This window comes from Salvia splendens, chromosome 16 (assembly GCF_004379255.2).
Source record: "Salvia splendens isolate huo1 chromosome 16, SspV2, whole genome shotgun sequence".
In the NCBI taxonomy this organism is placed as follows: domain Eukaryota; kingdom Viridiplantae; phylum Streptophyta; class Magnoliopsida; order Lamiales; family Lamiaceae; genus Salvia; species Salvia splendens.
The window spans coordinates 9,168,616-9,240,704 of NC_056047.1; the positions used below are offsets into that span (position 1 = coordinate 9,168,616).

Genomic DNA, 72,089 nt, shown 5'->3' on the forward strand with positions numbered 1-72,089 from the left:
ATAATTTGAATTTAATTTTTCATTTCTTATTAAGAATTAAGTAATTTAATTATTTTAGATATATCTTATAGTAGACATGAATAAGAATTAAATTCTAGAACAATAATTCCTAATGGAAGATACCAATTAATAAAAGATTTAATTATCCGGTAGATTAAATACCAACATAATTTAATTAAGCCTTCAACTGCCTCAAGGCTAAGGATAATTAAAGAAAAATCATAACCCAAATATCTAAACTATAATTATGAACTCAACGTTTGCATATGGTCTCCATCAATTGGTCTGCAATTCATGAAGCCTTTTTCTAATATTATCGCTACCTGCTCTGTGGGGACAATAATCCTAAGAAAATAGCAAGTTCATGAGGGCGGACTTCTCAAATATAAATAGTATGAACTGGAATGTAGTTTCGAATATTATCGCCACCTGCTCTGTGGGGACAATAATCCTAAGAAACTGCGAGATTCAGAAGTTCACACAGAATTTATGAGATAGCTTGATCTTGTTAGTAGCACATAAGCATTGTTATGAGAGTGTGTTGTAGAAATGAGACTCTGTAATGCTAAAGAGATGGTCTTGCTTAGGCAACATTAGGCGGCCATGCCACTCTGTGGTCTCTGGACTATTCGTCGGTGTTGTGACCAGTAAAATTGTAAGATTTTAATGCGTATTGACTTCCTCTGGAGGGTACAAAATTTTAATTTTACAGTTGTAAGATTTTGAAAAGTTTTATGGTTAATCTAATCAAACTTCTTACATAAGTTTATGACAATAGTAAAATACTCTGTTTTGCAGTGCAAATCAAATCGTCAATATGTCATTCAATCCTCTTTCCACAATTCTCAAAGAAAATAAACTCGAGGGCCAAAATTACATAGAATGGAAACAAAATTTGGACATCGTTCTCACAGCAGATGAATACATCTTTGTGCTCACCACCCCACGACCTCCAGTGCCGGCGGCTACCGCTGCGGCAGGAGTCAGAGATGCACACAGACGGTGGCATAAGGCGAATGAGATGGCTAAGTGCTACATGTTGGCTTCTATGTCTTCAGTACTCAAGCATCAGCATTCAGCCATGGAAACAGCCGCCGAGATTATGCAGAATCTCAAAAATCTTTTTGGTACTCAGAATCGAACGGCGAAGTCTCAAGCCTTTCGGAGTATCATGTCAAAGACAATGAAGGAAGGCTCGTCTGTGAGGGACCACGTCCTCGAGATGATGGGCTACCTCAACCAAATTGAGGTCTTGGGAGGGACGATCGACCCCGAGTCCCAGGTGACTATCATCCTTCAAAGTCTTCCCCCTAGCTTCCAACAGTTCAAGCTCAACTTCGAGATGAACAAAAGGAATTATACCTTGGCAGAGCTGTTGACTGAACTCCAGTCGGCAGAGGACCTTATGGTCCAGGCTAAGGCGGCCATGATGATTTCGGCACCTCGTTCCTCTGCTTAAAGCCTAGCAAAGGAAAAAGGCAGGCACCGAACTCAGGACCGGTCAAGATAGCTAAGGGAAAGAAGAAAAAGAGGGCTAACAAGAAGCCCACGGGGAAGTGTTTCAAGTGTGGAGAAAAGGGGCATTGGAAGCCAGACTGTCCTAAACGGGGCAAGGCTACAGGTATGCACCAGACTCTAGTTGTCGAGTCTTGTTTGACTTCGACATCAATTTGCACTTGGGTTATTGACACAGGAGCCACTGATCATATTTGTTTTGATCCTGACTTATTGCAGGTGACAAGACGGCTACATGATCGTGAGATCGAAGTCCAGCTGGGCGACGCTACCAAAGTGGCGGCCGTTGTAGTGGGAGACATTTATTTGCGTTTTAGTAGTGATAGACTTTTGATTTTGAAGAATGTTTTGTTGATACCTTCTTTTAGAAGAAATTTAATTTCGGTTTCTAAATTGGTTTATGATGGATATTCGATTTCTTTTAATGACAACTGTGTTATTAAGAAAGATGGTTCTTATATCTGTCGTGGTATCATGGAAAACAATCTGTACACAATCACTTCTACACAGTTTAATAATCGCAAATCAGAACTCAATACAACATCGAAAATTTCAAAGAAACGAAAAGAACCTTCAAGTTCAATGAACGAAACGTACTTGTGGCACCTTAGACTTGGTCATGCCAATGAAAGGAGGATCCATTCTCTTGTTAAACAAGATCTTATCAAAGGTCTAGAGGAGGAACCTTTTCATAAGTGTGAGTCATGCTTAGAAGGCAAGATGACCAAGAGGCCTTTTAAGGCTAAGGGCAATAGGTCCAAGGAAGTACTTGAGCTCGTTCATTCCGATGTATGTGGACCAATGTCAACTGAGGCAAGAGGTGGTTTTCGATACTTCATCACATTTATTGATGACTTCTCGAAAATTGGATATGTCTACTTGATGCGTCACAAGTCAGAGTCTTTTGACAAGTTTAAAGACTTTAAGACTCTTGTGGAGAAGTATCATGGGAAGAATATCAAATGCCTACGATCTGATCGTGGAGGCGAATACCTCAGTGCCGAATTCTTGGACTACTTATAGGAAGTGGGAATTCAATCCCAACTGACTGCGCCGGGCACGCCCCAGCAGAACGGCGTGGCTGAAAGAAGGAACATGACCTTATTAAACATGGTTCGATCGATGATGAGTTATGCACGTCTGCCTATTTCGTTTTGGGGACATGCCTTGCTTTCCGCAAGTCACATTTTAGACAATTTACCATCAAAATCCGTACCTAAAACTCCATATGAGTTTTGGACTGGGCGTAAGCCCAATCTAGCACATCTCAAGGTTTGGGGTTGCCCGGCTCATGTATTGGAAAAGGATCCAACTAAGCTAGGATCTAGGACGGAGGTATGTTTGTTTATAGGATACCCTAAAGGAACGAAAGGTTATGAATTCTTTAATCTCCGAGATAAGAAAGTCATTGTGAGCACTCACGCGACATTCTTAGAGGAAGACTATGTAATGAATCATAAACCCAGCAGTGAAGTGGCTCTTGATGAGCTAACTTCAGTCACAAGTTCCATTAACCAAGAACAAGTACCAAGTGTACAAACAATTCCCGAAACTTCAACTTCTACTCAAAATATTGTAGTGCCGCGCCGCAGTGGGAGGGTCTCACATGAGCCCGACAGATACATTGGTTTGGGAGAATCTATGGATCACTCCTCGGACAGCAATGTATTAGATCCCTGGAACTTTGCGGAGGCGCAGACAGATATCGATCATTGCGAATGGGTAAAAGCAATGGATTCGGAACTACAATCTATGATAGACAAATACGTCTACGATTTGTCCGTCCTACCCGAAGGTTGTACTGCCATTGGGAGCAAGTGGATATATAAACGTAAACGTGGACCCGATGGACGAGTTAAAGTCTTCAAAGCAAGACTAGTGGCCAAGGGGTATACCCAAAAGGAAGGCATCGATTATGATGAGACCTTCTCCCCAGTGACCATGCTCAAATCGATCCGGATACTGTTGTCTATTGCAGCTTATATGGATTGGGATGTATGGCAGATGGACGTTAAGACTGCATTTCTAAACGGCAGTCTTGAGGAGACCATCTACATGGAACAACCTGAAGGATATGCCATAAAGGGCAAAGAACACATGGTTTGGAAGCTTAAGAAGGCCATTTATGGCCTCAAGCAAGCATCTAGATCGTGGAACCAATGTTTCGATCAAACTGTTTGCAAGTTTGGATTCGAAAAGTGCCCAAGTGAAAGCTGCGTGTATAAGAAAGTTGATAAGGGGAATGTGGTGTTCTTAGTTTTATATGTAGATGACATTCTTCTAATTGGAAACAATAAAAAGATGTTGTCATCAGTTCGAACATGGTTATCAAACCAGTTCGAGATGAAGGACATGGGAGACGCGGGACACATCCTCGGGATCAAGGTTCTTCGGAATCGAGATAAGAAGATGTTGTGCTTATCTCAAGAATCTTACATCGAAACAGTACTTAGTCGTTTTAGCATGCAGGATGCCAAGAAAGGTTTCTTACCTTTTAGACATGGCATCCATTTATCTCAAGAGATGTGCCCTAAAACGCCGTCTGAGATACAAGCAATGAGAAGAATTCCATATGCTTCGGCAGTTGGAAGTCTCATGTATGCTATGCTTTGTACTAGACCAGATATTTGCTTTGCTGTTGGCATGGTGGCAAGATATCAGTCGAATCCGGGCCAAGGACATTGGACTGCTGTAAAGAACATACTCAAGTACCTTAAACAGACTAAGGACTATGCTCTAGTTTACAATGCAGTCGAGCTCTGTCCTTTGGGATATACTGACTCAGACTTTCAAGCTGATCAGGACTCGAGAAAATCTACTTCAGGATATGTGTTCACCTTAGGAGGTGGAGCCGTAATTTGGAAGAGTGTGAAGCAGAAATGCATCGCGGACTCGACCATGGAAGCCGAGTATGTGGCCGCTTCGGAGGCTGCAAAAGAGGTTGTATGGCTCAAGAACTTCCTTATGGATTTAGGTGTGGTTTCGAATCTGCCCAAGAGCATCACCATTTATTGTGACAATTCTGGTGCTGTGGCAAACTCGAAAGAACCAAGAGCTCACAAAGCGAGCAAACACATAGAGCGGAAGTATCATATCATTAGAGATATAGTGCAGAGAGGAGACATAAAAGTGGTCAAGATTGCGTCAGAGAACAACCTGGCAGATCCTTTTACAAAGGCTTTGGCGGTAAAACCGTTCGATTGCCACGTAGAAGGGATGGGAGTTCGACTGATTCAAGACCTCAACTCGCTTTCAGTAAAAGTGGGAGATATTTAAGACGTGTGCACTACCATTTTGTATACTCGAAAGCTGTTTTGAGTATAAGTGGGAGATTAATAGGGTTTTGTATACTAGAAATCACCTTTCGAGTGATTGGATACTGTAAAACTCTAATGGTTATTTTCCAATAAATGCAACAGATTATTTTTGTCATAATGTTGTTATGTTTTACATTTAATGGTTGTTTATTGCATATTTAAATGTATGAGCAAACGTAACAAAGTCTAAGTCTTTGTTTTAGTAGACCGGTTGTGGGCGTCGTCCAATTTAAGGTAACACGGTCAGTTCTAAACAAAGAAAAATAAGAATTTCACAACCAAGATAGACCTAGACTACCTATCGCGAAAGGTTGCAATGTCAGTCCGATTATTTCTAAACCTTATTGAAATAAGATGACGTTGGTGTGGTATAGCACTGAATGGATCTAACAGCAAGACGAGTCTTTATGCTACCTACTGAAAGACGAGGACTTGAGAATTAATTTCTTAATCAATGTACGTTAGCATTGAGCATACGATATTGAGTATCCACTACTTTGACTTACCAAAGGTGCGGGTTTTTCGTAACCCAACGATCCAGGTATATTGGGTAGTGGTGATCATTATCTAGAGGTGCTAGGATTGCTATTATGTTGAAACGTCGCGAGGAGAGTCTCGTTTGATAGCATCCACAAGAGGAGCTCGAAACGAGGTTTTATTATTCGGAACCTAGCTAGTTGGAGTTTGATTACTCTATGAATAATAAATAAGAGTTTCTTGCTGAGTCCACTCTTGGAATTCGAAATATGTTAATTAATTAAGTCTATAGCAGACATTAATTAATTAATGGATGTTTCCATCTTAAGCGCGGGAAATAAATCAAATACAATTAAAGGAAACCCGGAATACTTGTAATTTTGGATTTGGAAGGCAGTGCAATATTACTTCTGTAGTGGCTGCTCGTAATATTCCAATATAAGCTTATATTAAATTGTGGGTTCAATTTAATTAGTAAAAAGCTAATTGGGTGAGGCATGTTCCAAATTCTTCCTTAGATCCCTAACTGGGCCCAATATGTGACTTATATAAATAGGATAATAAAGGAGACAGAAAACACAACAATTTATTCATAAAATTTTCGTCCCCCTCCTTAAGAGAATTTTCAAAAATTGTGCTCTCCTCCGTGAGCTGAGTTCTGTCTTCCATTATTCGAGTCCTAGTACGTTGGTGAGATTTGCCCACACAAATATCAGCGTATAGTCCGGGACACCGGTCAGAAGATCCGAGGTCTTGTATTGAAGATCTTCACGTGGAGACGGAGCAAGCCATCATCGATTCTTGATTGAATCAACGAGGTAAATTGGCTAATTCCGTAGTAAGCATGTTTTAGGAATTTAATGTGCTAAAGCATGTTTTAATTCAAGTTATGAGCATGATACATGTGATAATTACGCGAATAGATTTTGTCTAAATAATCTGCTAAATAGATCAAATTCATGTGATCCGTTTTGTTACGCACGCTTCCGCTGCCAGCCCCTTCATGCCCATCATAATTGAGCCCCTCATTGATCTGTTCCTCGGTGAAGAAGTCGTCGAGGTGGTAAGGACTCATAGTGGGATGAGACTCATCAGCGATGGATGCGTTTGGGCCGTGGAGAACATCATCAGCTTCAGACACCTCCTCCGCACATCCACCCACTGTGCGATCCTTACTGAAGATCGTCTTCCAGTCTTCATAGAAGGGCCAAGCTTTGTGGCGCATATGTTTGGCGTGGCTGTCAGACTAGATAACAGGTTTGATGTTAAAGGAAATGATCAATGTGAATGTGTCAAAGCTCACCATAAAATACCTTAACTATTTTATCCCATTGGTCATCGTTACACTCAATTCTATGCCCACCATCTGAGTTGAAGCCGATTCCGCTACGGTTTAGGATATTGGACAACGAGTGGTAGTCTCTCTTCCAAGTGGCGATCTTGGAGTTGATGTGCGGTGACACCCTCAACTCAGTGTTCGGGATCTCCCGTTTCAGCACGTTGTAGATCATTTTAGAGTGCCCGGGCCGGAATCCGTTGTCTACCTTCCAACCTCCCGTAACGATGTCGTGCAAAGCCATGATCATAACCTCTTCCTCGCGCTTCGACCAAGAACGCCGCGTACGTTCCGGCTTAACAACCCCAGACGGACCACCCGATGCTCCAACTACACCCACAGCACATAACATAGTAACATCCACTCATCATAGCCTCATACACTACAATTGCCATATAAAGTCGATTCCATACCAGATTGACTCCCGTTGTACGTCACCTTCGCCTTTCCTTTCGACCCCATGGCTGCAACATTACGCATACAACATAATCACTACGACTAGTACGACTAACAAGACCAAGTAGTGAACACCATCGTATATATTTGTAGTCGGAATACAACAAGAGGAGAAGCAATCGCATGGAGAAATTTGTGCTCAATTTGCATCGAATAAGACTTATTCCATAGCAACATAAATACACATCAACAGATCAGTGAGCTATCACTAACCTTGTTTCAGCGGCTCAAAATGCTCGCCGGTTCAGGTATGCTCGACGAGGAGTTCTGCTTGCTGATGATACAATGCTGGTCACTAACATCCAATATTTAAGTAACCTAGTTATGCTGCATAATGAAGCTTCTGAGTGATTTGGCGGGAATCAATCATAATTTACCACTTAATTTGGCTCCAAATTTGGGTTGATCGCCACTAATTTACTTGCTCACGATGAGAGGGTAATTTAGTCACAATGGATTTTGTTTCCTTCACACCCTGCTTGAACCAAACACTAGATATAAGTCCAATCAGCCTACATGGGCTGAACCAAACAGTGTATAAGCCTATCAACCAATTTAGGAAAGCCCATTAACAATGGGATCATGTTAAAATTTGTGGTGGCTACCAGACGCACCCTTAATATCGTGTTAATCAATTTATTACTACTAGGGGTGGGGATTCGGTCGATTCAGTTCCGACTGAACCAATTAGTCGGTTAACCGAATCCCATTTTTTCCAAAATCTAGAACCGGAACCGCACCCTTTGTCGGTTCGGTTCCTTGAGGAACCGATCGGTCCTAACCGACAGGTTCTTCGATTCCACCAAAGGAACCGAAGGAGAGAACATCGGCGTGGAGAGTTGGACATCAGCCTTGTCGGAGAGAGTAGCGGTGTGGAGAGGGCAGCAGCCTCGTCGTCCCCATCGCGAGAGAGAGCGAGGAGAAAGCAGCAGCCTCGTCGTCGCCGGTGTGGGTGAGAGCAACGGTCGGCGTGCTACGAGAATTTAGATGAGAGAGCTCACGAGATATTTGACTTGACATTACTGTAAACACTTGGTAATTTTTTTCATGGAAGATAAGTCAATGTACATATATCATTATGGGATATTTAAGTTATTTGCTAATGCTCCATATTTATCTAATACGTTAAGTTCTAAATTTTAATAAACAAAGTAGCTGTCATGAGATTGGTTATCTCTCTGATTTGTGTATTCTCTTGTCTAAAATGCAAACAAATTATAGGGACATAGAGTTTGGTTTCTATCAAGTTCTTTGAAAATTGAAAGATAGAGTTTATGAAATTAAAATGAATCTATAAAAAATCAAAATTAAACACACCAATCAGTTCTTCGGTTCTAACCTTTCGGTTCTCGGTTAGAACCGAGAACCGCCTAAATCCTAAACCCACTAACCGGGACCAATCTTAACCTTATTTTTTCGGTTCTCGGTCTCGGTTAACCGATAACCGGAAAAATAAGGTTCGGTTCTCGGCTAACCAAGAACCGAGAACCGTTTCCCCACCCCTAATTACTACTATACGATCAATTCAATCACTTGATTAAATAGTTAACTGTATTTAGTCAATTTTCGGTATACAATTTTGTTCCAAAAAACATTAGATAAAATTTATAAACAATGTGAATTATATCTGTCCCATTTTCTAGGATCGGGCTTTTGGATTTTCTTTATTTGGGATTTGGGCTTATATAAAATTTCAAACCAAACATTGCCGCACCAATTTGAGTCGTCTTTAATATTTTATCCTAAAAGTTGCATTTTGGTGTAGTAGTTATCTTATATTTTAATCAAATTATTTTGTTATACCATATTGGGTTACTATAGAAGCAAACTTTGATTACAAATTGTTATCATGCACCGTTTTCTCAAAAGATAACCCAATCAACCCATTTCTTATGGCATCCAATAATTTGAACTATCTAAAATTAATAATACGCCAAAAGTATCAGTTCATAAATAATTGAGCCTATGACATACAATGTCATTAATGGACAACTTCCCCATGATGTTTTTTAAGATAACATAAGTTATATAATCATTTGGTTTACGTCTTTTCTCTTACTTATTTTAGACTGAATAATTGTTTTTTCGAATAATTAATAGTTAAGAGAAATGTCTCTAATCATAGTCTGACATATTCCAGAACTTTGTTGTTTTTATTTAAGATAAGGACACGTTTTTAATTACGCTGAACCTATTGATATGTGATATTTCGTAATCCAATTATTTTAGCCTCTTCTTTATGATAATTGATCATGAACGATGAATCACACATTTTTTTTGGATTATTATAGCTCTATAATATTAATTAGTATTTATATTAATTATATTTCATTTATTGTAATTTTGTACACGTGTATAGGGGTTTCGGTCTCTAAATTTGGTGAATTACTTAATTAACCGAAATTAACTCAATTAAGACATTTAATTCAAGAGAGACCGATATTAATCCGATTTTGTAAAAAGCATTTTTTTTTAAAGTAAGATATATGTCTAGTTACTGCAGAGAATCTTGCATGCGCATGATTATTAAGGGTTTATATGAGTATTTGCAAGCAAAATAAAAAAAGTAGGAATAATTAATATGTACGATATATGTATGTGTAAATAAAGGGATCCAATGCAAATTTTTTGGACGCGAAAGTGGTGCCACTGTTTACTGATTCTCACAAATCAGATGCCTTACTTTGATAAATATATATCCTATATAGAGTCGTGATCATATGATAACCTCTAAATATCGTAATAACTCTATAACCAAATCTGGACCCCACATATTTCTAATCATGCGGTTGAGATTCAAACTTAGATTTACTTCATAAAAAAAAGCGCGGGGTAAAACTGTCATTTCCCTCATTTAATTTCTGAATTTCGCCAAATATCACGTAAAATAATAAAATGATAAAATGATAGGTTTATTGCATAGAATGATAGTTTTGAGATTCAAACTTAGATTTACTTCATAAAAAAAACGCGGGGTAAAACTGTCATTTCCCTCATTTAATTTCTGAATTTCGCCAAATATCACGTAAAATGATAAAATGATAAAATGATAGGTTTATTGCATAGAATGATAGTTTTGTCGGATAGAATGATACTCTGAGTTGATAAAATGATACTTTTGACTGACTGATAAAATGATAGGTTTATTGCATAGAATGATAGTTTTGCCGGATAGAATGATACTCTGAGTTGATAAAATGATACTTTTGACTGATAAAATGATAAAATGATAGGTTTATTGCATAGAATGATAGTTTTGCCGGATAGAATGATACTCTGAGTTGATAAAATGATACTTTTAGCTTATAAATATTAGGTTTACTGCATAAAATGATAGTTTTGCCGGATAGAATGATACTTTCAGCCGATAGAATGATAGTTTTACCGGGTAGAATGATACTTTCAGCCGATAGAATGATAGGTATTTTTTGGTGTATAAAATGACATTTTTGTTTAATAAAATGATACTTTTACCTGATAAAATGATAATCTAAGCGGATAAAATTACAGAAACCCTATAAAAATGATAGTTTTTCCGGATAGAATGATACTCTGAGTTGATAAAATGATACTTTTAGCTTATAAATGTTAGGTTTACTGCATAAAATGATAGTTTTGCCGGATAGAATGATACTTTCAGCCGATAGAATGATAGTTTTGCCGAGTAGAATGATACTTTCAGCCGATAGAATGATAGGTATTTTTGGTGTATAAAATGACATTTTTGTTTAATAAAATGATACTTTTACCTGATAAAATGATAATCTAAGCGGATAAAATGACAGTAACCTTATAAAAATGATACTCTGATTTGATAAAATGATACGTTTACTGCTTTGTAGGTTTGTATATTATGTATTGTGCCGATTATATTAGGTTTATTGCATAGAATGATAGTTTTGCCGGATAGAATGATACTCTCAGTTGATAAAATGATACTTTTGACTGACTGATAAAATGATATATGTTAGGTTTATTGCATAGAATGATAGTTTTGCCGGATAGAATGATACTCTGAGTTGATAAAATGATACTTTTGACTGACTGATAAAATGATAAAATGATAGGTTTATTGCATAGAATGATAGTTTTGCCGGATAGAATGATACTTTGAGTTGATAAAATGATACTTTTGACTGGCTGATAAAATGATAAAATGAGCAAAATTCAGAAATTAAATGAGCGAAATTTGGATACGTAAATTTTATCATGAGCGAAATGACATATTTACCCCCGCGCTTTTTTTTATGAAGTAAATCTAAGTTTGAATCTAGACCACGTGATTTTAAAAATGTGTGGTCCAGATTTAGTTATAGGGTTATTACGGAAATTGGGGTTATCATTATAATGCTCTCCTATATATATATATATATATATATATATATATATATATATATATATATATATAGGAGAGCATTATAATGATAACCCCAATTTCCGTAATAACCCTATAACTAAATCTGGACCACACATTTTTAAAATCACGTGGTCTAGATTCAAACTTAGCTTTCATTCATAAAAAAGGCGCAGATGGTAAATATGTCATTTCGCTTATTTAATTTCTGAATTTCGCTCATGATAAAATTTACGTATCCAAATTTCGCTCATTTAAATACGTAAAATCTTATTTCCCATGATATACAGATGTATGAGGTTCAGTTACACGTATGTATGAGGTTCAATTATACGTAAAATCTTATTTCCCATGATATACAAATTTCGTTCATTTAAATACGTAAAATCTTATTTAAGTATCATTTTATCATTTATCAGTCAAAAGTATCATTTTATCAACTCAGAGTATCATTCTATCCGGCAAAACTATCATTCTATGCAATAAACCTAACATATATCATTTTATCAGTCAAAAGTATCATTTTATCAACTCAGAGTATCATTCTATCCGGCAAAACTATCATTCTATGCAATAAACCTAACATATATCATTTTATCATTTTATCATTTTATCATTTTATCAGTTAGTCAAAAGTATCATTTTATCAACTCAGAGTATAATTCTATCCGGCAAAACTATCATTCTATGCAATAAACCTAACATATATCATTTTATCATTTTATCAGTCAAAAGTATCATTTTATCAACTCAGAGTATCATTCTATCCGGCAAAACTATCATTCTATGCAATAAACCTAACATATATCATTTTATCATTTATCAGTCAGTCAAAAGTATCATTTTATCAATTCAGAGTATCATTCTATCCGGCAAAACTATCATTTTATGCAATAAACCTAACATATATCATTTTATCAGTTAGTCAAAAGTATCATTTTATCAACTTAGAGTATCATTCTATCCGGCAAAACTATCATTCTATGCAATAAACCTAACATATATCATTTTATCAGTCAGTCAAAAGTATCATTTTATCAACTTAGAGTATCATTCTATCCGGCAAAACTATCATTCTATGCAATAAACCTAACATATATCATTTTATCAGTCAGTCAAAAAGTATCATTTTATCATCTCAGAGTATCATTCTATCCGGCAAAAATATCATTCTATGCAATAAACCTAACATATATCATTTTATCATTTTACGTGATATTTGGCGAAATTCAGAAATTAAATAAGGGAAATGACGTATTATCATTTTATTAGGGCTGACAATTTTTGACACGACACGATAATCCGACACGAATCCGCACGAAATAATTGGGTTTGGATCAAGTCTTATTGGATACGGGTCATTATTGGGTTGACCCAATAAGAACACGAAAAATTCGGGTCGGGTGCGGGTCGGGTGCGGGTAACCTGTTAAAAATTAATATTTTATTATTTTATTATTTTTATTTTTTATTAGATTTAATTTAGTAACTTTTACTTAGGAAAATAATAAAAAAATAGATTAGGGTTTAGAAATTAGAATTACCTCCCAAAGCGGTTCGTGTCGCTATCGTGTTGTTATCGTGTCGGGTCGCTATCGTGTTGCTATTGTGTCGCTATCGTGTCGCTATCGTGTTGCCATCGTGTTCAGGTCGATATCGTGTTGCTATCGTGTCGGGTCAACCCAAAGCGGTTCGTGTCGCTATCGTGTTTGGGTCGTGTCCGGGTCGTGTCCGGGTTTGGAGGTGGCGGGTCGGATTCGTGTTCGGGTTTGGGGTTTCCTTAACAGGTTGGGTTCGGGTTTGGCCTTATTGGGTTGGGTCGTTATCGGGTTGACCCGATAACGACCCAATCCGCACGATTTGCCACCCCTACATTTTATCATCTCAGAGTATCATTCTATCCGGCAAAACTATCATTCTATGCAATAAACCTAACATATATCATTTTATCATTTTATCATTTTATCAGTCAGTCAAAAGTATCATTTTATCAACTCAGAGTATAATTCTATCCGGCAAAACTATCATTCTATGCAATAAACCTAACATATATCATTTTATCATTTTATCAGTCAAAAGTATCATTTTATCAACTCAGAGTATCATTCTATCCGGCAAAACTATCATTCTATGCAATAAACCTAACATATATCATTTTATCATTTATCAGTCAGTCAAAAGTATCATTTTATCAATTCAGAGTATCATTCTATCCGGCAAAACTATCATTTTATGCAATAAACCTAACATATATCATTTTATCAGTTAGTCAAAAGTATCATTTTATCAACTCAGAGTATCATTCTATCCGGCAAAACTATCATTCTATGCAATAAACCTAACATATATCATTTTATCAGTCAGTCAAAAGTATCATTTTATCAACTTAGAGTATCATTCTATCCGGCAAAACTATCATTCTATGCAATAAACCTAACATATATCATTTTATCAGTCAGTCAAAAAGTATCATTTTATCATCTCAGAGTATCATTCTATCCGGCAAAACTATCATTCTATGCAATAAACCTAACATATATCATTTTATCATTTTACGTGATATTTGGCGAAATTCAGAAATTAAATAAGGGAAATGACGTATTATCATTTTATCATCTCAGAGTATCATTCTATCCGGCAAAACTATCATTCTATGCAATAAACCTAACATATATCATTTTATCATTTTACGTGATATTTGGCGAAATTCAGAAATTAAATGAGGGAAATGACATATTTACCCCGCGCTTTTTTTTATGAAGTAAATCTAAGTTTGAATCTCAACCACAAGATTAGAAAATATGTGTGGTTCAGATTTGGTTATAGGGCTATTACGTGATTTAGGGGTTATCATATGGTCACAACTCTCTCTCTATATATATATAGATATATGTATTCATTTTCTTTTTTATCTTTTGTTCTTTATTCTTTTTAATCTCAGCCCCATGATTTTGTCATCCTACGGTTAGATTGGTGCCACGTGTCATTTAATAATGCAGATTTTCAGTTGAATAATGCACACCGACTAATAATGCACCATTTATAGTGTAATAATGCAGATTTTTAGTTGAATAATGCACACTGACTAATAATGCACCATTATAGTGTAATAATGCAGATTATCTGGACCGTTGATGAATGAGATCTAACGGCCCATATTAAGAAGAATAAAGGATATAAGGGATGAATAGGAGAATAACGCTCATATATATATATATATATATATATATATATATATAGTAGTGATCAATGTATAACTAATCTTAAGTGTATAACTAGAGAACAAATCTCAGCCACACATCTTAATGGAACAAATATTATTTATTTTAATTATAGAAAATATGCTGAGGGTAATTTTGGAAATTGCTTTCTTAATTTAAATCTGCGATCAAAACATGCAAATCTGCGATCAAATTACTCCACAATCTGACCGCCACCGTGTGCCGATCTCTGACCGCCACCGTGATGCGTCGGAGGCGTTTCGGAAGAGAAACGTGGAGCTGGAGAGGGAGCTCCGGAGCAACCTGGAGGAGGAGTTGCGGATTTTGATGCATCATCAGCAGCAACGCCGTCACCAGTTCCGCGGTCGCCGTGGCACTCGCCGGTGCCCGATAACTGCGATGCCTTGCAGCGGTAGGGTGGAAATTGGCGCAGTTAGCTAAACAATAGGCGTGGAGTTCGAATTCTGTGGATTTGTAACGAATTTGCTGGCCGATCTCGATGCGGAGATGCTGGAAATTAGGGCGGGCGATGATGAGGAAATGATGTTTTTTTTGCTTAGTTTAAAGTTGATTCATAAAATTCACAAAAGGCAGTGAGTTTTGATTGCCCTGAGTTTGAGGCATTCAGGTTTATTTGCATTAGTTTTGATTATGTATGAAATGAAGGCAATCAATTATTATATGTGAATAGATTAAATGATTTCTACAGATTTATTTATATAATATAAAAGAATTATTATTTAAAAGAAAGAAAGAAAAACCAAGCTTCACTCTTGTTCACAAAACACTTCACTCTTGTTCAGAAAACACTTCACTCTTGTTCACAAAACACATCACTCTTATTCTGATTTTACTTCACTCTTGTTCACAAAACACATCACTCTTATTCTGATTTTACTTCACTCTTGTTCACAAAACACTTCTTTCTTGTTCAGAAAACACTTCACTCTTGTTCACAAAACACATCACTCTTATTCTGATTTTACTTCACTCTTGTTCACAAAACACTTCACTCTTGTTCAGAAAACACTTCACTCTTGTTCACAAAACACATCACTCTTATCCTGATTTTACTTCACTCTTGTTCACAAAACACATCACTCTTATTCTGATTTTACTTCACTCTTGTTCACAAAACACATCACTCTTATTCTGATTTTACTTCACTCTTGTTCACAAAACACTTCACTCTTGTTTACAAAACACATCACTCTTATTCTGATTTTACTTCACTCTTGTTTACAAAACACATCACTCTTATTGTGATTTTACTTCACTCTTGTTAACAAAACACATCACTCTTATTGTGATTTTGTTAACAAAACACATCACTTTTATTCTGATTTTACTTCACTCTTGTTAACAAAACACATCACTCTTATTCTGATTTTACTTCACTCTTGTTTACAAAACACATCACACTTATTCTAATTTTACTTCACTCTTGTTTTTATGTTTTTCATGTTTTTTTATGAATAGCTAAAGTGACTTCAATTACAATATGGTTAAGCGTATCAACAATACTATTACGATATTAATTAAAAACTAATTTGTACACAGCTTTCGCAGAAACCAAAATCAAATGGATCAGCTGAAACCAAGTCCGCTCAATTCAAGGCTGCTGATGCCGATCAGCTTCATCGAGAGAGCCGCCACCGTCTACGCCGACTGCACCTCCATCGTCTACGGCTCCACCACCTACAGCTCGAACCGCCACTCAATCGCGGCGGATCTCGACGGAACGCTCCTGATCTCCCGCTCCTCCTTCCCTTACTTCATGCTCGTGGCGATCGAGGTCAGCCGCCTCCTCCGCAGCCTCATCCTCCTACTCGCCTTCCTTCTCATCGCCGTTTCTCAATGAATTTCTCAATGAATTCAATTTTGCACCTAATATGATTTTGGATTTAATTCGGTCTGCAATGACAATAATACCCCTGACTTGTTATTATGGAGTAAATTTGTGATTAAGGGAGCTAATATCTCATTAAATTCGAAAATTAATATTAGCCCTTGATTTTTTTGATCTTGTGGCTATTATTTGTTCTCTAGTTATATGGTTAAGAGGTGTTTGCCATAGATCATGACCATATATATATATATATATATATAGGATTGTGATCAAGATAGAACCATTCTTAAACGTAGAACCATTCTTAAACGTAGAACAAATGCCAAACGGAGGTCGTTAGATCTTTTAATCCAATGGTGTTGATTTGCACAACAACTTCCCATTACAACCAAAACTATTATTAATGGGTGAATGCAGATAAGTGAAAAAATAAAGCATGCATGGACTCTTCTTCGTTTCATTCATTCTTCCATCAACATGTGAGTTTTTTCACATGTTGAGTCCGGAATGTCGTGAAAACATAGTCTAATATGTATGATTTTTAATCTTGACCGTCATTTTTTCCTCATCCAATGAATAAAATATGTAGAGTTCTAGGTTCTACACTTAAGAATGGTTCTATCTTTAACGCAACCCTATATATATATATATATATATATATATATATATATATATATATATATATATAATAGCGTATAACTAGAGAACAAATCTCAGCCACACAAATAAAGACAACAAATATTATTTATTTTAATAATGTAAAATAGGCTAAGGGCATTTTTGGAAATTACTTTATGAAATTCATAAGCTGGAATTGACAGTATCTGGATACAAATTCCAATTTCACTCTGAGCTCCGATTTTTTGAGAAATTCCTCCAATTTCACCGGATCTTCTTCCTCCTCTATCTGCGCCACCTCCGCCACCGTAGTCTCCGAAACCGCCTTCGCTGCCGCGCCGCTCAGCTTAGAAAATATCGAGAACAAAAACAGCGAAGCTCTGTGGAATGAGAATAATTGCATGGATTTCTTCCCAATTGAGAGGTCTGATTCCGGCCTATTGTATGACGTTCTCCACGGATTTGTCCCAAATTTGACCAAAAAATTAATTGAAGAGGAGGAATTTGCTCTGCCTAAAGGGGAATTTGCTCTGCCAAAAAATTTGCTTTTGCCGAAGAAGTCTCACGCTGCGGCGGAGGAGAAAGCCCCTAAAACCAAATCACCAAAGAAGGCTTAATTTTGTTGTGATGTTTTAAATATGTTTTCCCAGATATATGTTAGCGGAGTATTAAGTAGGAATAGTTTATGCAAGTAAATAATTTTCGATATCGAGTATTGTCACTTTTCGTTATCATTTTGCTCAATCGTGTGATGGTTGTCTTAATTTTACGTGATCATAATCCATTAATCTTTCTCTGATACTCCATTTATCACGATAAAGATTTACTTATTTCATAACATCAGTGATGTACATGCTTATAGTGATGTATTTTGTTAAGACCAGTGAAGTAATTACATGCTTATAGTGATGTGTTCCAATGCTAGAGTGGGTCTCTGTAATATATTCATAAAGTGATGTATTTTGTTAAGATCAGTGAAGTAATTACATGCATAGAGTGATGTGTTCCAATGCTAGAGTGAAGTCTCAGTTATATTTTTGTATAGTGATGTATTTTGTTAAGATCAGTGAAGTAATTACATGCTTAGAGTGATGTGTTCCAATGCTAGAGTGAAGTCTCTGTCATATTTTCATATAGTGATGTATTTTGTTAATATCAGTGAAGTAATTACATGCATACAGTGATGTGTTCCAATGCTAGAATGGAGTCTCTGTCATATTTTCATATAGTGATGTATTTTGTTAACATCAGTGAAGTAATTACATGCATAGAGTGATGTTCCAAGGCTAGAGTGAAGTCTCTGTCATATTTTCATATAGTGATGTATTTTGTTAAGATCAGTGAAGTAATTACATGGTTATAGTGATGTGTTCCAAGGCTAGAGTGAAGTGCATGTGATATTTTCGTATAGTGATGTATTTTGTTAACATCAGTGAAGTAAGTATATGCTTATAGTGATGTGTTCCAAGGCTAGAGTGAAGTGCCTGTATATTTTCTTATAGTGAAGTGCCTGTGATATTTTCTTTTTTATGTGAATCACGATCATTTGGAATTGAATCACCAATCTCTCTACATAAATTAAATATGCAATTCCACTCAGTCACAATATTCAACTAAAGTCTCTACTTCTTCTTCTTATTTATTATAGATTGATTTGGTTGTACGGATTCTTCAAACACCATTACGCCTAGGACGCAAATCACCATAACATCAATGGACGACTCGAGCAATCATTCTCCCACAATTGAATTTTCTCCGGAAGCAGCAAACGTACTTGGAACTACTTCTACAGAAAATATCAACGACAATCATGAGACAATATTCGATGAGTTACAATCTCCAGTTGGTGGCTCGCTTTTTGATTCTGATTCCGAATCTTCCGAGGATGAAGAAGGCGATCCAGGTTAGTTATATCGATTTTAATCAAGTTTGAATCGCGCGACGATGCTAATTTTCAAATGAGAGCATTTTACTTTCTGCCCTAATTTTTTCTGTGAAGTGGCCATTATACCCCCGCCTTGTTATAGTGAAGTAAATTTGTGATAAGAGTGAACTGATTCTCCTTTAAATTTGAAAATTACATGTATTAATGCTAGCCCTTGATTTTCTTGATCTTGTGACTGTGATTTGTTCTCTAGTTATGTGCTTAATGGGATAAATTGAAGAATATGTCTGCCATTTTTCATTTCAGCAAAACAAAATTAGGATTTTTCCACTACAAAACGAATATTTGAACACGCTGAACTTTCGATAAGTTTTTACCAACGTGTCACATAACTTAAAGCAATGTTTTTTACATGAGATTAACTGTAGCAACATGTACATTTTACAATTTCCAAATTTTCCAATAATAATACTCCATAATTATAAAAGCAACAGATGTGACTGGAAGAAGATTTGAACACTTGGTTTTTCTCACAACTTTTATGGCTTCAAACATGTGACATGGAACAAACATATAATTAAAACATAGAATCCAACAGCCTTAACATATGCTAAAACTAACCAAATCAATCATAGGCATTGATCTCTTCTTGGCAGCTTTCTTTTTCGATCTAAACTATATACATCAAAAACATTGATTTCATCCAAAACGAAGCATGCATGCACAAACCTTAAAAACAACCTAAGAAATAGTCTCTCAAGTTCTCAACTTCTATTATGGATAGGATCTGATCCTCTGTTAACCTTCCTTTTGCTGGATTGGTTTGAATCAAATCCCATGTTTTGAGTTGCTCCTTTATCGTCTACCTTCACCTCCGCTGCCTCAGGTACGCGTGTGGGCTCGTCTCTATTTTCCGGTCTTACAGCACCACCACGACCACGGCCTAAATCTCTCATGCCAATAGCTATGTGCATTTGAGATGACACCAACATTAATACTACTAAGCAAATGATTGCCAAAGACCACCTATGGATTTGCACAAACATAGCTAAGTAATTCAAGAAAGTGGAGAGTGAGGGGGAAAGAGAGAGAGAGAAGTGTTGCTTGATGTTGTATTGGTGAAGAAAAAATTGGTATAGCATATAAGAAGGTCTTAAGGGGCCGGAATTGGTGAAAGAGTTTCGGATTCACCTCAATCATGAAGCCTTTTATTTAGAAAAGAATCTCAATAGGATAGTTAAAAGGTGATTGGAACAAACATTAACACCCTCAAGAAGCTAATTAAGCATCTTTGCCCTTTTGTTTTAACCCTAATTGTAACTATCACCAACATATATACTCTCTCGTCCACTATACGGCCGGGATGAGTCATATTCGTAAATTTGGTATACTTCGTCCGGTGTAGCATCTACGAGACTCATGTTTGTGCGTGGCTATTGGTTTGAGTATACCAAGCTAGTTTTTTAATTTCATGATTTGAGATTAAAAATTCTCTAGCTAGTGAGGTTATAACCTAATCTGGGCCATCTGCATCACTAAACATCTTATGTTACTTGCAAAAATCTTATCATTTTCTTCATTGCTAACCTTTATTGAATTGCATATACAATGTAGAGGGTCACTAATTAAGTAATTTGTCAAAGAGTAAACCAAAGTATGTATTGATTGATTAATTAAATCCCTCCAATTGAGGATGTATATATTTTTAAAATTTGTATTTGGACATCTTTTGCTTGATCTGCACTTTAAAATTGGCAGTAGTGATATAGAATATCATATACAAGTCGACTGGAACATTCTTAAGCACACCTTCTTGTGCTTTTACTTTTTACAATTGCCATTGATCATGAGATTCGATTAATGTGTGTTAAGATGGAATAATAATAATAGAGTGGTCATGGTCCAAACATTGAAACCTCACATTAAATGAACTTATTCTTTGTCTTAAGATCTCCCATTTTGAGTTCCAAACAGGATCCTAATTTTCCAGAAGGTACAACATTTCAGCCACGAGGTACACCTGCAAAGCATGCACAGCGACCATATCTAAATTTCTTATGCATATCACTACAGAGACGATGATGATGATGATGATGAGTCGATTTTATTGCTTGGTTAATGGGCTACATCTCAAATAGTAAAAGCTAAGGGAAAATGCATGTCTTTAGGGGTATTTTATGCTCGAGACATCTTAAATTAATTGTATTTTAAGTAACACTTAATTAGAGCATATTTACCAACTTTTTTCGAAAAATAGGAAGAGCGAAGAAGAGATTTAAAAGAAAAAGATCAAAAAAGGCTAATAAGCAAATATGCACACGTGTGAAGATTGCTAGGTTTTCAAGTGCATTATATAATTTCAAATACAAGAAAAGAAGCCTAAAAGATTCAGACAATAACATTGGTTGTTTGTCAAGAGCAAGGGTGTTTTCTTGCATGAATTATACAAACATGCCAGATAGGAGGGCTCCAACATAAAATTCAAACGTGTTCGAGGTGAGGAGTCGCTTGTGAAGCGATTGCGGGTGCAGCTGAGGCGACAAGGAGACCTCTGCTTTGTGCCGCTTGCACGACAATAGCAAACCGAGCTGCTGCCAGAGCCGCAGCCTCCTGTGCCAGAAAAATTGAAGAATTTCATAAATAGATAGCTCAAAGAAACGGAACGACAATTTCTTGATTCCTTTTTATTTGGCTTAGAAGTACTTGCCTGTCTTTGCCTGCGTCGCTGCAGGATACTGATGGCCCATATCATGATGTAGCAAGGCAAGAGAAAACCAACGGCTCGGAGCAAGAACAGCTGCATCAATGAGGAATTCAGAATAACTATGATACAAAAGATTGTATGGTTAAACATATGCAAATTAGCTTTGCAAATATACTCACAGAGAAGAAGGTGGAAGCGTCATCATCTCCCTCGCCATCTCCATCATCGGTGATGGACAGAGCATGCCTCAGTAGCAGAAGAGCCATCAACTGCCAAAATGACAGAAACAGAATCACATATTTTCTCTAGTTTAGAATCGGATTCATCAAGAAATTAAAGTAAGCCTTACAATTAAAGCAGCCGAACGACAAAATGCCGTGCCACTGTTGCTTGTACCGTTATAATCATCATAGTCAGCTTCAAACAACTGGCGCTCAGCCTCAGCAATGGCCAGTAGTCGAGGGTCGTGCATATCAAGGGTAGTGCCGATTTGCCAGACACCCCTAGACACAGATTAAAACATGCCAAATCAGAAATTGTAATTACACAGATGTTAAACATTGCCTTCAAAAGGCATTAACTGTTAAATATCTTAAACTGTCACTAAACCACTTTTCTCCGTCTAACTGGTTCTCGATATGAAACCCATTACGTACGTACCCAATATCAATGCTATTTTCATCCGATGGAGGCCGTGCGGGAGCAGTGTAGCCCGATTGATATGGCTGCATATTAACACCAATCATCACTAAGAGAGAAAATTATGCTGAAACCATATACACTACAGGAAACTGCTAGATTTATCAAATAAAATCTTTCAAATTTTAGAATAAGAAAGCATTAGCGAACAACACAGAAGCTTACTGTCATTTTCCTTAGAAATTTAAGGCAGAGAGTGAGGTAATCACATCAAAACAAAAAACTAGAAAAGTAATGTGATTTCTACTTGATCAACAGAAGCTTGAATATCTCAAGTAAAAGAAAACATTCTCTATGGAAAGTATCATATACAAAGCTGTCTAACACAAGACAATTTCAAATTGACTAAACCACGAGGAGCAGAATAATCGCATACCTGATGGCAGATCTCACAAGTAATGTCTCCTTTCTCGTTGCACCAGTACTGAACACATTTGCGGTGAGCATACTGCAGACAACCAGTTAAAACAGTTAGGCTTTGAATAAACAGGGTCTTCTCTTAAAGAGACAGAGCAAAAGCATCATCATATACAAGAAGCTTTATCTATAAGACAGTACAAGCGATGGAATAGTCACAGAAAAGTAGTATAATCCCCCGAATCAAAGAAAAAAAAGTTGCATGCTAAACAGCTCACCGAATACCCTTAACTTTTCTAGCAAACATATATTTTATCAAACAGTATGCTTTCTCAACAAAACTTGCTTTAGTCTTCAAAATGGTAGTAATGCTATGCAATTTTAGAATCATTGGAGGACAGGAACAACACTGCAAACAATATAGTGAATACTCGAGTTGAGAATATCAAGAACTCGACTTTATCCCTGTTAGACATTCGCATCACTTCAGTACAAGGATTTGAAAGTCGATAACTACTGCTAGAAACACATTTCAAGAACATGGTAAAACACTCAAAATCAACAAGAACAATACCAAAAAAGTGACATAGCATTCACCTTAAGGCTCCCACTGCAAGCACAAGGGCTCTCCAAATTACTTATTGAATCCTCCTCCTGGCAAATCCGGCACTCCCCCATTCCTATCAGGGGCGCCTCCTCGTTTGCATCCTCATTCCCCACCACCACCACAACCACTTTCTCATCCTCCGGCGCTGATGATGACGACCCCACCAACTCAGACTTCTTCCCCCAGGAACCACATGAAACAGCTTGAGCAACCGGCTGGCTATGCTCAACTACCTCAGGCTTCGGCAGCTGCTCCATATTCACCACCAAATGCTCACCCATTCACAATTTTTTATGCATATATTTTTCTTCCAACCACGCCGCAACCTCAATCAACAACCAAAAGTATCCCTAAACACAAAACTCACCAAAATCAACCCCTCAAAAATGTCAATCAAATATTGCCCTTTTTGTACCAGTCACATAAATGTCATTTTTTTCACCCCAAAATTTAAACCTAATTAACAAAACGCTCAAAATCGTGCCGTTTTTTAATCTTCAATTTAACGAAATCACCTCAGCGGAAGATTCTTGGAAGCAAAAAACAAAAAATTCCACATCAATCAAGAATCCAAAAACCTACGGAGATACCCAAATTGACAAAAAAATTTAGCTGGGCGGAATCAAAAGTTTCGAAGAAAGTGGGCAATCCAGAAAAAGAAAAAAAAAACAATTAAAGAAAATCAACCGATCGCGCTGGAATACGCAGCGGGATCAGAGAAATTCTTTACTAATTTCTTAATCTTAGAAAGCCAAAACAAACTCAATAGACAACCCAGAGGCAATGAGCTACAAACGAACTGGAAAATAATGCAAGAACAAAAAAATACGAGGGATATAAAGAAGAAAGACAATACCTGAAACTGAAAGCAAAAGAAAGAAATGGAATTGAGAGTGTAAAAGAAATCGCGATTTTGTTGCCCAGCCAAGAGAAAATACCAAGCTTTTCTCCTTTTTGTCTTTTTCCCTTTCTTATGTCACATTATTTTAAAATTGGTCCTGAAAATATGCTCATTTTATCATTTTGGTCCTAAACATTATCTTTTGAATTTTTTGATCTTATACATTTCAAATCGGATCACAATTGGTCCTCCGTTAACAATTCCGTTAATATTTAACGGTCAACGGTTTTAATCACAATTTTGACCAACTTAAACATTTTTTAATTATTTAATCATCAAAAATATTTTTTTAAATAAAATCATAAATAATTTGATTATTTAAAAATTGTTTAAGTTGTAATAAATAATTTATGATTTTTTTATGATAAACACAATTTTGACCAACTTAAACAATTTTTAATTATTTAATCATCAAAATTATTATTTTTAAATAAAATCATAAATAATTTTGTTATTTAAAATTGTTTAAGTTGGAATAAATAATTTAATTATTTAAAAATTATTTAATTATTTCTAATAAATAATTTATGATTTTATTTAAAAAATAAATTTGATGATTAAATAATTAAAAATTGTTTAAGTTGGTCAAAATTGTGATTAAAATCGTTGACCGTTAAATATTAACGGAATTGTTGACGGAGGACCAATTGTGATCCGATTTGAAATGTCCAGGACCAAAAAATTTAAAATATAAAATTTATGACCAAAATGATAAAATAAACATATGTTCATGACCAATTTTAGCCTTTACTCTATTTTTTTCTATAAAATATTACCAACTCATTTACTGTATTTTTTATCTTTAAATGATGGCGTTCGAAAAGATCTTATACTATCAATAATATTAATATCTAGTAGTCCTACCTTTTAAAATCATAATCCAACATTTACTATTCTTTGATTAATCAAGTTAATTTTTGGATAAATTCCAAATTATTCAATGCCACATTAGTTAGTAGCAGTAGTAAGTAGTACTCCCATTAAACAACATTCATATTCTTAACTTCATCATTTAACAACCTGCCATTCTTAATTTATTGCTTATTATAAGTGGAATCCATCCATATAATAGTAGCTAACACGAGGATTAACATAAAAAAAATGCCACAATGATTTGCAAAATAAAGGGACGATACAAATTTTAAAAAATTGAGGACTTTTCCATACCTTCATAAGTAATTAAATTAAATTATATATTCCCTTCATCTTTTAAAAATGGTAATTATTTTTATTTTGGTCTATTTCTTAATATAAAACCTGTTATTTTAATTATTTAATATTTTCTATGAGGTGGAATTCTTTCTTTATTAACAATACTTCAATCATTTTCTATCTATCTATCTGTATAAATTATACGTTAAAATGTGTCAATTATATAATTAAAAATCGTATTTTTTCTGAAGTTTCTTTTTTAAAAAGATGAAAGAAGTATTACATACAATTATAACCCCATTTCAAACAAATAAATAAATAAATAAAATTCCGATACTATTATATCTATGACTGTGTGTACGTTGACGACAAGTACAAAATAAGATACCACTGTTAATATTAAATAAAAGCGACGTATAAGCTGTCTTATACTAGTATATGATAGTTTAATCTTTAAATGAGAATTGGCGGTTTTAACGAGATCATGAATGTAGTAAACAAGGCAAAGTTTGTCTATTTCTAAATTGCATGTCACTCTATGATAGTTTCAATTTTCCCCAAGAAAATTAACTTAACAACATTTAAAATGAAAGTTTGAATATCGGTCTCACGATCTATTAGTATAAGAATGAGATTACCTTATGTATTGAGTTATTTTGAAATGACTATTTATTGATAATATATGTTTTTTTTTTTCTAATGAATATTTGTTCTTTATTTTCTCAGTCATTTAAATACTTCGAAATTTATTGTCGCAAAATTGTAGGTACGAATTGAGCAATTATTGGAGGCCCAATTCAAAGAGCCCAACTGGCTTACATTGCCCTATTCCGTTAATGGCGGCTCAATACTTTAATGATAAGTGAAAATCATAAATAAGAACATTAAGTTGCAAAAACATTTAAGGTTGGACCTCAGAATACTTTTTACAAAACTAATATTCGGAATATAAACTATTATAAATTTTAAATGATTATCCTGTTTCAGCGCAAATGTCCACTGTCATTGAAAGCCATATGCCCATATACCATCAATTAAAATTTGGTATGCAAAAACTATTTATTGAATTTAAAAAAAATTAGGTGATTGGAGTAACCTAAAAATTGACCAAATGAATTAAAAAAATTTCAGTCTGCGATTGCATCAGTGATTTTTTCTAAATTGGTGTAAAATTAATATTTAATTCCGCATCGCATGAGTCACCGAAATTACAGTAAAGCCATAAGAGCATCTCCAATAGCGGCGAGCGCACCGGCTCGCCGAACTATTGCAGCCGGCGAGCGCCAAATCGGCTAGAAAAACGGTGAGCGCACGCCGATTCCCGAGCGCTCGCCGATGCACTCGCCGATCAGCTGACCGCTATTGCAGGCTCCCGATCGGAGAGCGATCAGAGAGCGGAAATTTTAATTTTTTTAATTTAATGTTTTTTTATGAAACTCATTCTTGGTTGTTTCTCTTTTATAGAGACATCCGTGAATGTTTTGAATGTTTTATGTTCCACTTTTGATGTGGGACAAACTCATTCTTGGTTGTTTATCTTTTATAGAGACATCCTTGAATGTTTTATGTTCCACTTTCGATGTGCTTTCGATGTGGAACAAACTCATTAATGAGGATTGTGTAATGTTATTTTAATTTTAATGAAGTGTGTTTTTTTAATTAATGTACTTTTTAAAATTTTAATATTATTATTGAATTTTCTCGTATCTGTGTCGTAAATTTAATTCCGTATTTTGTGTGATTGTTAATTATTTATTTTTTATAATTTTGTTTATTGTGGCTAGACTATGACTGGGCTATTGTTTGTCCAGTTGCTTGTCCTGATAATGTGCTTGTCCAGTGTGGATGCTCTTAACACCGAAGTGAATAAATATAGTCGGATTAGAAGAATCGACAGAATTCCAGAACTTTCCACAAGCTTCCAATCATCTTCCACAATCTGTACATAAAAGCTCCGCACAAACAACGCCGCCCAATTCCATTAATTCCTCACTAAAATTCTCTCAGAACTTGAAGAAATCACTCAAATTCTGCATCAATGTCGTCCGAAGCTACTTCCCCCCGTCAATCTCAGGCATTTCCAGCCGAATTCTCATTCAATTTGAGCGACGGAGGCCTTCCGCTCTTCCTCCCCTTCATCCTAGGCGTTGCCGGCCTAAATCCGCCGCCCTACGCCCACGATGACGATCACCGCAGCGATCGGCTCGTCCTGATCAACCCGATGACTCAGACAGTGGTAATCTTGGAAGGCGCCGGCGATGGATCGGAGGCCTCATTCGATGATCTGTTACCCTCGAAATCGGGGCGGCCCCCGGCGTCGAAGGCGTCGATCGACGCGTTGCCGAGTGTGGAGGTGGCAAGCGGCGGTGAGCAATGTGCGATATGTTTGGAGGGATGGGAAGAAGGCGAGAAGGCGAAGGAGATGCCGTGCAAGCATAGGTTTCACGGTGGGTGTATAGAGAGATGGCTGAATGTAAGCGGCTCTTGCCCTGTGTGCAGGTATGAGATGCCGGTGGAGGACAAAAAGCGAGAGGAGGACTGGGGTTTGGATGACCTTTAGTTTCGGCGGTGATCGGCCGAGTGTTGATGCCCAAATCATCAGAATCCTCGTCAAACAGGGCAGGATTAGGATCACCATCATTCTTCATTGCACAGCTTCTTTTTTTTTAATTGGGTTGCCACCTTCTTGTATAGAGTTTATGTTGCAATCTTCAATTCGAAATTGGAATCGAGTTCAAAATTTCTTGCAATTCCAAGTTTATTCATAGACATTAATTCTGCTAAATAGATTTTAAAATATACTACTGTAAAACTTACCTTGAGTCATTTTTCTAGCTTACAAATTAAATTACATAAGTATTACTCTATTGTAGTTAATATTACTACTAGGAGTATTAGATAGAAAAACCTTTATTATGGTGTCATTGATCTTGAATTACTAATAACATTATGTAACACTAGAATGTCCAAACGATTCCTAAGATGATTTCTTCCTACAGATTTCATATGTTGTGTATTAAAAGAACCAAATATATGAATATAAGATAAGAAAGAAAATCACATGCACGCAACTAATTAGTGGTTTAGTCTAAAGTCTAAACGGAAGATTTTATACATTAGAAATTAATGGCTCCCACACTAGTCTAACAAAATACTTATGCTTAAATCAGCTGTTCAAATCAATGGTGTCCTCATCCACACTCTCTCTTGCTGGATGCAGAGACAGACTGAGAAAGCTCTGATCCACGGCTTCATCATGTTGGTTTCTTGCATCGTTTTCGGAAGAGTCCACCATTGATACCAGATCAGCAAGCTGAGCTCTGGCATTCTCTGCTTCAGCGGAGCAAGAACCGTATTCAGATATTGTTTCTTGAGCTTTTCTCAACACTCTTTGCAAGAATTTGCCTTGAGCTTCCACTCTTTGCTGCAGATGCTTCTGAACCTTCAAAATATGTGTACAACTCTTATAAATTGATCAACGTTGTAACAAGAGTTACTCATACATTTGATGTTTGTTTTTCGTTGTTTTGTACTACCTCAATTTGTTCATGCAGTTTCCTCTGCACCTCCATTTGCACTTGCAGAGCCCTTGTCATCTCCAAATTTCTGATCAATCATTTTGTGTTAGTAATTCCCCCCTAACAGAACTTTCATCAACAATGTGTAGCGGTTATTACTCTTTAGCAGCTCTGTCGAAGGTGGTCTTGTTGGTGGAGTGACGACTCGTTTTTTCACCATATTCTGTGTGGAGTGAAAAGAATTATGAAATGTGTACTAATTAGTTTAGTTGCATGAAAAAATATGCTTACTATTTTCTTGCTTATTTTGGTGGCTCCTTCCCATCCTATATTTCTGCAAGTGAAAAAACAACTCTTGTCACAATGAATCAAGAATTTTGTTAGGAATTAAAAAGAAAGATAATATTACCTGCAAATGGCTCTTGAGATGGTACAAAGTAAGGCCATCGATGCCCATGACCCTCATCAATGCTTTAGGTGTGGCTTCTGTTACACACAGTTTGTAGTCAGGTGTAAAAATGAAGTAGCAAATCAAAAACAGAGAGATAAAGGTCCCAACTCTCAACGCCACCGAGCTGCTCGATAGCAGCTAAGAACTGGTGGTGCAGCTCCCAAGTCCATCTCAGTCTCGGTTTCGCATCACCTGATAGAACCAGCCTCATTTCCTTGCTGTGAGAAGACATTTGTTGTTTTGAAGGATGATGTGTGTGTGTGTGTGTTTATAGTAGTTTGAGACATGTATGTAGTTTATGGTAAGAAAAGTCAAGTGTGAATGAGGGAATATATGCCGTGAGGCTCTTTTGCTTTGTCTCTCATCTCCCATTTTTGGATTCGGTACTTTGTTTATTCTGTTTTGTTGTTTGACTTGGAAGATTGAAGGGAATATGTGTTGCCAGAGAAAGCAACACGCTTCCAAGAATGGTTTAATTTATTTTTATCCATCCCTTTCTCTCTATAGTGTTTGCTGGAGGAGCTTACTGATGAGATATAAAATGGGATCATCAAATGAGGTGTTTCGCTTCTGTCTCTACACCTCAGTGTGGATGTGATAAGGAATCTAGGTTAGATTTTAGGACAAGCATAGTATATCTATGTATGATTCATTTTTCATTACAATGTTACATGGTTTTTGCATGATGTAGTCTTTTTTTATTTGCTTCAAGTTCAAAAACTGCCTAAATTATTTGTTAAACGTCATTCTTGATGGAAATAGAGACTTGGATATGGTGGTTGAATGCAAACAAATGAAGAATAGTGTTTTATTGGAATGTATATATTAATGATGTTCCTCCTTAATTATTAATGATGTTCCTCCTTAATAATTGGTGCATGCTTATAGTTTCAGCAAGAAGAGGAATATATGAGACTATAACATCAATTAGTGATATGCATGATAATACGTGGCCCAAAAGGTTTTGGACATTTCAAAGAAGGAAAATTAAACCCCAAAAAAGGACAAAAGGAAAAAGAAGAGCAAATTAGTTAGCTTTCACTTTAGCCAGCGGATATATATGTACTTGAAATTCTTTCATACTTAAAGAAATTCGGAAATGAGTAAAGGAGATTCAAGGGAATTTTCAAGATCATAAAGAGAAGGTTCGGAGAAAAAAAAAGGGTGGACTGTTACTCGATGGAGTATTATTCTGTTTGGGACCCTATCAAAGAAACATCCTCTAACACGAAAGCATATATCGTTTTAGGATGAGGGGCAATTTTGATTCTAGAATTGGGCAATGTGCAACAAAATAAGTCATGTCATGACTCGCAAACGAATAATGGATTAATACTTATCCGCAAAAGATATGGCCAATGACTGATTCAAGTGGAGTCGATTGACCTTGTCACCAGCCATGAAATTCATTTTCGGATTAATACTTATCCACAAAAGATATACTTCTTTCGTCTCTAGCTACCTTTTGATGCCAATAATGACCTTCTTCATTTTATTCGACCCTGCAAAATTTTGATTTTATTAATTGATCATTAGTACTAAAACAGAAAGGGGTGAGATGCCAACAAGGTAAGATATTGGGCTTTGAAATAGTTATGTTCGATCCATCGGATTGAACTTTTTCAAGTTATAAAATTATAGGCAGTCTTTTATTTTCAGTTTAATCGGATCCACTAGGCCCACTATATTGATTTTGAATTCAATTTGTTGGAATTTGGAAACAAGTGAAATTAGGGTATTTCTACAAAATTCGAGAAATGATAAAGTTAAGAAAACTGAAGATATTATAATTGCAACATTACAATTTAGATTTAAACCTAGTGGTATTTCGAATAATTAGCTCTTAAAATAATAGGTACATTAAAGAATAAGATGCTAGCAGCTTATAAAGTCATGTTTAAAAAGTAAGGGCAATTCAACTTTTAGTCATTGTCATTACAACTTTGATATTAAACATATCTAAGGTATGTAAGTTACAATGATTACCAGGTGCTATATTGAATTTATAAATTAAGAAATATTTCATAATATTTCAATAGCTGACCTCTTGCTTTTTCGATATTAAAGCAATAGTATATTTTGAGTGTGGCCTTTAAAGAAACCTAAATTAAAATTTTCTAGAAATAATGGTAGCTTCAACTTTTGTATGAATCATTACATTTCTATCCTCCACTCCTCTGTTGTCTGCATAAAGTGTAACTCAAAATACTTAGAAATCTGGAAATCTTCATGCCATCTTTTGGTCTGAACATTTCGAGCAATGAAGAATTGAAGAATGTATCTTAATGAGGGTTGTTTTATGTTAAAAAGCTAATTATGATTATGATTTTTGTAGTTTAAGTGGCTGACACCTCACTTCCACTTCTTCCACTCAAACATTCTTAATCTTTGTAATAATAATGTTTCCTCCTTTTTTTGATAGAATTGCTAGAGTGGTAGAGACACTTCTCTTGTAATTTTATTAAAACATTTTCCATTTACCAGATTCCTTTGTCATTTCCCTCCAAATGGCTAACTTTCACATGATCCTATATTTGTCTTCGACTTTTATATTCCATACTAGTACTAGTTATAATCCAAGTATCATAATTAATTTTGGTTTGGATGTGAATGTAACAGCAAATTATTCAATAAAAGGAAAAACATCCGTCCTAATTCACCACGTCACCACCTATTTCAAGATTTTGAGTTTTTAAATTTGTACAAGTTGGTTTCTTTGTTTTAATGAGAAAGTTCCATGGAACGTTAATGGCTATCCTAATAAAAAAGAGGAATAGTTTAGTTAATCCAGCATACTAATAAACATGAGTAAAATTAGCGTGGACATAATGTCACATTGTGTGTCCAGCCAAATATAATGACCGAAAAAGAATAAAAAGATATGAGAGAAATAATTTTCACACATATGATTGGTTTGACATATTATTAACAGACTTGCAAAAACACATGGTGATTCTCAAATTAAAACCATAACTAACAATTTATTGTCGCCTAATAAAAAGAGAAACCCCATATATATATATGAATATGATCATCAAACTCCCATTATCTAAATCTCTTTATCCAGAGAGCTTGCACACACATTTGCACGAAGGTACAACTCGAATACACTAGGTACAACATAAATTTTATTCTTTAACCGGAGGATTTGGAGTGTGACGATTGTTTGCTCCTGATCCAGGATAGTCTCTATTGATCTCCAAATCCATTCTTCCCTCCACCGTCACCGTCTGATCTACCTGTTTTAATACGTTCAAATTAAACAACAATATTTGATTTTGATTAGTAACATTCAAAAGGTAATGTACCTGCAATGCCTCATCAGCTAAGGTAAGGCCTGCAGGTGTTTCATGCATTACGTTTATAGCCCCTAAAATCACACCAACAACCAAAACAAGACCAATATTAAGCATAAACGAATAGTAATAATATTGATGAGAATGAGAAACAGCCTGGCTATATAATTTACTTGTGGCGGCACTTGGGAGATTGATGAAGGAAATGAGGAGAGACAAAGCTAGTAGAGAGAGAAGGGAATAATTGGGTGCCATTTTTAAGCACGTGTTTGGTTTGATGTATGGAAAACCTGTTCCATATTTATACAAGAAAATTTTAGTGTTCCATATGTTGGGAATCCTATTGTGGAGGACTACCTAACCTTTAAATTATCATACACAAAATTGTGGGCTGTCTGCTTTTTGGTGCATATGGATGTACATTTTGTTTGATTGATCAAGATTAAATTATTTCGAGATTACATGTTAACATTGTCATATTGATCAGAAGAACAAAACTCATAAACAAAGATTAGTGGTGTGCATCATTATCATATGCAAGATTATGTATCGCACCGTATCTACTAAACAAACAACATTTCTATAATCTTCATTTTATACTAATTTCAAGACTTATGTCTACTTACTTTTTACATATCTTGAAAAAAGTCCACGTAATGTGTCATGTTATTTTGCGTTGTGTAACAATGTGTGGTCCGAAACAAATGCATCAATGTAATTAGTTGCTGCGACGGAGAGAGTATAATATAATGTGGGATTTAGTGGGATTCTAAAATTCAAATATTGTTTCATGTATTGATTAAAATATGAGTGATTTGATCCAGTTCAATGCACAGACACAATTATGTCATTGTGTGAGTTGTGACTTGATGGATTATTATTAAATAATGGAGCACTAGGTGAGAAATAGATTACGTCAATGGTGAGAAATATGAAATTAAATCCCACTTAAAAAGGTGGAAAGTGAACGATTCTACAATACTGAAGATTTTGAATTTATTAATTACAGTATCTATGTAGTTCTCATGTAAGTAATTAAGCTGAAGTCGGATGGTTGAATCAAGTTTGTATCACAAATGGATTAATTAAGATAAACCAAAAAAAAACTTCTTATATAATTCATGATATGATGTTTTCCATTTCTTCTATGTTACTACGTAGCAATATTCTAAAATTCTACACTAGAATTTTCTGTAATTGAAGCTAAAACTTAATTATTTCTTAATTAGTCTCCCAAAACCTTCACTAATCCAAGCATATATTAAACTCATAAATTAAATAAACCCTCAAAAAGCAAAGATTCCTCAATCAATGAATTAACATAAGAGTGACAGATTGGCTAAAATCCAGATCTATTTTATTAAACATAATGTTAGATTGGATTAGTTTTTATAGCTATAGCTAGTACAAATGTACCACTTTCTCCAAATGCTAATTAGTGCGTTTTTGTCGGCCAAATATGAAAAGATGCTTCTAAGAGAGTGAAATGTTATCATTATGCCATGTTTTGTGTCAACCTGAACATATATATTGACATTTGAGTTGGAAGATTATGATACATTAATTTAAGGGTTAAATTAGATTAATGTGGAATTAATTGCAATTAGATTAGGTAATTGTGATGGGAATGGCGTACAAAGGCACATGTTGGGACAAAGACTGCATCACAAATCTTCATACTAAAATCTTTCCCTATGTTAGTGGATGCCAGAATCCTTTCTATCCTAAAAAATCTATACCTACTTAAAATATGTTTGGTGAATTATTCAGTCACTAATTTTGTTTCTTTTCCCAAATGTGATGCAATTTTGGTTTGCTTAAATATGGTGCAATCTGTAAAGGAAATTATAAATGTAGTTTTGAATCTGTCACATATATTCTGTCAAGTAAGTATGATTTATCTCTTATGTATGATTACATGCTATTACAATTTAGCACATAGGCATAGGTTTGTCTAATAGATATCCAAAGTAGTTGTTGCCATGAAAACTTTTTATATTTTTTTAAAAAAATCTTCATGACCGCTGATATTTTCATGAATTGTTTTATTCAAGATCTTGGGCCTTTGATTAGTAGGAGTAATGGTTATTCACTTCTTCGTGAGCCGACATAGTAAAATTACGTCAAACTTGGGCCTACTTAAGCCCAAGTCCGTAAATAAAAATGTGGAGATACGAAATCATATACCACTACAAAATATGTTGACTAATAGTAATAAAGTACTCCAAATTTATTTCATCTGAATTTATAACCAAAAAAGGTTTTGTAAAATTTACTTTTGTTGACAAACATTTCTATGGTCAAATACTGATATTTATCGCCCCTATGCTAGACGAAAAATTGTTTATATTAGAAATGAACCGCTCACCCCTAAAAAAACATTATAAGGAGGGTTATCCACACTTATATAGATTAGATGAGATCTTTACCAAGTAAATATGAGACAGAATTTAGAGAATTTAATAGTTTATTCACCCCTTTTCTTAAAAATATAATTCTCCTAGTATTAACCTAACAGAAATTACTCAATCCTCAATTCCATTCATCTCATAAATCCAATTATAATAAAACAATTTTTAAAAAATTGAAGACGTGTGTGGACAACCAACTGGACACTGTGAATTCCACTTAATCGACATAGAAGTTTCTTGGAATCTTCGGATTCAATTCATTCCTATCAATAACCCAATAAATTTCTTGGAAATTTTGCAGAATCAAATCCTATGTTTCGTCAATAGTTAAATATAGCCTATTTCACACCACACCACACCACACCACACTTCACAAAAATTAATGTGACCTTACAACATGAGCCATTTTTTAATCTATAAATACCCTTAAGAAATTACTATTATCATCATATCCAGAACAAATTCACCCCCCCCCCCCCCCACCCATAGAAAATAAAATCCAATGGAGATGATGTTAACCGATACTAGAGGAATTAGGGACATAGAGGATATTACGTTTACTGTATATTTTATTCATTGTACAAATATCCTCTTATAGAGGCTGATACATAGACATACAAGGAAGGTTTCTATTCTCCTGCAATTATGCTATCAATCTTCTATAATCTCTAAATTGATTCCCCAAATCATCGTAATTGATATCAAGAAATCTTTCCATTCTAACACTCCCCCTCAAGCTTAGTAGTGGGGTCACCAATACTTAGCTTGCCCAACGCGTCTTCAAAACTCCTAGAACTGACTGCTTTGGTGAGAATGTCCGCCAACTGATCTTCTGACCTTACAAATGGAAATTCCACGATTCCTTTCTCGATTTTCTCCTTGATGAAGTGTCTGTCGACTTCCACGTGTTTGGTTCTGTCGTGCTGCACCGGATTTTCAGCAATGCTTATTGCCACCTTATTGTCACAATACAGTTAGCTTCTCTGAGGTTGAAAGCCAATTTCTGTCATCAACCTTCTTAGCCACAGTAATTCCGTCAACTCACTCTTGATTCCTCGGAACTCCGCCTCCGCACTAGATAGTGCTACCACCTTCTGTTTTTTGCTCCTCCATGTTACCAAATTTCCTCCAACGAAGGTAAAATAGCCGGAGGTGGATCGCCTATCTACTGGGTTGCCAGCCCAGTCCGCATCTGTGTACCCACTTATCTCTAGATGTCCTTCCTTTTTGAATAATACTCCATGACCAACGGTTCCTTTCAAGTACTTCACAATTCTCAACGCGGCTTCCATATGATCAGTTTGTTGTGAATGCATGAACTGACTCACAACTCCGATTGCGTAGGCGATATCTGGCCTAGTATGGGAGAGATAGATGAGCTTCCCAACTAAACGCTGATACATGTCACGATCTGCCCGTTCAGCACCTTCTACGATCCTCAGCCCATGATTTACCCCAATTGGCGTGTCAGGAGGCTTGCAATCTAACAGCCCAGTTTCAGCAAGGATGTCGAGAATATATTTCTTCTGCCTCAAGAAAATCCCCCCTTTGGATCTCAACACCTCGATCCCTAAGAAGTATTTGAGGTCGCCCAGATCTTTCATCTCGAATTCCTCAAACAAACTATCTCTCAACTTCTTGATTTCCTCTGCATCATTACCGGTAATAATCATATCATCTACGTAAATGATTAAACAAGTTACCTTCCCTTCTTGCCTTTTGATGAACAATGTATGGTCCGAGTGACTCTGGTGGAATCCATACGAAATCATAGCATCAGTGAACCTTTCAAACCATACCCTTGGTGATTGTTTCAATCCATACAAGGTCTTCTTCAGATGGCAGACTTCTCCCCTTTTGAATCCTTGTGTGAAACCCGGCGGTGCCTCCATATATACCCTCTTCTTCAACTCTCCATGCAGAAAGGCGTTCGTGACATCGAACTGGTAGAGAGGCCAGTCTTGATTAGCTGCAATCGAAAGAAGAACTCTTATTGTGTTCATCTTTGCGACTGGCGAAAAAGTCTCTGCATAGTCCACCCCATATGTCTGAGTGTACCCCTTTGCTACCAGCCCTGCTTTATACCTTTCAATGGATCCGTCTGGTCTCCTCTTAATTGTGAACACCCATCTGCAACCAATTGGTCTTACTCCCTCTGGTAGCTTGCTCTTATCCCACGTCTGATTTCAAGCTAGGGCATCCATTTCCTTCTGCATGGCTGCCCTCCAGTGTTTGTGCCGCATAGCTTCTTCTGCTGAATACGGTATCTCTTCTTCCTCACACAGCGCAGCTTCAAATGCTCGTGCCATCTCCGACAAGTGACTGGTGGCACTATTTGCTATAGCATAGCGTGCATTCCTGCCAATTTTTTCTGGGGAATACCTTTTTGGTGGGACTCCTCTGTTCGCCCGTGGTGGCAATACGTACCGTCCGGTATCCTCATCAACGGTAACCTCCTCTGCACTGGAGATGTTGTTGGAGATTTCTTGCGACTCATCTCCCCCTGTCTCGTTACCAGTTCCGGATGAGTTATCAGAGTTAGCAGCATCAGAGTCGGGAAGAATACTTACATTGGATATCAGGGGAGGATCTTGATCCGGGACACTGAGTTGGCTGGATTGTTCTACTGAGACCTGCTCGGTGGTCCCGACAACCTTCTCGGGTGGGTCCGCAGCGAGGTAGCTTGGTAATGGCAACCAACTTAGTGGGTCACTATTTCTGCTTTCCCCCTCTATCCTATCACTCTCCCCCTGACCACTAAGGTGGTGGAAAAAATATTCCGATTCCAAGAAATTACAATTCATCGTGACTTGGATTCGTTTGGATTTGGGGTCATAGCATCGGTACCCCTTTTGACTTACCCCATACCCCACGAAAACACATTTTGCAGCACACAGCGAGAATTTGGTCCGTTTGTGCTTCGGAATATGGACAAAAACGGAGCTTCCAAAGATTCTAGGTCGGAGGGTCAAAGGTTGTGGAATTTTAGCTTGTGTCGAGAGGACTTCCAGAGGGGTTTTAAATTCCAAGGTTCGGGTAGGCAAACGGTTTATTAGGTAGGCTGCGGTGGCTAAAGCTTCAGGCCAGAAGTGTTTTGGTGTTTGGGATTCAAGGAGCATTGCTCTAGTCATTTTGAGGAGGATACGGTTTTTCCTTTCTGCTACACCGTTTTGTTCTGGTGTGTGAGGGCAGGTGGTTTGATGAAGAATCCCATTATCCCTACAGAAGGCTTTCATACCCGAGTTGACAAATTCCCTCCCATTGTCAGACCGAAGAGTTTGGATATTTTTTTGGTACTGATTTTTCACAAGTTTACAAAAGTGTATAAAATGAGACACGACTTCAGACTTATGCTTCATAAAATAAACCCATAACATACGAGTGCAATCGTCCACAAAAAGCAAGAAATATCGAAATCCTTGACCCCCCACTACTGGTGCGGGTCCCCATATATCAGAATGCACTAGAGAAAACAAAGTCTCAACCCGTGTGTTACTTAACTGATAGGATTGTCTACGGCTTTTGGCCAAGATACATGTTTCACAATGTAAATTCTTGGAAAAATTGGGAAATAACAAATTTAGATAACTTGCAGAAGGATGACCTAGACGGCGATGCCACAACCAAGCTTCTCGATTTGCAGACCCGTGAGTCAGCAACGCGGTTCCCTTTTGAGCTATCTCGTCGACGTAGTACAACCCGTCCTTCTCAGTGCCACGTCCAATAATCTCCTTCGTCCTGATATCCTGTAGTAGACAAAAATTGGGCTGCATTAGTAAGGAGCAATTAAGTTCTCGGGTGACATGGCTAATCGACAATAGCTTGTGCGATAGAGACGGGACATAGAGACAGTTTGACAATTTTAATGTCGATGATATGTTCACTGTCCCGGCTCCTTCAACATTTGACACCTCTCCACTGGCTGTTTGAACGTATGTCTTTCCTGGTTTCGTGGGTTCAGTGATGTCGGAGGCATCATAGGTCATTGTATCCGTCGCCCCACAATCAAAGATCCACCTGTCATTTTTTAGGAACGCAAATAGTAGTTTAAGGAACGGTGGGGAAACAACGTTGTCGATGGCCTAAGGAGTATTCTTTTTTTAGCCATGAGCTCCCACGTGCACACTTAAATGTGCATTGAGTTCTAAACTCAACCGTAGTGTATCACTCGCAGTCAAATGAGCAAAATTTCTTGATCATTATAACTATAACAAGATTGTATCACAATTTCTAATAACCACAATAGTTGGGCATATATCTCTTTGTTGAATATTCAGTTGATAGTGTGTCTATTTGAGAATACTACATTGTCATATTATAATTACCACTGTACCACTTATACCCCAAACGAACACAAAATTTATTGCACCACTAAATCGAAATAAGGTACTCCCTATGTTCCACTATAAGCATCTCATTAAAATAAGTCAATCCTCTTTTTAGCAAAGAGTAACAATTTTTTTATCTCTTTTATTTATTTCCTATTTACTCCTCTAATTTACATCCTTTAATTTACTTTTTAAATGGAGTATCATTTTGTTCCCAAAAAAACCGCCTCACTTGTCTCGGATGAAAGGAATAAAAGGAGTACCAAATAGTCAATATAACTGCAGTATTATTTTAGTCACAAAATTATTTCTTTTAATTACTCCTACTTTTTTTAATATCATTCACTGAAGATAAATATAATGGTTAATGACTCGGAACAAAGATTTCAGTTTCGAATCTATCATAAGAGCATCCACAATAGTGGACGAGCCGACGGAGAGCAACAGGCGAGCCACTCGTCCATCGCACTCGTCCACTATTGCGAACGGTGAGCAGCTCGCAGACGAGCCAGATGGACGACCTCTCGTTCCTTCGGTTTTCTCGGTCGTCCATCGTCTCGTCTAGAGATGCCCACCTGTTCCGGTTCCGGCGGTTAACCGGCGAACCGGAACCGTGGCAATTTCCTCGAACTGGAACCATCGCAATTGGAACCGCGGTCCGGTTCAAGATTTTTCGAACCGGAACTGTCACCGAACCGCCGGTTCGGGACGGTTCGGAACTGGCGGTTTCACGGTTCCGGCTTGGTCAACGAGGCATCAGGCCGGGACAGCTTTTTCATGCGGGTGGTCGGTCGGTTCCGGCGGTTTTTGGATCGAAAACCGCCGGTTAACAGCGAAAACCGGCGGTTAACCGTGAAACCGATTGTTTTCGGTGGTGGTGCGGAGCACGAGGCTAACACGGCGTAGCTTTTGCAGCCGGTTTTTTGAGCGAACCGGCGATTCCGGCGGTTTTCCGCCAAAACAGCCGGTTTTCGGAAATTCAATTTTTTTTTTCTGATTTTGAATTCAAATTCATCCATTTTCCCCCATTTATATTCTGACGACACTTGTAAATTATATTACATTGTTGTATGTTGTATACTTGTATATGTATTGTAAATTGTAATGTATCGTTGTCCGTTACAACTCAAATTCAATAAAATTGATATCATTTTCACCTTATTCGTCTTATTTCAATTTGAATTATTCATTGTCTTGTTCCAATTTATTGTATAAGTCCAAATTTCAAATTACATAAAAAAACTCGAACCCGAAACCGCCGGTTTTCGAACCGGAATCGAAACTGGAACCGTGAAATAGCCTCACGGTCCGGTTCGGGTTCCGAATTCCTACAAACCGGAACCGCCGGTTTTGGAACCGTGGGCAACACTAGTCTTGTCCATCCGCTCATCCGCTATTGTGGGTCCTCGACAGACCAGCCGACGGACGAGAGCATTTTTTAATTTTTTTTATTTTTGATTTTTGATTTTTTTATTTTTGATTTTTTTTAATTTCAACTCTACTTATCCAGCGAGACCCGTTCGGCTAGCCACAAAACTATAAAGATTCAAGGCATACTAAACTTTGTTTAAATTGTTGTTTTTTTGGTTGCATTGTATTATTTTAATTTTTTTTATTTAATAAAATTATTATTACACTTTCTCCGCCCGTAGTCGTGTCGAAATTTTAATTCTGTAATTGCATATTTGTAAATTTTTATTATTGTGTTTGTCCACCGAAATGTCCTAGTGCTTGTCCACCGAGATATCCTAGTGCTTGTCCACTATTGTATAGTGGGATGTCCTAGTGATATGAGGTGAAAAATCCTAGTGACGTGATAGAAAGTATTTTTGGGAAGTCTTAGTACTAGTCCGTGGGGAAATCCTTGTTATAGTGGAATCTTAATTGAACCTGAACTTGTTAAATTTGAGGATATAGGAGAGAGAAAAGTGAGATGACAATAGTAATATAGAACATCTGAAGAAAATGATGTTTCATCCAAAAGCCATAGTGAAGTGACAAATTGTATGGTCTCACAAACCCCCAACACCAAGAAAGTCTATAAACGCCGCCTCCCTCACCGCCGCGCCATTGTACACATTCCCCTCCTCCAATTCGTCTGTCCTCTGCATCCCCTCACCACCTGCATACGTTACAATTTTCAACTTTTAATTTCCACATTATTGTTTGTAACATTCCATGAGCAATGTATTGGAAAAAGAAAAAAAAAGAGGACCTTGAAAGAAAGAAAGAGATGTTTGTGGGGGCCAATAGGTGGGAGGGAAGGGGAGGTCGTTGAAGACGAATTGCCCCATTTTGCGGCGGCGGTGGGCGGTGGATTGCTCTCTGTATTTCCTGGCCATGATGACATGCCAATGGTTCTTGACGGCGTTGTCGGTTCTCCCCGGAAACAGGCGCGCAATCATCGCCCATTTGTTTCCGTACAACCGGTGCGCGGTCATCAGCCTCTCCTCCTCCTCCTCCGTGAACGCCCGCCGGTTTATCCTCGGGTCCAGCTGGTTGAACCACCGCAGCCTGCAGCTTTTCCCTTTTCCCAATTCACAATTTAATATCGAATTTAATTTTAATGTTTGAGAAAGAATTGATTAATTTAATTAATAACCGGATCTTCCGTCCAACTTCTTGGCGATGAGATTCCAATTTTGGGGGCCGTAGAGGGCGACGAGCTCCTTGAGTTTGGTGTCCTCGGCGGGGCGCCAATGGACTCTAGCGCAGAGCTTGGAATGGCTTTTTCCGCCGCCGTGGGAATGCATGTCCTGATCGTCGGATTCAACGGCGGCGTTGAGGTCGATGAGGTGATCGGCGCCGGAGTCGGAGGAGATGAAGCCCCAGTTATTGTTGTGGGTGATGGAGAGATTTCTCATGTCGAGAAACGGCATAGTAGAGGGAGAGTGATGAGTAGAAATTGGAAGCGCCATTTCCATATATAAAGCTACAGCTCTCCCTCTCCATATTTGAACAAATAGAGGAATTTTGTTTTGTCACATAAAAAAAAGCTACAGTAATGGCAGGATCATCTTTGACGAACGAAAATGGAGCTTCTGATGGGAGAGAAAGAGAGAGAGGAATATTAATACTATGTACTAACAGAATGGAGTTCAGATTATTAGATATATAGGCTGGTGTTGATGATGATGATTGACCTTCTCCCTTCTCTCTGGATAATCAACAGTAACGTTAATTAATTAAATAAATAACTGTACATTGTACTATAGTTTAAATTATACTCCTATATACGTGCATAAAAAAAAAGATAAGTGGTAAATAACACGGATTTTAAATATTAATGTACAATTGGTAAAGTAAAAGAAAGAGAATAGGAAAAAAATGATAAAACTAATACTAGTGGATTAATAATATTTAATTTTTAAAATCTATTAAATTTAAAAATTAATCTAATTTTGGTGATGGTCTAAATGATAAAATTATTCCTTTTTTTACGGAGTTAGTACATTATGGTTTTCTTTTTTATGTATTTGTGTAAATAGGAGTAGTAAATATTCAAAAACAGATAAATTATTTATTGAAATTAAAAGATAAACAGATTGGAAGGAACATAGGGATTGAGGCATCACTCAACAGATTGGAAGTGAGGGTAGTTAGACTTAGATTGTGCTAGTACTATTACTAGAGTTAGGTATTATATATTTCGACTAAGTCGGATACTTACTTACCATTCTTGTAAGTATTTTTATAGATTTGTGACAGAAGAATGAGTCGATTTGTTCTTAGGGTTTAGGGTTTAGACTATGTAGATAAATTTAGTCAAGAAAAAGTTGGGCCATTTGGAGTCATGGATAAGTGGAAAATTAGACTAATAATCAAAGTAATTTAAATTAGAAAGAGAGTGAATATGTCTCCCTCAACAATGACAGGAAAGAATCCATCAACGCCAACGTGATTTCTGCTTCTTTGCTTCCACACACACTTCATATATAATGTATAAATAAATATACTGGTACTAGTAAGTAGCTAATTGTGCTATGATATTTTGTGGGTGTGTGTGTATTTGTACGTATGGAAGAATGTATGTCTTAATTACTATGATATTTTGTGGGTGTGTGTGTATTTGTACGTATGGAAGAATGTATGTCTTAATTACTTTAGATTTTCACAGACTACACACATGATACTCTGCATAAATACAGCCCCTCTCTATCCCTATCAATCCAAATCCAAATCCAAATCCCATACATCTACTCGATTTCCTCTCTGTAAAAAGATTTTAATTACATCATACTATGATAATGACTGCATTTAATTTTACAGTAAATCCATGGGTACAAAAGATTTTGTTTCGCCCCCCGAGACTGATAATATTATTAGTAAAATAAATTGACACTGGATGCCTAAAGTTTCCAAAATGTTTCATAAGAGCATCCACAATGGCACCTAGCACACCGCCTAGCCGAGCGCCGGCGCTAGGCGGTCGTTAGGCGAACCATTGGAGCATCCGAAAACCGCCGAGCGGTTTTCCGGAAATCAATTTCGCCTAGCGCTAGGCGGTCAAAAACCGCTGGGCGATCCGCTCGGCTCCATTGCAGCGCCCGGATCGCCCAGCGGATTTTTTATTTTTTATTTTTAATTTTCGAAACACTATATATATACGCGATTTGCACTTCATTTTCATTCGCACCACTTGTATTAACGAGTACTCTCTCTATCTTAATTTTTGTACAAGATCAACACTGAGAAATGGATCTGAACAACGAGCCTAGTTCAGGGACGAGCGGTTCTCAAACTCCCCCAATCCCCGTTGGAGGCGGGTGGAATCAGATGCCCGGGTACTACAACATGTACCCGTGGCAGCAGATGTCGACCGGAGGGAGCCCGCCGGGGGGGTTCCCGGCGATGCGGGGTTGGGCACCCAATATGCAGATGATGTCGGGGTGGGCACCCAATATGCAGATGATACCCGGGGGAGGTTCGGCGACGCAGGGGACGCCGGGGGCGTACCGTCGACGCAGGTGACGCGGGGGGACGCCTATCGCCCCAGTTTTGATTTTTTGACTGCTTCATCGCACATATCGACCCCAACGGATGCGCAGTTCACGCCGAGCGGTTTTGATGATTTTGCGTTGTCGGATTTGGGGTTTGATAGTCTCGGAGTTCCGGAAACTCCCGTTCAACCGGGGGGAGCAGTGCAGGGTAGTGGCGCCCCAAAGAAGGGGGGCAAGGGAAAGAAGTTCGGGGAGTCGTCGCAGCCGGGTGGGGATGACCCCACGGTATGGAGAAGGTGGACGGACGAGGAGAATGTTGCGCTGTCAAAGGCGTGGATGAGTGTTTGCGACGATCCTCTTGTTTCTAATAACCAGAGGATCGTCAACGTGTGGGGCAAGGTAGCAGCAGCCTACCATCTATTTTGCCCGGAGGGGAGGCCACACAACGGGGAGGATTGCCGGAAGGCGTGGAACCGAATCAGGGCTGTCGTCTCCCGATTTTCGGGTTTGTACGCCAACGCCTTCCGCATGCAGAGTAGTGGCCAAACGGAGGACGAATGCAGGAGGATAGCGGAGAAAGCCTTCCCCCAGCCCGGGTTGTATAAGGACTTCACCTACTGGAACTGCTATCTTGTGCTGAACGACTCTGAGAAATTCCGAGTAGGTGTCGACGCTGGCTGGCTGAAGAAGCAACGATTGAACTATACCGGGGATTACAGCGGCAGCAGCGGTGGTTCCCACGACCTCCCCGAGTCGGACCAGGTGCTCCCCAACCCTCGTTCGTTCGGCCGCCGACCTCGCCCCGCTGGGCAAAAGCGGGCTCAACGGGAGGCGAAGGGGGTCAACGTGTGGGGCAAGGTAGCAGCAGCCTACCAGCTATTTTCCGGAAATCAATTTCGCCTAGCGCTAGGCGGTCAAAAACCGCTGGGCGATCCGCTCGGCTCCATTGCAGCGCCCGGATCGCCCAGCGCATAGCCCAGCGGATTTTTTATTTTTTATTTTTAATTTTCGAAACACTATATATATACGCGATTTGCACTTCATTTTCATTCGCACCACTTGTATTAACGAGTACTCTCTCTATCTTAATTTTTGTACAAGATCAACACTGAGAAATGGATCTGAACAACGAGCCTAGTTTAGGGACGAGCGGTTCTCAAACTCCCCCAATCCCCGTTGGAGGCGGATGGAATCAGATGCCCGGGTACTACAACATGTACCCGTGGCAGCAGATGTCGACCGGAGGGAGCCCGCCGGGGGGGTTCCCGGCGATGCGGGGTTGGGCACCCAATATGCAGATGATGTCGGGGTGGGTACCCAATATGCAGATGATACCCGGGGGAGGTTCGGCGACGCCGGGGTCGTACCGTCGACGCAGGTGACGCGGGGGGACGCCTATCGCCTCAGTTTTGATTTTTTGACTTCTTCATCGCACATATCGACCCCAACGGATGCGCAGTTCACGCCGAGCGGTTTTGATGATTTTGCGTTGTCGGATTTGGGGTTTGATAGTCTCGGAGTTCCGGAAACTCCCGTTCAACCGGGGGGAGCAGTGCAGGGTAGTGGCGCCCCAAAGAAGAAGGGCAAGGGAAAGAAGGTCGGGGAGTCGTCGCAGCCGGGTGGGGATGACCCCACGGTACGGAGAAGGTGGACGGACGAGGAGAATGTTGCGCTGTCAAAGGCGTGGATGAGTGTTTGCGACGATCCTCTTGTTTCTAATAACCAGAGGATCGTCAACGTGTGGGGCAAGGTAGCAGCAGCCTACCAGCTATTTTGCCCGGAGGGGAGGCCACACAACGGGGAGGATTGCCGGAAGGCGTGGAACCGAATCAGGGCTGCCGTCTCCCGATTTTCGGGTTTGTACGCCAACGCCTTCCGCATGTAGAGTAGTGGCCAAACGGAGGACGAATGCAGGAGGATAGCGGAGAAAGTCTTCCCCCAGCCCGGGTTGTATAAGGACTTCACCTACTGGGACTGCTATCTTGTGCTGAATGACTCTGAGAAATTCCGAGTAGGTGTCGACGCTGGCTGGCTGAAGAAGCAACGATTGAACTATACCGGGGATTACAGCGGCAGCAGCGGTGGTTCCCACGACCTCCCCGAGTCGGACCAGGTGCTCCCCAACCCTCGTTCGTTCGGCCGCCGACCTCGCCCCGCTGGGCAAAAGCGGGCGCAACGGGAGGCGAGGGGGGTCAACGTGTGGGGCAAGGTAGCAGCAGCCTACCAGCTATTTTCCGGAAATCAATTTCGCCTAGCGCTAGGCGGTCAAAAACCGCTGGGTGATCCGCTCGGCTCCATTGCAGCGCCCGGATCGCCCAGCGCATAGCCCAGCGGATTTTTTATTTTTTATTTTTAATTTTCGAAACACTATATATATACGCGATTTGCACTTCATTTTCATTCGCACCACTTGTATTAACGAGTACTCTCTCTATCTTAATTTTTGTACAAGATCAACACTGAGAAATGGATCTGAACAACGAGCCTAGATTAGGGACGAGCGGTTCTCAAACTCCCCCAATCCCCGTTGGAGGCGGATGGAATCAGATGCCCGGGTACTACAACATGTACCCGTGGCAGCAGATGTCGACCGGAGGGAGCCCGCCAGTGGGGGGGTTCCCGGCGATGCGGGGTTGGGCACCCAATATGCAGATGATGTCGGGGTGGGCACCCAATATGCAGATGATACCCGGGGGAGGTTCGGCGACGCAGGGGACGCCGGGGGCGTACCGTCGACGCAGGTGACGCGGGGGGACGCCTATCGCCCCAGTTTTGATTTTTTGACTGCTTCATCGCACATATCGACCCCAACGGATGCGCAGTTCACGCCGAGCGGTTTTGATGATTTTGCGTTGTCGGATTTGGGGTTTGATAGTCTCGGAGTTCCGGAAACTCCCGTTCAACCGGGGGGAGCAGTGCAGGGTAGTGGCGCCCCAAAGAAGAAGGGCAAGGGAAAGAAGGTCGGGGAGTCGTCGCAGCCGGGTGGGGATGACCCCACGGTACGGAGAAGGTGGACGGACGAGGAGAATGTTGCGCTGTCAAAGGCGTGGATGAGTGTTTGCGACGATCCTATTGTTTCTAATAACCAGAGGATCGTCAACGTGTGGGGCAAGGTAGCAGCAGCCTACCATCTATTTTGCCCGGAGGGGAGGCCACACAACGGGGAGGATTGCCGGAAGGCGTGGAACCGAATCAGGGCTGCCGTCTCCCGATTTTCGGGTTTGTACGCCAACGCCTTCCGCATGCAGAGTAGTGGCCAAACGGAGGACGAATGCAGGAGGATAGCGGAGAAAGCCTTCCCCCAGCCCGGGTTGTATAAGGACTTCACCTACTGGAACTGCTATCTTGTGCTGAACGACTCTGAGAAATTCCGAGTAGGTGTCGACGCTGGCTGGCTGAAGAAGCAACGATTGAACTATACCGGGGATTACAGCGGCAGCAGCGGTGGTTCCCACGACCTCCCCGAGTCGGACCAGGTGCTCCCCAACCCTCGTTCGTTCGGCCGCCGACCTCGCCCCGCTGGACAAAAGCGGGCGCAACGGGAGGCGAGGGGGGGTCGCCGGGGGTTCCCAGGGGGTCCAGTCGGCATCCCCCTTTGACCGCCAGTCTACAGAGGATCTCAAGTACTTCGCGCGTCAACAAACACGCTAGATGATGGTGAAGACGTTAGTCGAATGGAGAGTGATTTTTTTTAAGTAATGTACTTTTTGATTTTGAATGTAATTTTTTTTTATTAATGTACTTTTTTTAATTTATTGTACTTTTTTTTAAAATTAAAATAGTATTATTAATGTTTCTCGTATATGTCTCGAAAATTAAATTCTGTATATTGTGTTATTAGTGATGTGGCTGTGCTATTTATGATATGGCTAGGCTATGGATGTACTATTTCTAATGTGGCAGGAGGATTTTTAGTATTGATGATGTGGCAGGAGGAGTTTGTGGCTAGGTTATGGCTGGGCTATTGCTGGGCTATAACAACTGTGGATGCTATAAATAAGGGCACCCGCAACGCGTGCCGCCGGCGTTCCGCGTGCCGTTCCGCCGGAACGGTTTCGCCGCGGAACGCATTGCGGCGCACCGTTCCGCTCCCATTCCGTTCCCATTCCGTTCCGCGTGCTGACGGCACGGAACGCGGCACTGCTTGTGCAGCCACGCGCTCGGGCGACGTGGCGCTCCCCGCTTCGTGCGTGCTTCCCACTCGCCGGCCCGCGAGTGGGACACGTCAGCGATGACGCAATAATTATTTTTTTTTAAATATATTTTTATAAAAATTTTTTTTAAACAGTCATATTACCGTTTTTTTTAACTTTTTTTAAATTTTTTTTATTTTTATTTTTATTTTCTTATTCTATAAATACACATAATTTATTACATTTCACACGCAACTACACATCTACTCTTCCTAAACCAACATCAATTCCTCTCCAATTTTCTATTTCAATCTCCTTCACAAAATGTCCGGCGACGGGAATTACGGCGGTGGTGGCTCCGGTGGGTGGGATCTCAACGCGTTCGGCGATTGGGAGACCATGTACAACACACTAGGTGGTTCCGGGTAGTCGACGCCGGGCACCCAGGGGTCGGCGACGCCGGGTGGGTACCAACCACCCACTTTCGATGTGGATGCCTACGCTCGACCACCCGGCTCGCGGCTTTCTCAGGGTTTTTCCCAGATTCGGGAGGATATCCCTGTAGAACCCACCCAGGGAGGAAGCCGAGGCGGTGGAAGCTCTAGGGCTGCGTCTGAGGCACCCGAGGAGGAGGAGGAGGAGGAGGATCTGGGCCGGCATCCGTACAACAACGAAGAAACTAAGGCGGTGTACACCGCCTGGCTCACCGTCTCGTACGATCCCATCGTCGGGAACCAACAAGCCGCCAAGTGCTTCTGGGAAAAGGTCCGTGATGTCTACCACCAGACTAAGCCGAAAGGGGCCCGGAAGCGCAAATATACAATGCTCCGTGCTCACTTTGGCCGAGTCGACGCACAGGTCAAAAAATTTTGCGGCATCTACTCGGCCGAAGCGGCGAACTACCAAAGCGGAGCTACGGGCGCCGACATTCTGAGGGCGGCTTTGCGCGTCTTCTACCAAGACACCGGTCTACAGTTCAAATATGTTGATATTTGGCAGCTCGTCAAGGACGAGGAAAGGTGGGCCGGCGGTGTCCGCTCGAGCTCGGGCTCAACCTCAAAGCGCACGAAGCACACGGCGAGCGGCCACTACTCGTCTGGTGACACCGGTGAGGCCAGCGAGGGTACACCGCAGGTGTTTGGGGGTACTGGGGATCCAACGCCCGACGAATACGGGGGATCCAGCCGTGGGCGCCGTCGGCCGCAAGGGACGAAGGCGGCGAAGACGGCTAGAGTGAGGAAGGGCCAAGGCGAATCAAGCCAGTCGGCCTCGGGATCGGGCTCGCGGGGAGGCTCGGACACACTTACGGTGGCGTACATGACCGCCACAATGGCGGACACTTCCCGCTTCTCGTACGCCCAATTCACGGCCTGGTGGAACGGAATTGTGTATATGGCAGCACAACTTGGCCTTCCGACTCCCCCTCAACCTCGACCGCCTCCGGAGGATGATTCGCCGGCGGAGTAGTTTTTTTATTTTCCCACGTTTAATTGTGTGTTTTTATTTTGTGTTTTTTATGTTTTTAGGATTTTAATTGTGTGCTTTTTTTATTTTTTTTAAGTTTAAGTTTAATTTTTTTTAATGTTGTGTGTTTTTTAATAAAGTGTGTTTGTTTTTTATTAAAGTGTGTTTATTTAAATTGAATTGGTTGGAAATAAAAAAAAATGAAATTGAATGAATAGTAATTTAAGGAACGGTTAAGGAACGGTTAAGGAACGAAGGGTTGCAGGTTCCGTTCCTTAGTTAAGGAATGGAGTAAAAAAGTACAGTGGAGCCCTCAAATAGTGGTTTAAGGAACGGTATAGGAACGGTATAGGAACAGCGTTGTGGATGGCCTAAGTATGGAAGATATCACTCAGTTCTCTTCGTAGGAGTATAATATATCCATCGTACATAGGTGATTTTGTGCCATTTACGAGAAAAATAAGAGCCGTAAAAATAGTACGCACATTTTGTTTATGGGCAGTAGGAGAAATAAGAAAAGTTTTTCAAACAAAATAAGGAGCAACATCAAAGGCACCATTTAATAACGGAAAAAATAAGTTGTAATTAATCATGTTTACCAACGAACAAAGGTTTCGTCTACATACGACCTTGTCGCTAAACCATTTGCCTACAGACGGTGGCTATCAAAAAATCAGCCGGAGTAATGTTATGTTCTTGAAAGCACGCCTTGGCGGATTAACGCCGCACATTGTCCTGATTAACTACTGTTTCTTTTTCTTACAATTCTATCAACTACTCCCTTCGTCCCAAAAAAGTTGAGACAAAACTTTTGGGCACGGATATTAAGAATTTATATTAAATAAATAGAAGAGATGAAAAAAGTAGGAAATATAAGAGAGAGTAAAGTAAATAATGGAATAAATTAAGAGTGCTTAGATGTTTTATTTTTGTTAAAAAAAAAATGACTCAACTTTGTTGGGACGGACTAAAAAGGAATACGGGTCAGTTTTTTTGGGACGGAGGGAGTATACATCTAGTAAAGTAATACTACCTCCGTCAAGCATACACCAAATTCCTTAATTATCTAGCAAATATTCATTGGAAACTTGGTCACTAAATTTAGCAATGGATTATTCGTCAATAAAGGATGATGGACACATCTCATTGGTAAATCCTGATTTTTTGTAGTGTGTCCGCTAATGAGACCAATGGAGCATAAATTATGAACTTATGAAATTTTGAGCATGTAATTAGAGTTTAAAAGGATATAAGTATAAATAATGTTAGCCCTGCCACAGCCAACATGTATTCTTTGTACAATTCTATCAAATTGATTGTACGCCTATTGGAAATCCTGCTCTTTAGACTCATCTACAGACAATTTACATATTTGAACTTATATGAATTAAATATAGATATGCATATATGTGATGAAATGTCATACAAAACTACTGTAGCTTGTCTGACCCATCATACTGTATGCATATAATCATATACATAGGTTTCAACTCTTTCATTACAGATATACTACTATATTGTCAGCACTGTTGTCTTACAAATAGCTCTTCAACTCATACTATTACTGTTACTATTTTTGCTGTTACATTTCATTATATACAATACGACACAAAATATTATAAACCCTATATATTCTACCCTAGGTTTAATCATTTCTTCTCTTCCACATTATGATCGTATTACATTATTAGTTATTGTGATATTTTAATCTCATTAACATCCTTATAAAGAAAGCAGTAGTACTAAATTAAATTCAGATGTTCAATTAGTACAATAAAGTGTTGTTAGAATGTCCATAGTGGGGGAGCCGCGGATGGTGGCTCGGGTGCGCGGCCCCCACTGTAGAGAGCCACGAAGTGCGGCTGGGAGCCGAGGGCCGAGAGAGAGCGGCGGCCCACCACTGCAGAGAGCCGAGATTTTCGGGCCGGCCGGCGAAATTTGATAATTTTTTTTGAAAATTCTTTTATAAATATTACACTTCCATTTCTATTTCTTCCCACTCCATTTTTACACTTCAAAACCCTAATTTTAATCCTATAAAAAATGCAAGGTGGAGATGGCGATTCCCCGGATATGGAGACTCAGGATACGGCAACTTCTCATCTTCCCAACCGTGGAGATCGAGTCCAACCCCCCCTCCAAATCAGATGTAGAGTCCACAATCGCCCCAATACCGGGTTCAGTCATCCTCCGATGACGCCACCGAGTAGGAAGCGGTGGTGGCTTTTTTTAGTGTTTCTAAAAAATTTACGTTGTATAATTTTCCTCTATTTATAATACGACGAAAATTTGTCTCTAATTCGTTTTTTTATTAAATTATGTTTATTTTCCAAATTATTAGTCTAATTAAATTTATTATAGTTAAATTAAAAAATATCATTAAACAAAACAAACAAATTAATTTTTATTTTGGAGATGGCCACATTTCGTAGCCCTCTCCAAATTAATTTGTCTTTGGATTTTATTATCATTGTGGAGGGCCATGGAGAGCCATATTTGGTGGCCGGCCAACTTTGGTGGCCCCACATGGCCAACATTATAGACACTCTTAGAGCATCTCCAGTGATTGCCCGTCCCACTCGGACATCCACTAGGACTTCCCAAAAATACATCCTGTCACGTCACTAGAAGTTTCTATCCCACTGCCACGTCACTAGGACTTCCCCTGTATAATCCGCCCTTCCCATCGCCCTTCCCACTATGACTTCCCGCAATAAAATAAATCACAATTATTTAACGAAATTATAATTTTGACACGGAATACGGGAAAATGAAGTTCAACGAGACGTATATATAGAGTTCAAAAATAAAATCAAAAAAAAAAAAAACCGGACGTCCGACCCCCCCCCACCCCCCACAATGGCGCCCGTCGACTCGGACGTGCCGCGGAAATCCGAGGACGTGCGACGTCCTACCTGCATGGGCGTATCCAACCTTATTTTCCACAATGGCGGACGTCCGGTCGCCCGCTGCCCTGGAGATCTCTTAGTAAAGTGTCTATTTTTCCGGTATTTAATTGTACCTTGAAACCCAGTCACACACGTTTTCATTTATGAGATTGCAGTGAAGGTACGAATTTGCAGTAAACCTATTTCTTTTCTTGGTCAACAACTTTGAAACTGGATTATTATGCCACAATTAATTAAACTGTTAAAAGAATGAAATCCAATAAATGGATTTGACGTAAATTAACAGCCGGTCAATAACATTTTTCTATTTTTTACTCTCTGGAACATTGTCCTAGCTATGCTATTAATTCCACTTATTAATCTTTCACACTCCCCACCCCAATCAAATTTTTTATTTTTACTATAAATTGACTATGGGGGTGTTTATATGCATATTTAGAGAGCTTATAAATCTTAGTAGAGTAGTAGTACTAGTAGTTTTTTAAAAGTGTGGTTTCACGAGCTTATAAAATAGAGAGAAGTTATAAGTTAGAAAAACAAAATCCAAAGCCAGAGATAGAATGGATATAAGTAGGAGTAACAAATTGGTGGGATTGATGAACTTTGTTAGTTTTGAGAAGATTATAAGTTATAAGATCTTATTTTTATAGCTTAATAAGAGCATCTGCATCGCTGCTCTTTCGGAAGGACAGCGTCCGTGCCGCTGGCGCGGCTTTGTGTTGTCCGCCTTTGTGCTCTTGCCGCTGTCACGGCGCTGCTCGATGCATCGAGCACGTCCGTACCGCTGAACAGGCTGGCGTGGAACGACGGGATTGGCCAACGGCAAAGTTATTGGCATTTTCAATTTTTTAAAAAAATTCAAATTTAATTTAAAAAATCTTTTTTAAATAAAAACAATATTTTCCCACTTCCCAATAAATTATATCCGTTTTCTATCCACTTTTAATTTATTTTTCAATTTTTTTCCCCAAAATTCACATTTTCATCTATAAATATATCCACTTCCACACAAAAAATTTCTCACCACACTACACAATTCTCATATAAATTCACTCATCTAAATTCTCTTATCAATTCTCAATCGTTTACTCTTACAAAAAAAATATCCGGCTCCGGCGATCACCCATCCGACTCCCTTGGTTGGAACCACGAATGGTTCGGCTCGCAACCATTCCCTACTCCGAAAACGCAATTCTCGGCTCCTCCTCAAACCCAAGCTTCTCAAGTTCCGGGTGGCTACCGGCCTTACCCGGTGGACGATCAAGATGCCCACGATGGGCGATACGGGTGGGCACCCGGACCCGGATCGGGAGGAAACGGCCGCTCTTAAACTCATCCTACTCCTACTCCTCATGGTGTCCGCACCTCGTACACTCCGGTGGAGATGGATCAGTTATTCAAAGACTATTTGATTATCTCCGAAGATCCGGAGGTTGGCACGAACCAAAGCGGGGATAGATTTTGGTGGCACGTCTCTCACCGGTACAATGAAAACTGCCCGGATGGAACCATCGAGCACAATGAGAGTATGATGCGCAATGCCATCTTCAGAGCCAACGAAGAAATCTAAAAGTTCTAGGGTATTACCTACAGGAAGAGCAAGCGGCGGGGAGCGGCAGGAGCGAGCTCGACATCATCAGTGCCGCGTTGGCGACCTACCAATCCCAACATTACAAACCGTTCAAGTACCTCAGCGCGTGGCAGGAGGTGCGAGTGCATATGAAGTATAAGGGAGACGTATCATCCTCCTCCAGCTCCTCCAGCAAACGGTCGAAGTCGGTATCCCTATCCGACGCCGACGAGGATGAGGTGGCTAGCCAGCTTGCAGGAGCTAACTTGGGTAGCCTCGACGCCGGCCCGAACAGTTCCCAACACCGACCGCAAGGAAGGAAGAAAGCGACGACCAACCGTTGTCGCGCCGCTACTCCATCCGCCCCCGCTCCCTTTGTGCTACCTCAACCCCCCACAAACTCGTTGTGGACCCCTTTGCCTCAACTCAATTTGGCCGATAAGTCAAATATGACTCCCGAGCAACTTGATTCACATTTGGCAATGATACGGGGTCTCCGAAAAATATTGGGGATGAGGCCAGGGGATGCATATGGGTGTTGTGCTCTTGGGGAAGAGCAGATAGTAAAAAATTAATAAAAGTTGGTTCGGGCCCACATTCGTGCTCTTGGCAAAGAGTACGGACGTGGATGCTCTAATAAGAGGCACTTTATAGAAAAACATTAATGATATTCTCACAAGTAGTGATTCTATTTATAAGATTTTTTTTTGTTTTATTAATACTCCACATCTTAGTAAACAACTAAATTCCAAAACAACACCATATTGTGTGTGCCGGAGGCGGAAATGCAGCTTCTCCAACTCCAGAAATTTTACCGCTAACGTTGGTTGACGTGACGGCAAAATTCACTTTTTTTCTTTTTTAATTTTACTATGTAAGAGGTTGTACCTAGTGGATAAGAGCACCCGCAACGCGGGCCGCCGACGTTCCGCGTGCCGTTTCGCCGGAACGGTTTCGACGCAGAACGCGTTGCGGCGCATGGTTTCGTCCCGGTTCCGTTCCTATTCCGTGCCGGGTGCCGACGGAACGAAATGCGGCACGGTCTGTGCCGCCACGCGCTTCAGCGACGTGGCGCTCCCCGCGGCGTGCGTGAGTCCCACTCGCCGGCCCGCGAGTGGGACACGTCACCTGCTGACGCAATAATTATTTTTTTAAAAAAAAATTGATTTTTTTAAAATTTTTTTATAACGGTAATATTACCGTTTTTTTAACTTTTTTTATTTTTTTTTATTTTCTTATTCTATAAATACTCCTACTTCATTCTCATTTCACACACAACCAACATCATTTCCTCTCCAATTTTCAAATTCAATCTCTACACAAAATGTCCGGCGACGGCAACTACGGCGGTGACGGCTTCGGTGAGTGGGATCTCAACGCGTTCGGCGATTGGCAGACCATGTACAACACACTTGGTGGTTCCGGGTCGTCGACGCCGGGCACCTAGGGGTCGGCGACGCCGGGTGGGTACCAACCACCCACTTTCGATGTGGATGCCTACGCACGACCACCCGGCTCACGGCTTTCTCAGGGTTTGTCCCAGATTCGGGAGAATATCCCCGTTGAACCCACCCAGGGAGGAGGCCGAGGCGGTGAAAGCTCCAGGGCTGCGTCTGAGGCGGCCGAGGAGGCGGAAGAGGAGGAACCGGAGGATCTGGGCCGGCATCCGTAAAGCAATGAAGAAACAAAGGCGGTGTACACCGCCTGGCTCACCGTCTCATATGATCCCATCGTCGGGAATCAACAAGCCGCCAAGTGCTTCTGGGAAAAGGTCCGCGATGTCTACCACCAGACTAAGCCGAAAGGGGCCCGGAAGCGCAAATATACAATGCTCTGTGCTCACTTTGGCCGAGTCGACGTACAGGTCAAAAAAATTTTCGGCATCTACTCGGCCGAAGAGGCGAACTACCAAAGCGGAGCTTCGGGCGCCGACATTCTGAGGGCGGCTTTGCGCGTCTTCTACCAGGACACCGGGCTACAGTTCAAATATGTTGATATTTGGCAGCTTGTCAAGGACGAGGAAAGGTGGGCCGACGGTGTCCGCTCGAGCTCGGGCTCAACCTCAAAGCGCACGAAGCACACGGCGACCGACAACTACTCGTCTGGTGACACCGGTTAGGCCAGCGAGGGTGAACCGCAGGTGTTTGGGGGTACGGGGGATCCAACGCCTGGCGAATACGGGGGATCCAGCCGTGGGCGCCGTTGGCCGCAAGGGACGAAGGCGACGAAGGCGGCTAGAGCGAGGAAGGGCCGAGGCGAATCAAGCCAGTCTGCCTCGGGATCGGGCTCGCGGGGAGGCTCGGACACACTTATGGTGGCGTACATAACCGCCACAATGGCGGACCCTTCCCGCTTCTCGTATGCCCAATTCACGGCCTGGTGGAACGGAATTGTTGCTATGGCAGCACAACTTGGCCTTCCGACTCCCCCTAAACCTCGACCGCCTCTGGAGGATGATTCGTCGGCGGAGTAGTTTTTTTTATTTTCCCACGTTGAAGTGTGTGTTTTTTTTTTGTTTTTTTTAAGTTTAAGTTTTAAATTTTTTTAATATTGTGTGTTTTTTAATAAAGTGTGTTTGTTTTTTTATTAAAGTGTGTTTATTTAAATTGAATTGGGTTGGAAATAAAAATAAAAAATGAAATTGAATGAATAGTAATTTAAGGAACGGTTAATGAACGGATAAGAAACGGAGGGTTGCAGGTTCCGTTCCTTAGTTAAGGAATGGAGTAAATAAGTACAGTGGGGCCCTCAAATAGTGGTTTAAGGAACGGTATAGGAACAACGTTGTGGATGGCCTAAGACGTCGTTGTTTCATGAGTTCGTAAATTTAAGCATTTCCGGTTTTTTTCTCTTTTTTTGACTTGTAGTATTATTTCTATTTCTTATTTTCCACTTTACCAATTTAGTCCTTATATATAATAATATAAATACTATAAATAAATAATTTAAAATTACGTGAAGATTTATATGCAAATACAATTCTCTAATTTTCTTATCTGATTTTCATTTTTCAGTAGCTCAGATCTTCGAGAATAAATTCGTGCTTCGTTGATCGAGCACACGTGTATGGCAACTAAGAGTTATTGCACGTGTTGATTACTCTATTGTATGGAATATTACAAAATTTAAAATTTGTTTAAACTTTAAATTGTATATTCCCCCATCACCATAAATTCTTCCAGTTCATCTAAGGAAGATTAACCAATTAAACTTAATCATAACAACATTCCTTTGTGTTCATTTCATTCAGTTTTTCTCATACTTTTTCCACACTTTCTTCTACTCTCTTGTTTATCAATATTTTATTATTAAAACTTGTGCCATCAACAAATGAGATTATTTTTTATGGACGGATGAAATATGATTTTGAGTGATCAGGTTCGGCATAATACTTTATCTATCGGCATAGTATCTTGTAGAATTATTGTTTTTTTCTTATAAATGTTGCTCTTCTAAGTGTTTCAATCAATTCAATTTTGAGTCACAAGTAGTTATTTATTTATTTCGAAATATATTTAATTACCAAACTTGAAACATGAGAAGAGCTTGCTTTATAAATACAAAATTTCAGTTACGAGATCATCCCAATGTAGATGCACCAACAAATTCATTCTAGGAAATTAAGGTTCGCAATCCCACCATTTTACCCCCCTTTCAAAATAAAATCATGTGTATTGTATTATTATTGGTAAAAGAAGAAGGAATCGATTATGGTTTTTGTTGTTCAATAATCCTAATTTTCGTTTCGTTTCGACACAATAATCATATGGTTTTTGTGTCCGTACCACACAGGGTAGTTGTTAGTCCATCCACCATAATAAAACATATAAATTGGGGCATATAGTTTAAATGAAAAATTTGACGGAAAAACATATAAAAAACATGCCTATCCACATAATAAATTTCATAACACTAACACGTACCATGTTCAAACATATATTAAATGACGTGGACCTACTTCCATTTCATGTCGTTGGACCAATAAGACTCGAAGACAACTGCTTACTAGTATGTACAATTAAAATAATACTGTAGTGTGTGAATGTGATGGCATAAGAGAATAAGAGAAGAGGTGGAGTTGTGACTGCATGCGAAGTGAAGTTCAACTCAAAAATGTGGATAGTCAGCTCGGAAGGAGTCCGGCAGCTCGGAAGGAGTCCGGCAGCTCGGAAGGAGTCCGGTTATCCACGTCAGCTCGGAAGGAGTCCGTTTGAAGTAAGGATCAGGAGTAACAGCACGAGTTTGTTACTAGAGAATCCAACCTCTCTATGATTCTGTTGTAACCATTCACATATAAAAGCAGTCGACGCACACACACATACAAGTTAGTTAGCTCAATCATTTTTCTCATTCTTGTTGTATTCATCAAGAGCTTCTTGCGGTTTTGCTCATTGAATAATCAAGAGATAGCAGATAGATTGAGAGATTGTAATCTTGAGAGTGGAGTGAATAAAGATCCATTTTGTTGTCCGTGGACGTAGATCATCTTTGATCGAACCACGTAAATCCTTGGTGTGTTTTAGTTCATCGCGTTATTGTTGTGTTTGTCGAGCTTCAAACCGTAACAACTGGCGCCGTCTGTGGGAAGCGGAGCGATGGCGACGACGAAATTGGAAACCGAGAAATTCACCGGGCGCAACGACTTCGGGTTATGGCGCATCAAGATGAAGGCCGTCCTTGTGCAGCAGGGTCTGGCGGAGGCGCTGAAGCCTATCGATAAAGATGCTGCAGTGGTGGAAGAGGATCCGAAAGCTGCGATCAAAAGGCAGGAGATGCTTGATCGCGCGCATAGCGCAATTATTCTCTGCTTGGGGGATAAGGTTTTGCGCGAGGTGGCCAAGGAGAAGACTGCCGCTGATGTGTGGTCTAAATTGGAGAACTTGTACATGACGAAATCTTTGGCAAATCGGCTGTTCATGAAGCAGAAACTATACTCCTATCGATTTCTTGAAGAAAGGGGCGTAGAGGAGCAGCTGGAGGAATTCAACAAGGCCATTGATGACCTTGAAAATATTGATGTGAGTTTAGTTGATGAAGATAAAGCTATTCTCCTTCTTAATGCTTTGCCAAAGTCTTTTGATCATTTGAAGGATGCGATGTTGTATGGCCGGGAGAAAACCATCACTCTTGATGAAGTGCAATCGGTTTTGAGAGCCAAACAATTGCAGAAATCCACCATCAAATCCACCACTGATCATTCAGCAGAAGCCTTGAATGTCAGATTCAAAGGCAAGAAGCCCATGCAGAAAACCAAGAATGCAAAGGCTAAGTATCAGGGGAGTAAAGATCCTCAGAAAAGGGAAACTAGGGAATGTTTCTACTGCAAAAAGCCGGGACACTTAAAAAAAAATTGTCATTCCTGGAAGAAGAAGGTTGCTGAGGAGCAGAATGGTGCAAACGAGGCAGATATTGCTGAAGATCTGGAAATGCCTCAGATAATGAATGTAGTTGAGCAAGACATTGGCAACTCTTGGATTATGGACTCGGGATGCAGTTTTCATATGAGTCCTCACAAGTCGTGGTTCTTGAATCTAACCAAGAGTGATGGCACCGTTCTACTAGGCAACAACCAAATCTGCCAAGTGAAGGGAATAGGAGACATCAAGATCCGAAATGAAGATGGCTCCTCTCTGATTCTTACTCAGGTAAGGTATATACCTGAGGTTAAAAGAAATCTGGTGTCCCTTGGTGTTCTTGAAGCAAAGGGGTGTGTGTTCATGTCAAAAGCTGGGGAGATGATAGTGTCCAAAGGAGGCAAGGAATTGTTGAAGGCAACAAGAATCAACACCCTCTATTATTTGCTTGGTGAGACTGAAGTCAGTTCACAGGTAAATGCTGCTACTAGCTGTGACTTGGATTTATGGCATAGGAGGCTCGGGCATGTCTCAGAGAAGGGCCTGAAAGAGCTCATCAAAAGGGGATTGATAAGATCTGGAACTCAGCAGAATCTGACAAGCTGTGAGGATTGTGCATTAGGAAAGAGCAAGAAGCTTCCATATCAGAAAGGTATTCATACTTCTTCCTCTCCACTTGATTATGCACATTCAGATTTGTGGGGGCCTTCACCTACTGTTTCTGAGGGAGGAGGGAGGTATTTTATGTCAATTATAGATGACTATTCAAGAAGAGTTTGGATATACATCTTGAAAGAAAAATCTCAAGCTTTTCTAAAATTCAAAGTTTGGTGCTCTGAAGTTGAATTGGAAAAGGGCAGATCCCTCAAGTGTTTGAGAACTGATAATGGATTAGAGTTTCTTTCGAATGAGTTTCAGAGTTATTGTGCTCAAAAGGGCATTAGAAGACACAGAACAGTGCCTAACAATCCCCAACAAAATGGCACTGCTGAGAGGATGAATAGAACATTATTGGAGAGAGTTAGGTGCATGATTCTTGGCTCGGGTGTTCCTAAGAGATTCTGGGGAGAGGCAGTGACAACAGCAGCAGTCTTGATCAACAAATGCCCCAGCTCAGCTATTGATTTTGATACCCCGGATTACAGATGGTATGGCAGGGACAGCAGCTACTGCCAGCTTAGGAGTTTTGGGTGTGCTGCATATGCACACATAAAGCAAAGCAAGCTTGAAGCTAGGGCCTTAAGGTGCATTATGTTGGGGTATCAGCCTGGTGTGAAGGGCTATAGGCTATGGTCCATTGAGCCCGGGAATCACAAATTGGTGATAAGTAGAGATGTCAAGTTTGATGAAGGCAAGATGCCATTCTCTGAGATTAAGCAACCTGCAGCAGGTATCTCTGATTATGGTGGTACTTCGACTGAGGTGGAGCTGGGCAGAATGCATGGTAATGATGATGATCAGTCACAAGAAGGAGCAGAGGAGCCAGCTCCAGTAGCTGCTGAGGGTCCTATTCCAGAAAATAATGAAGAGCCAGCTCCAGTAGCTCAAAATCTTGATAACTATTTGCTTGCAAGAGATAGGCCAAGGAGAGTACAGAAGCTACCTACAAGATACAGCCAAGCTGATATGATATACTATGCTTTGTGTGTTGCTGAAGAGATAGAGTATTCAGAGCCACTGACCTATGCAGAAGCCATCAAGAGCAAGGAGAAAGAAGCATGGAAGAAGGCCATGATTGATGAAATAAAATCCTTGTTGAAGAATGGAACATGGATCCTAGTAAAGAGATCTGATCTGCAAAAGCCCATTGGATGTAAATGGATTTTCAAAAGAAAGGTGGAGGTCACTGGAATTGAGAAGCTTAGATACAAAGCAAGGCTCGTAGCTAAAGGGTACTCACAAAAGGAAGGCATAGACTTCAATGAAGTCTTCTCTCCGGTGGTAAAGCATGCTTCTATCAGAATCTTGATGGCTCTCACAGCACAACTCGACTGGGAATTACACCAAATGGATGTAAAAACAGCTTTCTTACATGGGAGCCTTGAGGAGAAGATTTACATGCTTCAACCAGAGGGTTTCATAGCTCCGGGTGATGAGGATAAGGTGTGTCTCCTCAAAAGGAGTCTATATGGTCTGAAGCAGTCAAGTCGACAGTGGTATCTCAAATTTGATGAAGAGATGCACAAGCTGGGATTTATAAAGTCCAAGTTTGATGGATGTGTGTACATCAGATACAGGAATCAGGGAGCTGTGGCATGGTTATTGCTGTATGTAGATGACATGCTCATAGCTAGCCCTGATATCAAGGAAGTAGACTGCATAAAGAGGCAACTCAGCTCAGTGTTTGAGATGAAGGATCTTGGTTGTGCCCAAAGAATCCTTGGCATTGACATTGTCAGGGATAGGAAGTCTAAGAGGCTGTGGCTGATGCAAGGAGATTATCTTGGGAGGATGTTGAAGAAGTATCAGATGCATGAGTCGAAAGGTGTCTCAACTCCTCTAAGCCAGCAGTTCAAGCTCTCTGGAAACCAAGCACCTAAGGATGATCAAGAGAAGAAGCAAATGGACATGATCCCATACTCAAACATTGTGGGCAGCCTCATGTACACTATGGTGTGTACTAGGCCGGACATAGCTCAAGCAATGAGTGTAGTTAGCAGGTATATGAGCAATCCGGGCAGAAGCCACTGGCAGGCTGTGAAATGGCTGATGAGATATGCTAAACAATCTCAGGGCATTGGCATTGTGTATGGAGGAGTGGATGATGTGGGATCCGAGCCCTTGGTGGGATTTTGTGACTCAGATTATGCTGCTAATCTGGATAATAGAAAATCACAATCCGGTTATATCTTCACTCTATTTGGTTCAGCCATCTCTTGGAAGTCTGGATTGCAGTCAGTGGTGGCCCTCTCCACCACAGAGGCCGAGTACATTTCACTCACAGAAGCAGTTAAGGAGTGTAAATGGCTAAAGGGGATCCTTGAGGATTTCGGTGTGAAGCAGAAGGCTGTGGAGATCAACTGTGACAGCAGTGGTGCTTTGTGCCTTGCAAAGCATCAAGTATTCCATGAAAGAAGCAAGCACATTGACGTGCGTATGCATTTTGTCAGAGACGAAGTTGACAAGGGAGAAGTTAAAGTGGTGAAGATCAGCACAGACCACAACCCAGCCGACATGCTCACAAAACCATTACCAACTGCCAAGTTCAACTATTGTCAGGAGTTGGTAAATATGGTTGAGAAATGAATGCAAGGAAAGGTTGACAGCAAAGTGTTTCTATGCTTCACATTCAAGGTGGAGATTTGTAGTGTGTGAATGTGATGGCATAAGAGAATAAGAGAAGAGGTGGAGTTGTGACTGCATGCGAAGTGAAGTTCAACTCAAAAATGTGGATAGTCAGCTCGGAAGGAGTCCGGCAGCTCGGAAGGAGTCCGGCAGCTCGGAAGGAGTCCGGCAGCTCGGAAGGAGTCCGGTTATCCACGTCAGCTCGGAAGGAGTCCGTTTGAAGTAAGGATCAGGAGTAACAGCACGAGTTTGTTACTAGAGAATCCAACCTCTCTATGATTCTGTTGTAACCATTCACATATAAAAGCAGTCGACGCACACACACATACAAGTTAGTTAGCTCAATCATTTTTCTCATTCTTGTTGTATTCATCAAGAGCTTCTTGCGGTTTTGCTCATTGAATAATCAAGAGATAGCAGATAGATTGAGAGATTGTAATCTTGAGAGTGGAGTGAATAAAGATCCATTTTGTTGTCCGTGGACGTAGATCATCTTTGATCGAACCACGTAAATCCTTGGTGTGTTTTAGTTCATCGCGTTATTGTTGTGTTTGTCGAGCTTCAAACCGTAACAAATACTATATCTTTAAAACCTTGTTCAATTTCATAGTCACACGGGGTAACATAATTAAACTAATAATTTGTACTTATTGCCTAGAAAAATAAGCAGTCCCTCCAGTCGCAAGGAATATGACTCCCTCCTTCCTTGGACGTGGGATTTTATATAATTTTATCTTGTATGTTAGGTGAAAAAATAAGTTAGTGTTATAATAAAATAAGAGTAAAGGCCAAAATTGATCTTGAACATATAGCCATTTTACGATTTTGGTCCTAAATATTATCTTTTGGATTTTTTGGTCCTGCACATATGGACATTTGATCATTTTGGTCCTGCACATATGGAAATTTGATCATTTTGGTCCTCCGTCAACATTTTCGTTAAAAACTAACGGTCAACATTATCTTTTGGATTTTTTGGTCCTGCACATATGGATATTTGATCATTTTGGTCATGCACATATGGAATTTTGATCGTTTTGGTCCTCCGTCAACATTTTCGTTAAAAACTAACGGTCAACGGCCGATTTTTTACTAAAACAATGGGTTGGGTCGGGTCGTGTTTGGGTCGGGTTTGGGTTACACGTTAAGAAAAAAAATAATTATTTTTTATTAATTAAAAAATTATAAAACTTTAATTTTTAGTTATTTTTGTTGATTAAAAATATTATAACGACTAAAACATGATGTTATTATACGATTTAAACATGATATTACACGATAAAATAAAAAATTACCAAATTAAAATAATCATTTTTAATCAAAACAATAAAATTAAAGTATACTAATATTAAATCTATATAATAAAATTAAATAATTAAAAAATTATTTTTAATAAAATCTAAGCATAATATTTTCTTCAAATTCATGAAAAAATTAATTAAAAATTACTATACTTTAATTTTATTAATTAAAAAATATTAATTAATTTTTTAAGAATATTATGCTTAGATTTTAACGAAAATATTATGCTTAGATTTTAAGAAAATATAATTTTTTTCTTAACGTGTAACCCAAACCCGACCCAAACACGACCCGACCCAACCCATTGTTTTAGTCAAAAATCGGCCGTTGACCGTTAGTTTTTAACGAAAATATTGACGGAGGACCAAAATGATCAAAATTCCATATGTGCAGGACCAAAATGATCAAATGTACATATGTGCAGGACCAAAAAATCCAAAAGATAATGTTGACCGTTAGTTTTTAACGGAAATATTGACGGATGACCAAAATGATCAAATGTCCATATGTGCAGGACCAAAAAATCCAAAAGATAATGTTTAGGACCAAAATCGTAAAATGACTATATGTTCAGGACCAATTTTGACCTTTACTCATAAAATAAAGATAAAGTGATTTTCATTTTTAGTAATGAATCACTGAGATCATTTTCAGCAGAGGGAGTAAAAGATATGACAATAAAATTCAAACTAAACATAATAAGCAACCTGAATTTCAGTTCCATACCAAAGCATTAAAAGGATCTCAATTCAACATTAAGATGGTATGTTAGAGTGGTACAATTGTACATATAGGATGTCAGTCGCACTAGTCCATCGTATTTTAGGTTCCCCCAGCAGATAAATGGTGTGCACGCTAATTGGATTGGAATTGTAACCGATTAGAATTTTTTACAAACCTAACTCTAAATATTCAAGTTTTAGGTTAACCCAGTGATAAGTGTTTTATAATAATAATAATAATAATGAGAAGAATTATTCCTATTTCAAAAATTAAAAATAAAAATTCCTACAAAATTAACACTATGAAGCCCGCGAATGGGTTGCACGTCGCGACACCATTGGTCGAGGGGGGCGCATGACGGAAGTCCCACCACCTCACCCTCCCTCGCGGAACTCCCCACGACACAGACACAACGCGTGCCATTGTCTGGATTCATGCTCACCCATTGTCAATTGTTGAGCATGTTGTTTTATCAAAAAAAATCTATAAGTATATACTCCCTCCGTCCCTGATTAATTGTCACTCTTTGACCGGGCAACGGTTTTAAGAAATGTAAAGAAAAGTTGGTTGAAAAGTTAGTGGAATGTGAGACCCACTTTTTTATATTGGTTTTATAATAAAATGTGGGTGAAGTGAGTTAGTGGAATGTGAGACATACTTACCATTTATGGTAAAAATGAAGTGTGACAATTATTGAGGGACCGAAATGGAAAAGAGTGACAATTAATCGGGGACGGAGGGAGTATGATCCTTGGAGTGGAGACATGTGCACTGATGATGTGTGTAAGAACAATTTTCTACATATCACCCAAAGGCCAAAGACAATTATGAAGAATAGATAACTAGAGTGACCCCCCATGATATTCAGTGTTCCCTCATTGTGACCAAATAAGGTTCCACCCCTCTTCAACAAGACAAATATAACCAGTAAACATGGCAGCCATGACACACAACAAGAAAGCATCATTAATATTTACAGTAGAAAATAAATATGGGAAACAACAAGCTCAAGGAAATGAAGTGTGCATCAGAGTAGTTAGGGTTGTCCAGGCCAACACAGGGCCAACCACTGCAATCTTCTTGTCCAACTTGCATCTTCTTGTCTAATCCAATCAATTTGATTATATGCAGCCTTAAATTGCTACCAAACTTCCCACGTTATTTAACTGGAAATCTGATCTTTTGTGTCACTAACACATAATGTGGCAGTAGAGTATTTAAATATGATTGGAAACATTGTACTACCTCCATTCATGAAAAATGGCCTTGTTTTTACATTTTGATTGTTCACCAAAATTAATCTCTATCTATTTTTGTTAAATTTCTTTCACTAATGAATTTTACCTTATTTTTCACTTAACAATCCATATGGTCTTTCTATCTAACGCTTTCTTACATAATTAAATTTTTATTAATTAAAACTCATATAGTTAACGATAAAGGAGTACATCTTGGCGACTCAAGTTTAATCTTTATATCATGCATGGAAAATCTAACTACTACTCCTAAATATAATTTGCATTAAAGATAAAGGTAAAAACATGGAGTAATTTTAGTTTCCACATAATTTTAATAGTATAAAACATTTATTCAAGGACAAATAGTAGGTATGTATAGTTTCAACTTTATAACCAAAAAATAATAATAACTGAATTAGAAATTTAGTAGTCCTAGTAGAGTAGAGAGGTAGTAGGGTTGCACGTGAAATCCCTGCGGTGAAACAGTAGTTTTTATTAAAAAAAACAGAGATATGAAAGAACAGTTGGGAAGAAACTAGGGCTGACAATTTTTGACACGACACGATAACACGACACGAATCGGCACGAAATTAATGGGTTTGAGTCAGAGCTTATTAGGTTCGTGTCCTTATTGGGTTGACCCGTTAAGGACACGGAAATTTCGTGTCGTGTTCGTGTCGTGTTCATGTCGGGTTCGTGTTATCCGTTAACAATACGTGTTCGTGTCGGGTTCGTGTTATCCGTTAACAAATAATATTTTAATATTATTAATTCTTGTTATTTTTATTTTTCTATATTTATTAAATTGACTCTCATAGTGAGATATGGTCATATCTCATTTAAATCATTTAAATATTTAATCACTTTACAATATGTGTTGTTATCGTGCCGTGTTGATCCGAAGTGGTTCGTGTTGTTAATGGGTTTGTGTCATGTTCGTGTCGTGTTCGTGTCTGAGGATAGCGGGTCGTGTTCGTGTTCGTGTTTGGGGTTTTCTTAACAGGTCGTGTTCGTGTTTATTGTTATCGTGTTCGTGTTTGTTGTTATCGTGTTCGTGTTGTTATCGTGTCGACACGATAACGACCCGACACGCACGATTTGACACCCCTACAAGAAACCTAAGTGATAAGAAAGAAAAAATAGTGAAAATTACGAATTAGACCCCATCCGTATGTGGCAGTGGATGCCCATTTTCCAACTACCTCTCTATTCTAAATTTCTCTTTTCGGGATTTCCAATTTTTGGCATGCGACTCATATCTTATGTCTTATCGCTCACAATCCATATGCTCATCGCACAAATAGTTCTATATTCTTAGATATCGAATTTTTTATCAAAACATCAAACATGTAGTTCATCTAAATATTATTGTAAACACTAATTAAGTAAGTAAGGTGTTGCAATCATCGGATAAAGGGAGCATCCACGGTCATGATTGAAAATTATTAGAACTAGTTTTATTTTAGTAATTAAAAGGTTTAGTTGTATTTAAGAGCACAACCTTCAAAATTGGAAATGATCGTTAATTGCGAAAATAGAGTATATATAAAAGTGGTATTGTAATTATAATTTTCACCTAATGGTCGTGATTTACAATGCAATTAAACCAAAAAAGGAAATACACATGTATACATTGTTTTGCAATATGGTGATGGAGAGAGGCAAATGTGAAAGAAACAAAAATAAGACTGGCGATGCAGTTGGGCAGTGGTAGTGGAAGTTGCAGAATTAGACTAGACAATCAAGTCGGCAAAAAGGAGTGGTAAAGAGACAGCATGGTGTTTTTTTTACTGACTCATCAAAATCCAAACAAGGAGATTCACCCAATACCAAATATGGATTGTCCTCTAATATTTTAACAGTCATTCATCAGTGCCCACATCTTATGCACATATACAGATTGAATATACTAAAAGTGGCAAGTAAAGGTAGGTTTTTTCACAGTTTCCCATGATATAAACAAGTCAGTCTAGTAGATAGTTGGATTAGATGGCAATTAAACCCCTATACTATATATTAGCAGGTGATGTTTGTGCCCGCACGGGCTTAACTCAGTTGGTTCCTGGGTGGTAGATTGTCCCTAAGCAGACAGGATCGAATGCTGGCAGCCGCAGTGTGGGAGTTTCACCACTGTGGTGGCTCCTTGTGTGCTGGTTACCAGTGTAAGTTCCTCCCACCTAATGGGCCGCTGAGGTACCGTGTTTGAACCCCTCCATAGCGATGTCGGGCCGGGTTATGGGGGCGCCTAGGGTGAGCGAATCACCTTTTGTCCCTAAGCAGGTGATGTTTGCGCATTGTGAAAAATTGTAAATTTGTGTAAGGCCATCCACAATAGGCGCCCAGCGACCGCCTAGCCGAGCGCCGGCGCTGGGCGGTTCGCTGGGCGATCTATTGCAGCCGTCCAGCGGGCGATTGGAGAGAGAAACCGCGCAGCGCTGGGCTGTCGCGTGGCGCTGGGCGGTGCGCTGGGCGGTCCGTTCGGCGCTATTGCAGCGCCCGGATCGCCCAGCGCACCGCCTAGCGCGAAAAAATAAATTTTTTTTTTCCAAACACTATATATACGCGCTTTGTTCGTCATTTTCATTCGCACCACTTGTTTTAACGAGTACTCTCTCTATCTTAATTTCTGTTCAAGATCAACAACGCAAAATGAGTAATGCTGGTGGTAGTAGTGGTGGTAGCGGAGGGGATGCTGAGGAGTACGAACGTCGAATGGCCGAGGCGTTGGACGCCTATACGACCAACGCGATAAACCAATGGATGGAAAGGGCCTTGCAGCCGGCGATACCTCGACCTCCCCCAGTGGTCCACCGCCGCAGTGTGATTGATCGGGATCACGTAGCTGCACATCAGCGCCTATACGAAGACTACTTCGCACAGGAGCCTCGGTTCAACGCCAACATTTTCAGGCGTCGTTTTAGGATGACCAGGAACCTGTTTATGCGTATTGTCAACGCTTTGGAGTCTCGATATCTGTATTTCCGCTTCAGACACGATGCGTCTGGCAGACCCGGCCACACACCTATTCAAAAGTGCACTGCGGCAATCCGGCAGTTGGCCTACGGAGGCGTGGCAGACATGTGGGACGAGTATCTCCACATCGGTGAGACGACTGCCTTGCAATGTCTGAAGAATTTCTGTCTGGGAGTGATAGAAGTATTCGGTGATCAGTATCTGCGAAAGCCTACCCCCGAAGACTGCCAAGATCTGTTGCGGATGCACGGGAGTCAGCATGGGTTCCCGGGTATGTTAGGCAGCATAGATTGTATGCATTGGGACTGGAAGAACTGTCCCGCAGCCTGGAAGGGGTTCTACACGTCCGGCTACAAGGGAAAGAATCCCACGATGATCCTGGAGGCCGTAGCTGATTACCGGCTTTGGATTTGGCACGCGTATTTTGGGATAGCTGGTTCGAACAACGACCTCAACGTCCTCAACTCGTCGCCACTTTTCAACGAGCAGTGTCAGGGCGTCGGTCCGGCCATCAGTTTTGTCGCCAACGGCAACCAACATGATATGGGCTACTACTTGGCGGATGGGATATACCCTAGGTGGCCCGTCTTTGTGAAGACGATCCGATGCCCAGGAGATGCGAAGAAGGCCTACTTTGCGGCACGGCAGGAGTTGGCGCGCAAGGACGTGGAGCGCGCATTTGGTGTGCTCCAGTCTCGATGGGCGGCAATTAAGGGTCCAACGCGTTTGTGGGATGTCCAATGCATTGCTGATATCATGTACGCATGTATTATCATGCACAACATGATTGTCGAAGATGAAGGTGTCGAACTGACCAATTGGGTCAACGACGATAATGAAGCCGGTCCAAGCCACGGCGTGGCCGCCCCCAACGTACGGAGTGGGGTACCTCACGATGAAGCCGGCCTCTTACAAGCACACGCCGACATGCGCCAAACGGCGGCTCATATTCGACTCCAAAAGGATTTAATTGAAGAGTTATGGGCACGGAGGATTGACCGCCGTTAGTTTTTTTTAATTATGTAATTTTTTTAATTGATGTACTTTTTATATTTTATTAATATTAGTGAATTTTCTCGTTTTTGTGGCGTAAATTTAATTCCGTATATTGTGAGATTATTAATTATTTTATTTTGTATATATTTGTTAATAGTGATATGGATAGTATTATTAATGTTTCCCGTATATGTCTCGTAAATTAAATTCCGTATATTGTGTGATTGTTAATTATGTCATTTTATATAATTGTTATTAGTGATGTGGCTATTGATGTGGCTGGGCTATTTATGATGTGGCTAGGCTATGGCTGGGCTATTTATGATGTGGCAGGAGGATTTTTAGTGCTGATGATGTGGCAGTGGCTAGGTTATGGCTGGGCTATTGCTGGGCTATTCCTATTGTGGATGGCCAAGCAAAAAAATGAGCCCCCCCCCTCCCATCTGCTATCATAGTTCTGAATGCCAAAGCTGTGTCAATAGTACTCCTAGTTTCTTGACTCTCCCTGTCACTTGTAGGGGCATTCTTGGTAATTCACATGCAACGTTATTGTTTCATCAGCTAGAGATAATTAATAGTATAAGTTGGTAGTTCCATAATTTGGGTTTTTAACAAGTGAGATGACAACCCCCTCGTTTTGCCCGTAAGATAAAATAAATAATATCATGATCACGGCCAACACTTGCAAAAATTTGTTAGATAAAACCCAATTTTCATTTCCATGCAAAAACTTGCAAGCAAAGGTAAAATCCAGTTGATCATTTCCAATAACTTATCATAGAGTATTAAATCAGGAGCAGTTGTCAAATCTATACTCGAGTAAGCATTGCATCACATAAAAAGAGAGTGAAAATTAGACTGAACTGAAACCACAGAAATTTTGTGAAACAAACTTATCTTAACATGAGACAAATCAGTAGTATCTTAATCCAAGCCTATAATCCAAATACTATACAGTTATAATTACAAATAATTTGTCTTTGAAATAAAAAAAAACACTGAATGAAATTATGGACTTGTCCGTGATGGTGCAAATGTTGATTTTGGCTATTTTAGGTGACCAGACACTGAGCAGAGGAACTAACTCTATTTACTGCCCACCTCTGAGTTGTAACTAAAGCTATCTACCTGATTTCTGATCAGCAAAACTAAAGCCACACCTTTGACTGAGAGAGAGAGAGAGAGAGAGCAGACTTGCACATTTATCATAACATGAATGGCTACTGCCTACTGGGATGGCCATTGGCTGATGCCTCTATCAAGTTTTGATAATGTAGTCAACACAGAATTTCATTAAGACCAAAATTGCAGATCAGAGAATGGCACTGCACATTCATAAGAATCGGCATTGCACCCTACCTTTAGATTGTCTACATCGATCACTTTCGAATGTTTAAGCTGACAATTAAGCTAATTAGCTAAGGAGATCAAAACTTGGCTATAGATTTCTATAGCTAACTCGCCATTTTTACATCAGAGAACCTAAAACCGACGGTCTGTCATTGCCACAGTCGCAGATAAGACAAGGTGATGAGGTGCAAAAGAAACAAGGCTAAACTCCTAATCAAGAAAACCTCACTAAAGAGAGATGGGAAACCATAATGCAGTCTAAACTTAGCATTAAGGTTATTGTTTCTTCAATTTTCACAACACATACAAAGAAATGGACCGAATCAAGCCTCTATGCTTCACATTTCTAATTTGCAGATGTGCTATCAAAACCCCATATTGATCAGCATTTTAGTGTAACA

General features: G+C 39.5%; 4 protein-coding genes across 6 annotated transcripts; 1 reads left to right on the top strand and 3 right to left on the bottom strand.

Moving 5' to 3' along the window:
• Positions 1–21,350: 21,350 nt before the first annotated feature.
• Positions 21,351–24,333, bottom strand: LOC121772526. 3 transcript variants are annotated; one of them, XM_042169661.1, is made up of 8 exons: positions 24,251–24,333; positions 23,385–23,744; positions 22,807–22,878; positions 22,392–22,456; positions 22,081–22,234; positions 21,911–22,000; positions 21,735–21,824; positions 21,351–21,637 (listed from the first exon to the last, which is right to left on the bottom strand). In XM_042169661.1, the coding sequence occupies exons 2-8, from the start codon at positions 23,673–23,675 to the stop codon at positions 21,509–21,511; spliced, it is 891 nt and encodes a 296-aa protein (XP_042025595.1). In that variant the 5' UTR covers positions 23,676–23,744; positions 24,251–24,333; the 3' UTR covers positions 21,351–21,508. The 3 variants fall into 3 exon arrangements, with proteins under 3 accessions (XP_042025595.1, XP_042025596.1, XP_042025594.1); XM_042169662.1 differs by lacking the exon at positions 24,251–24,333 and having other exon boundaries at positions 21,351–21,634; positions 23,385–24,213; XM_042169660.1 differs by lacking the exon at positions 24,251–24,333 and having other exon boundaries at positions 23,385–24,212.
• Positions 24,334–27,359: 3,026 nt separating this feature from the next.
• On the top strand, positions 27,360–28,197 carry LOC121771022 (E3 ubiquitin-protein ligase MPSR1-like). Its single transcript, XM_042167824.1, has one exon. It carries the CDS (start codon positions 27,486–27,488, stop codon positions 28,005–28,007), a length of 522 nt encoding a protein of 173 aa, XP_042023758.1. The 5' UTR covers positions 27,360–27,485; the 3' UTR covers positions 28,008–28,197.
• Positions 28,198–28,492: 295 nt separating this feature from the next.
• On the bottom strand, positions 28,493–29,875 carry LOC121771021 (myb family transcription factor PHL8-like). Its single transcript, XM_042167823.1, has 6 exons — positions 29,525–29,875; positions 29,375–29,451; positions 29,257–29,299; positions 29,125–29,188; positions 28,984–29,053; positions 28,493–28,889 (listed from the first exon to the last, which is right to left on the bottom strand). Exons 1-6 carry the CDS (start codon positions 29,646–29,648, stop codon positions 28,614–28,616), a joined length of 654 nt encoding a protein of 217 aa, XP_042023757.1. The 5' UTR covers positions 29,649–29,875; the 3' UTR covers positions 28,493–28,613.
• Positions 29,876–41,440: 11,565 nt separating this feature from the next.
• Positions 41,441–42,506, bottom strand: LOC121771154 (transcription factor CSA-like). Its single transcript, XM_042167939.1, has 3 exons — positions 42,054–42,506; positions 41,667–41,978; positions 41,441–41,573 (listed from the first exon to the last, which is right to left on the bottom strand). The coding sequence occupies exons 1-3, from the start codon at positions 42,373–42,375 to the stop codon at positions 41,464–41,466; spliced, it is 744 nt and encodes a 247-aa protein (XP_042023873.1). The 5' UTR covers positions 42,376–42,506; the 3' UTR covers positions 41,441–41,463.
• Positions 42,507–72,089: the final 29,583 nt, after the last annotated feature.

Bases quoted from the DNA above. Each gene is read 5' to 3' on its own strand.
- LOC121771154 (XM_042167939.1), bottom strand. From the start codon at position 42,375: ATGGAAATGGCGCTTCCAATTTCTACTCATCACTCTCCCTCTACTATG. The intron at 41,979-42,053 runs GTTATTAATTAA...AATTGGGAAAAG, and splicing joins GAAGTTGGACGGAAGATCCG to GGAAAAGCTGCAGGCTGCGG. The intron at 41,574-41,666 runs GTCCTCTTTTTT...TAACGTATGCAG, and splicing joins ATCTCTTTCTTTCTTTCAAG to GTGGTGAGGGGATGCAGAGG.
- LOC121771022 (XM_042167824.1), top strand. From the start codon at position 27,486: ATGTCGTCCGAAGCTACTTCCCCCCGTCAATCTCAGGCATTTCCAGCC.
- LOC121772526 (XM_042169661.1), bottom strand. From the start codon at position 23,675: ATGGGTGAGCATTTGGTGGTGAATATGGAGCAGCTGCCGAAGCCTGAG. The intron at 22,457-22,806 runs GTATGCGATTAT...GTTAATATGCAG, and splicing joins CTTGTGAGATCTGCCATCAG to CCATATCAATCGGGCTACAC. The intron at 22,235-22,391 runs GTACGTACGTAA...ATCTGTGTCTAG, and splicing joins GAAAATAGCATTGATATTGG to GGGTGTCTGGCAAATCGGCA.
- LOC121771021 (XM_042167823.1), bottom strand. From the start codon at position 29,648: ATGTCTTCTCACAGCAAGGAAATGAGGCTGGTTCTATCAGGTGATGCG. The intron at 29,452-29,524 runs GTTGGGACCTTT...TGTGTGTAACAG, and splicing joins GCAGCTCGGTGGCGTTGAGA to AAGCCACACCTAAAGCATTG. The intron at 29,300-29,374 runs GTAATATTATCT...TTTCACTTGCAG, and splicing joins ATCTCAAGAGCCATTTGCAG to AAATATAGGATGGGAAGGAG.